Below are 62,041 nucleotides of genomic sequence, written 5' to 3' on the forward strand. Positions count from 1 at the left end.
CCACTTTCTCTTTCGGCTCATTCCATATACTGTACCTATCACCTCAATGTGAAACACTTAACCCTCAGGTCCCTTTTTAACCTTTTCCCACTCAGGTGAAAATTGTCCCCGGTACTGGACTTCCAAACCCTAAGAAAAGACGGCAGCTAAACACCTTATCTATGCCCTTAAGACAGCAGATACTGAAATTTAGGGGAGAAGTACAAACTACTGGAACTCTATGGGTAAGGCAACAGCCGCAGAGGCAAAGGGAACTCCATAAACTAACATATCAAAATAGGCACCATCTACGGACCCCTAAGAGCCAAAGCTATGCGAGCCAATAGAATTCAAAGGCCAACTGAAGGGGTAGCCAATCAGGGCCGAGGCAAGTGGACAAGGGGCTAAATAAACGTGAGTACTCCCAGAGAGAAACAGCAACAATTGCGCGCTGAGGATGTCACCTAGACAGGTGATGAAACGTCTGCAAGCTCATTGCCGAGCCAACATCAAAGGCAAAGGGAACATTTTGGGTTGAGGCCCCGCATAAAGTTTGAAAGAGTAGAGGGGTATAAAGATGTGAGGAGGGTGAGGGGCAGGCAGGCAGTAGATGATGGGTCTCGGTGCAAACATGTTCGAGGACTGGAAGAGTAGAAAGCATGGGTAGTGAAGACCTTTGGTGGTGAGTGGTTGGGGGGGGGTCACAGCTGTCGAAGAGCAAAGGGAAGCTTCTTCAATGTGGGAAGGTGGGCATTCCTTGCAGAGACTGGAGCAGGACTGTGGATACCAGAGAGATGTGGAAAACCAGAGGAACATGAGGCTTAGGGCAGGAGAAGAATCTGCTGAAGAAAGCTGAATCTCCGGTAGAGACCTCTCCAGTTGTATGCATGGGGAGGGCAGATGAGTGTGGTGTGGACAGCCTTCACTAAAGTAGCAGTGAATCAGGATCAGATTTATTAATGCTGACTTAGATAGAGTGAAATTTGTTATTTGTGCAGCCGCAGTGCATTGCAAAACCACAAAATTACTCTAAATTACCAAAAATAAATAGTGTAAAAGAAAGGAATAACAAGGATGTGTTCATGGACTGCTCAGAAATCTGATGGTGGAGGGGAAGCTGTCCCCAAAACACTGACTGCGGGTCTTCAGGCTCCTGTACTCCCTTCCTGATCGTAGTAATGAGCAGAGGGCATGTTCCGCGTGGTGAGGGTCTTAGTGTTACCAGGATGTCAGAGTCAGATTTAGATTCAGGTTTATTGATCACGTGTACCTCAAAACATGCAGTGAAATGTGTTGTTTACATTAACAACCAACACAACCCAAGGATGTGCTGGGGGCAGCCCACAAATGTCGCCGCAGATTCCAGCTCCAACATTGCATGCCCACAGTGTTCAGCGCAATGACTCAGTGCACAGTTCAGACAACAATGCCAACAGAACACAACAAGACAGCAGCAAAGTAAGCCTCTTTCAAAGTTCAAAGTAAATCTACTATCAAAGTACTTATATGTCACCTTATACAACTCTTGAGATTCAATTTCCTACAAGCATTTAGAGTAGATGCAAAGGAACACAATAGAATCAGTGAAAAGCTACACACAAAGATGGACAAAAGTAAACAATGTGCATCAGAAGATAAACTGCAAATAGAAACAAACAAATAAATAAATAACACTGAAAACTTGAGTTGTCAAGTCCTTGAAAGTGAGTCAGTTCAGAGTTGCGGTGAGTGAAGTTATCCACATTATCCTTATGGTTGATAATAACTGTTCCTGATATGGGACCCAATCCTCCTGTATCTCCTGCCCAATGGCAGCAGCGAGAAGAGAGTATGGCCTGATTGGTGGAGGTCCTTGATGTTGGACGCTGCTTTATTGTGGCAGCACTCCTCGTAGACGTGCTCAGTGGTGGGGAGGGCTTTGCCTGTGAAGGACTGGACCATATTTATTACTTTTTACAGTATTTTCCATCCATGGGCATTGGTGTTTCCATACCAGGCCACGATGTAAGCAGTCAGCATACTCCCCACTGTTTAAGTATGTCGAGTTTTTAGATTGTGCTATTGTGTCTTTCCACACACCCACATCCTCACACACATAGGCTCTCCAATCCCAGGACAGACAGCCTCTGGCTCTAAATCCTTTTCCCTGGACTCTCAAGCTCATAGACACTGGGCTTCCAACCTCCAGTCTCTGGCCTGGACTCACCCTCCTACCAACAGAGCTGCCATCTTCAGACTGCAACCTTTCACACTTTCTAACTCTGGACTTTGACCTTTGGCTTTGCCCTCTGGACCTTTCCGACCTCTGGGTATTGACCACAGGATTGGCCAATCACAGGCCTGACCTCGGGGCCTCAACCTCAATCATGGGTTTGACCTTCTGGCCTGAACCAACCTGACCTCCAGGATCATTGATCTTTGACCCTGGAGCAGCATATCATGTGGGAATTTGACCTTTCTTTCTTTTTCCATCTTTTTATTATTATTAATAACAAAATAAAATTGGTACATAGATAATGGGATTACAAACTTACATATTTCAACTAACTATAAAAGATTACAAAATCAATGATTACAGTATAAATGAGTATTCCCACATCGTAAAAGATACAATATACAAATAGACAAAGCAAGAATTTGACCTTTCAGTGTTGCAGGAGCACTAAGTCTCTTGGTACCATATTGTAGTTTACGAGATCAGACTGTGTGTACTCGGGATCGAAATGACAGTGGGTTGCCAAATCTTCTAAAGTAGCTCACTGATGGTAGAACACCAGACAGCTCAGGCTTCAGCTGAGTCAAGTCATCCTGTGTCTGTTAGTATTTCAAGGATTTCATGCCTATAAATCATGAATAAAATTTTATTTTTAAAATGCATTCATTGTCATTTTCAATACGAGGTTTTCTCAATTTTCTATAACTGTGAACTGTTAATTCTGTTCAGATTCAGATTTATTTATTAATCTATCTCACGTTCGGACAGTTGGGGCTCATCGGCCTTGGACGGCAGCCCGCCTGGGAGAAGCAAAACTCTGATTTTAAACCTCCAGAGCTGGGGTCCCTACTGCAGTTTGATGTTGTTTACAACTTCCCTCTGGGAACCTCTGATGACACTGGTGCCAAGCTGTATCGGTGCTTGCCCTTCCCTTGGACTACATCAGTGACGTGGAGAGGAGGGACCTGCTGTGTGGGCAACAGCCAGTTCTCCAAATCTTCCCACCCAGGTTTGCACCCTGGAGAGGACACAGTCCACCAGAGGCACAAACCCATGATCCCCTGAGATTGACAGTTACTACTATCAGATGTACATACAGTGAAATGTGTCATTTGCATTAGGTTTCTATAGGTACTTCTAATGTCAGAGAAATGTGTACAATATACAGCCTGAAATTCTTTTTCTTCACAAACATCCATTAAAACAGAGAAGTCCCCCAAAGAATGAATGACAGTTAACAGCCAACACAGCCTAAAGATGTGCTGGGGCAGGCTGCAAGAGCTGCCACACATTCCAGTGCCAACAGAGCAAGCCCACCATGTTCAGCAGAACACCAGGAGCAAAGCAAACCTCTTCCTACCCACCACTCACTCACACACACAGACAGGCCTCCAGCAAAATAGTATGCCCACTGTGCTCGGCAGTACAACACAACAAAGCTACAGCAGTCCCATTCCTCCCTCCCTCCCTCCCTCCCCCCACTCATCCACACAAATATACAGTCCTCTAACCCCAGGACAGGCCATCTTCTTCAGCCTCCAGTGGACTTGTGGATTCGCAGACACTGGGCCCAACTTCCCCAGCGGATTTGCAGCCAGGCTCCGGCCTTTGGACTTCGGCTTCTGGACTTTTGATCGACCTTTGGGCTTCAATAAATTCTCTGATTGGCCTTCCTGCTTCAAGCAGTTCTCTGACTGGCCTTCCGACTTTGATCCGGAGCTCTGATTAACATTTGTGCTTTGATCTGATCTCTGATTGACATTCGAGCTTTGCTCCGGGCCTCTGATCAGCTTTTGATATTTGGTATCGACCCAGGACTCGTAGATGATGATGAATAAGGACCCTGGGTGAAGGCCTGAACTCCAGGCCTCAAACGTCGGACTCACTGATGACAGGACCCCCCCCCCCCACCAAAATAAACAACAAACAAACTAGGCCTTGAACTGTGGTCTTGCCGATGACAGGACCCCGAACATTCTGGCTGGTTTGCCGGCTGGACATCAGACCACGCTCTCACTGCTGGCCTTTGCGTTCAGAGTGGAGGCTTAGACTCTGGCCTGTCCTCCAATTCCCCCACATCCCTGTCCCTAAACCCCAACTCTCCTCTGTCCCCAAAATCATCCCTACAAAGCTAAATGCAAGCCTGAAAAAGTAGCAAAGTCTGAGTCGCAACCTCAATGGAGACTGCAGCTCAGTGCCATTCAAAAAGTGTCTATTCAATATAATCCAAGCATTAACTGTTTTTGAGCACCTTGTCTGTGTCAATTGGTAAATTGCTTTGTTACTGTCACACGTACAGTGAAAAACTTGCCTTGCATACCTTTCATACCAGACACTTCATTACAGAGTGTGTTGTGATAGTACCTGTCCAAGATTAACCAATAACAGAAGTGCATCGGCTACAAAGTACAGTGCAGGTAGACAATAGGGTGAAAGGTCACATTGAGGTAGATTGTGAGGTCAAGGGTCCAGCTTAACATTTAGATTTCAGGCTACGTCCACACTAGACCAGATAATTTTGAAAACACCGGTTTTGCTTAAAAATGATAGGCGTCCACACTAGACGTTTTAAAAAAAATCTCTGTCCACATTAAAACGGATATTTTGGCGAATCTCCTCCTACTGCGCGTGCGCAGGACTCAGCTACCAAAAAGAAGCAACATGTTTGGTGTGGAATCTCACCGTGAAAGACGGTGCGCGTTTCTTCAGTTACAGACTAGAAAAACTTAAATGACAGACAGCTGTTGGTTCTCGCGCAGAGGACTTAAAACTAAAAAAACAAATACTGGAGTGTATGGAGGCAACCGACAGGGAGTTCATGGACAGTATGATCCGGCTGATGACGAACATCAAAAAACTAATGAAGTCTGTTGCATTAATAAAGCCCCTTGTTAAATGTATAAAACATGTCTGCATCAGTATTACCTTGTATTTCCATACAATGTTACATTAGGCTGTTACGCATCTATTGTCAGATAAGTATTTGCAATAATAGGTAAACCACCTTCATACGAGCAGGGATAGAAAACAGAGCAAAGTGAGTATACTTATTTATTCAGTAAGTTATGGGTCAAAGTATTTGGTGAGTACATCGCTAACTCTTCTGGATTCAGTCTCGTTGCCACCTGTTCTGAAATTGTTAGGTTGCGCTCAAGAAAACAATGAAATGGCACGCTGCTGTCTGACAGTGTTTTCAGATTTCTCCAGTTACCTCGTCCACACTGCTCTGGCCAATCTGGCATTTTCAAAATTACACACTCTGGAAAGTGTTTCTGAAAATCTCCATTTTCGGGGGATGACAATGCCGTTTTAGTGTGGACGGAGGGTAAAGACGAAGAGAAAAAGCTTCGGTTACCGATTTATCCGGTGTAGTGTGGACATAGCCTCAGTTGAGCGTGAATCACCTGGACTTATTTAAGGCAGCATTAATTGCCAATGCTCAACACAGAGTACTGGACATCTTGTCTTTTAGTGCTAATCTGAGCAGTGTTCATAGGCGTTTAGATATTGAACAGACAGCTATCACTCAAATCTTGGCAGCAATAAGCTGCAATCAGTATTCAAAACTATTAAAGATCAGTTGGGCCTAGACATGGTGATTAATACTCAGGGTCAGTGACAAATAATCGGTTTCGAGCTCTAGACAGAGTTATTCATTGCTCAGGTCAGAAATAAATGTGAGAAATATCCACTCAGTGGCCACTTTATTAGGTACAGGAGTGGAACCCGGTGTGGTCTTCTGCTGCTGTAGTCCATCCACTTCAAGGTTTGACATGGTGTGCACTGTTGAAATGCATAGTTATTTGAGTTACTGTCACCCTCCTGTCAGTTTAAAGCAATCTGGCCATTCACCTCTGACCTCTCTCATTATCGAGTTTTTTTTTGCCCACAGAACTGCCACTTGCTCGACATTCTTCATTCTCTGCAAATTCTAGAGACTGCTGTGTGTGAACATCCCAGGAGATTAGCAGTATCTGGGATACTTAAAGCACCCCATCTAGCACCAATCATCATTCCACGGTCAAAGTCACTTGCATCACGTTTTTTTCCCTATTCTGATGTTTGGTCTGAAGAGCAACTGAACCTCTTGACCATGTCGGCATGCTTTTATGCATTGAGATTCTGCCACATGATTGGCTGATTAGATATTTGCATTAACAAGCAGGTGCACCTAAACTGACCATATAGAATGATACTGCACACAGGTGACAAATAATTAGAAAGCATTGATCATGCACAAAAACAGATAATAGACCGAACAACATTAGTAATACCTGGAACAGTGAATATGATTTGTGTTTAGATCAGCAATATTCACATGTAAAATTTGGCTGACTAATTTTACAAGCTAGTGAGAAATACGCAGGCAGGAATTAAACACAGGTGAGAACTGCTAGACCAGCAGTTAGATAGAGCTGATTAATAATCCTAAGACAGGTGATTAATACTCAGTGTAGTATCAGAGAAAGGTAATTGTTACTCAGGTCGGTAATGGAAAAACTACAATACTCAGATCAGTTATAAACACAACCTAGTACTCAGATCCACATTTAACAGAAAGGATTGCTGTTAATCGGAGCATTACGTCCCTGAGCTGGGGAGGAGCTTAGGAGGATTAAAGGTGCCTAAGTGCTTGCATCTTTAGAAACAGCTCTATTTCCATCTTTAATATCTCTATTTTTCCCTTTCAGGGTTCCTTTGAAGACCGTGCCCTGGAGTTACACACTGACTATGGTTCTTTGTGGGAATGAGACCCGCTCTCGGGATTTCACGAATGGTCTTTGCTCAGCACGCCTTCACTCCCCTTTGGAGGACTGAGATTTCATGGTTCTGGAGACGGGAGGGGGATCAGAGGTCAGTGCCTTTGCAGGAGATCGGTGTGTCGTGGGAGATGGAAGATCTCTGGCTGTGTGCCCAGAGACCTGAGATCTTTGGGCACAGAGCTCGGAAAAGGCAATGCAACAGACTTTTAACATCATAAACTAGTGAGTTGTTTGTTATGTTATTCTCTCGCTTTGAAACGGAGACACCTTTCTCCTTTATTAGGGAGAGAGAGCCTGTGGTATGTTGAATACCGGGTGAACAAGTAGTCTTTGGGGTAACTGCAAGTCTGTGTCTTTGCTGTTGCTTTGCTCACGATTGAGTGCTCAGTGGTGGGTGCCGATACTTTTTTTTAAACCAGTGGGGGTGGGGGGATTGTTGCTTGCTGCTGTTTATGCGTGGGAGGGAGGGAAGCTGGGAGGGATTTTGGGGTTCTAACATTTAAATGTCATTCATTCTTTGGGGCACTCCTCTGTTTTCATGGATGTTTGCGAAGAAAAAGCATTTCAGGATGTATATTGTATGCATTTCTCTGACACTAAATGTACCTTTGAAACCTTTGAAGCCTTTATATGCAGTGTTGTTCAAATCACTACTCCCTATGTTTAATTATGATCTGGGGACACCACCAAACCGTTCTTTAATTAACTGTGTTCCAGCTGATCTGAGCATTAGTTGAGCTGGCTGTCACAGCTCAAATGCCATCTATAAATTTGCTGACAATACTTCTACTGTTGGTAGAATTTCAGATGGTGACGGGAAGGCATACAGGAGTGAGATCTATCAGCAAATTGAATGTTGTCACAGCAATAACCTTGCAGTGAACATCAGTAAGACCAAAGAACTGATTGTGGACTTCAGAAAGGGCAAGACAAGGAAACACACAACAGTCCTCATTGAGGGATCAGAAGTGGAAAGAGTGAGCAATTTCAAGGTCCTGGGTGTCAGTATCTCTGAGGATCTACCCTGGGTCCAGCATATCGATGCAGTTACAAAGAAGGCACAACAGCAGCTATATTTGATTAGGAGTTTGAGTAGATTTGCTATGTCACCAAAGATACTCACAAATTTCTACAGGCAAACTGTGGAGAGCATTCTAATGGGCTGCATCACCATTTGGTGTGGGGAGGGGGCTGCTTACTGCATAGGATAGAAATAAACTGCAGTTGTGTTGTAAACTTAGTCAGCTCCATCATGGCCACTGGCTTCCAGGTGCCTCAGAAAGGCAGTATCCATCTTTGAGGAGCCCCATCACCCAGGTCATGCCTTCTTACCATCAGAAAGGTACAGAAGCCTGAAGGCACACACTCAATGATTCAGGAACAGCTTCTTCCCCTCTGCCATCGAATTTCTGTATGGATATTGACCCCATGAACACCACCTCACTAATTTTTATTTCTGTCTTTGCACTACTTATTTAATTTAACTATTTTATGTATACAGTATACATATATACCTACCGTAATTGACTGGTGTTTTTCTATGATTATATATTGCATTGTATTGCTGCCTCAAAGTCAATAAACTCCTGACATACAGTATTAAACCTTGCTCTCATTCTAGTTTCTAGGTGATTCTCACTGCTGTTTTATGGCTCAATTGTTCTCTCTTGTCAACTCCTGCCAACTAAATTCTTAGAGAACTTTATTAAACACCATTTTCTTTTAGAAGCTCATGTCAGCTTTGCCCAGTCAGGTTCTTTGCTCTTTTGTGCTCTGTTATCACTCCTTTATTTATGGACACCAGTGTGTTCTCCCTTTCACTCACTGGGAGAACAAATTGGTTTTCCCTGTATCCCTCCACTCTCTTTCCTTGGTCATAAGAACATAAGAAATAGGAACATGAGTAGGCCATCCGGCCCATTCAATATCATAGCAGATCTGTCCGTAAACTCAGCTCCATCTACCTGCCTTTTCTCCATAACCCTTAATTCCCCTATTATGTAAAAACCTATCTAACCATCTTAAATATATTTAGTGAAGAAGCTTCAACTGCTTCCCTGGGCAGAGAATTCCACATATTCACCACTCTCTGGGAAAAACAGTTTCTCCTCATCTCCATCCTAAATCTTCTCCTCTGTATCTTGAGGCAATGTCCCCTAGTTCTCGTCTCATCTACCAATGGAAACAACTTTCCTACTTCTATCTCATCTATCCCTTTCAAAATTTTTTATGTTTCTATAAGTTCCCCTCTCATTCTTCTGATTTCCAGAGAGTATAGTCCTAGGCGACTCTCATGGCAAGAACAACTGGTAGAACATGTGAAGGAGGGGCCTGTATATTCCAAAGGACCTCAGTCTTCTCAGGACATAGAGGTAACTCTGGCCCTTCTTATACACAACCTCTGTGTCGGTGCTTCACTCAAGTCTGTCATCCAGGTGCACCCCTAAGGTCCTTATCATCAGTAGTAACAGGGCGTAATGTAGGTTTGGTCTTCCTGAAGTCCATCACCATCTCCTTTGCCTTACTGATGTTGAGCAGATGATTCAGCTTGCACCATTGGACAAAGTCCTCCACCAGTACCCTGTATTCATCCTCTGGTCCTTCCTTTAAACACCCAACTATTGCTGAGTCAGAGAATTTCTGCAGATGACATGATTCAGTGTTGTATCTAAAGTCAGAGGTATACAGGGTAAACAGGAAGGGATCCAATACAGACCCAGACTAGATTAGGCAGATTGCCTGTCACTGGAAGATATGCCTGTTGCCACTTGGAATAAATTTGTGACCTTGCAAAAGGGTTATTTGGGGAAGAGTAATCATAACATGACAGAATATTGTGTTCCCTTTGAGAGTGACAAACTTGAGTTAAAACCCCATAGCCCTAAAGTAAAATAAATCAGTTAGTTACCAAGGGCGAGGGATGAGATTGGGAAATCAGATTAAAAACATGAGCAGGACATAAGCAGCCTCAGACATTTGGAGAAATATTTCCCGGTTCCCAACTCTACCTTCCACTAAAACTCTGAAGCTTCACAGGAGAGGTGACCCACATGTGACCAAATCTGGACAGGGTAAGAGTGAGCAAAGAGCCTTGTTGTGCTCTGAAGAAAGTCTATGAAAAGAGATTGGGGGAGTATTCAAAGTGGTGAAAGGATGGCTAAACATTTGATGAAAATAAAATAGAAATAAATAAAAATAAATATAAAGAAAGAAAGAAATAAGAAAATGAATGATGAATAATTCTAACAAGTGTGATCCTGACCTCAGGAGCTGTCTGTGTGGAGTTTGTATGCTCCTCCTGTAACCACTTGGGTTGCAATGATCTTGCCTTGTTCCCTTCCTTATAATTTAGTACTGATCCGAGCCTTAATCTCTCATGCTTAAAGTTAATCTGCACATTGATTACCCGTGTTTCGTGCTGGTCTGACCATCAATTTCTTATGTTCAATGCTAATTGACCACTAACCGCACTGTGTTTGTGCAGCTTTGCACATTAATTGTTTATGTTTAGGCCAAGTCTAATTATTAATCTTGTTTTAAAAGCTGACCTGAAATTAATTCCCTGTGTTTAATGCTGGCTTGGATTTGATCTCTTCTGTTTAATACAGTCTTAAACATTGATCAATTTTGTTCATTACCTAGCTGAGTAATAATCCTCTGAATTAGTTTCTGATCAGAAAATTAATCACCTGTTCTTAATTATTGATTTGAATGTTAATCACCTCTAGTTAAAAATGCTGAATTTTAATAACAGTTCCTGGACCTGGTGTGTGGGGCCTAACCCTGCTGGACCTCTGGCCAGAGGATAGTAGCAAGACGAGAGTATGGACTGGATGGTGGGAGTCCTTGATGATGGATGCTGCTTTCCAGTGACAGCGCTCCATGTAGATGTGCTCAGTGGTGGGGAGGACTTTTCCTGTGATGGACCCACTACTGTTTGCAGGATTTTCCATTCAAGGGTATTGGAGTTCAAAGCATTGGAGAAGGAGCAGAGTGGCTGGATAGACCAAGCTATGGGATCATGAAGAATTAATTATTCTGGTCTAGGGCTGGACTGAACAGGAACAGAGACCCAGTTACTTTTTAGTCACTTCTGCTGCCAATAGACTCTTCCCGAGGTAAACAACAACTTCCAATTCTTTTTCCCTCACAAGAGATATTCAAGATGTCTATATTCCTAAGAATCCACACAGATTTTCACCTGGAGCATTTTTATATTCATTATATCCAGGCCACAGGGTCAGAGGCAACTCTTAGCATTTATTGTCTGTCCCCAGTGGTCTAAAGGTGGTGGTGAAGCCATTGTGGAGACCTTCTGGTGAGCAGTACTCCCCCAGTGCTGCTGGGGAGGAGTTTCCAGGATCTGAACGAAGAAGGAACAGTGATTATGCATCCAGGTGAGATGGTGTGTGTGGCATGAAAGAGAACGGAAAGTTCAGCAGTCCTCCAACAGGCTCCTGAACTGACATCTTGTACAATAAGATAGACCCCTGACCTCACAGTTTACTCCGTTTATAGTCTTGTACTCAACTGTTTACCTGCACTGCACTTTCTCTGTAGCTGTTACACTTTATTCTGCTTTGTTATTGTTTTACCTTGTTCTACCTCAAGGCACTGTGTAATGATCTGATCTGTATGAACAGTGTGCCAGACAATATTTTCACAAGAACATGTAGCAACAATAAGCCAATCATCCTACTAATGAGAAAAGCAGAGATCTTCCATGTTGTTATACTGACTACCTTCATTTGATTCCGTCCAGATTCAGTTCATGGTTAATAGGACTGGGGGGGGGGCGGGGGTGGTGTGTGGTGTGTGAGAAAGTGTATGTGTGTATACTACACCCAATATTTGTGAGATTACAACATTTCCAACATCTGCTGAAGCAATAGGGTAGTATAATCACCTTATCTATTAAGAACAAAAAAGAATGACCACTGTCACCAAAATAAACAGAGGCATTTTCCAGGGTGACTCTCCAAGCCTACTATGGTTTTGTCTAGTTTTAACCCTGCTCTTTAATTTACTGAATCAGATGAAAATAGGGTATCAAATCAGAGACAACCAAACGAATTATACCTTGACATATCTCCTATACGTGGATGACTTGAAATGATACACCCCTTCATCAACAGAGCTAAAGCAATTAATTCAAATGGTAGAGCTATTTTGAAAGACATACGGACATGTACTAGGTAAGTGCAGAACATAAAGGAGCAATCGAGCTAGTAGAATATAAAACAGAGCAGCAGGATATGATATGACCAATGGATGACTATGAAACATAAGAATTTGGGATGGCAACAAGCAAAGAAAATAGATCAGAGTGCGATAAAGGGAAACTTTCAACAGAATTTACTTGAAGATTGAGAAAATCTCCCAGAGCTCAACAGTAAAAATATAACAAAGGCAATAAACACTTTCGCTATACTCATATTAACTTATTCTTTTGGCATTGTATCTTGATCCAAAACCAATCTGGAAAATTTATAAAGAAAAATAAGAACTGAAATGACAAATTTTAGAAAACACTATGTGCACTTGAACACACTAAGGTTAACACGACCTTGGACAGAAGGAGGAAGAGGAATAACAGACATTTAAAAAACTGCACTACAGTCAGATAGAACTTATAAGGATATAGAATTCAGCACACTACATAATTGTATGCAATTCTGATTAAATACACCCCAGAAAAATTAAATAAAAACACAACCCAGAATGGAGAAGAAATTATCACTATAGAAGAAAACGTTAATGAATAGAAGAGCATGACACTTCATGGAAGATATCCCCATGATCTGAGCAGGCTAGATGTCAACAAGGAAGTGTCAAACACTTGGCTCAGAGTTGGAGACCTCTTCCCAGAAACAGAGGGGTTCCTTGTGGAAATACAGGACCAGGAAGTTAATGCAAAGGATGATCAAAAATACATAATAAAAGACCAAAAAAATTAAGTCAATAAATGCAGAAAATGCCAAGAGAAACCGGAAACAATCCACACAGAGCTTCACTCCACTTAGTAGGGTGGATGGGCATCTCTGGTCCTCATCCATCTCCTAAATCTCTCACATCTGCCTCCTAATGGCCCACCCTGGTACACTGCTTCAGCTGGTAGGCTAAACGACACAGCACTGCTGGGTGAAGTACTGTGTCATCTAAGTCACCGGCCAGGGCAGATGAATTCCCCAAAGAACTACAGCAGCCAGTGTTCAACACCAGAGCGGGCTGGAGGACATCAGCTGTGGTCTGGCCTAGAGAGAGATGGGCACCGCCAGGCCTCATTAGCCCAAGACATGCAAAAGCAGGAAACCCACAGGTGGGTTGCGGGATCCGAAACAAACCGAACTGCATCACCTCTTGCTTCTTCACATTCAGTTCCATTCGCCACTTTGCCCAGTACCCTAGACTATCTCGTATCTCCTGCATTGTCATCCTTCCTCCACAGGGACAACTCAAAGGTGGTGATGAATCAGCATATAGGAGAGAGATTGAAAATCTGGCTGAGTGATGGCATAACAACAGCAAGACCAAGCATCTGATTATTGACTTCAGGAGAAGTAAATCAGAGAAACCGTGACAAACTTCTAAAAATGTGTTATGGAGAGTAATATTGACCAACTGCATCACAGCCTGGTATGGAAAATCCTACAAGAAGTAGTGGATAAGGCCCAGCCCATCACAGGTAAAGCCCTCCCCACCATTGAGCACGTCTACACAAAGCATTGTCACAGGAAAGCAGCATCCGTTATCAAGGACCCCCCACCACCCAGGACATGCTCTCTTCTCGCTGCTGCCATCAGGAAGAAGGTACAGGAGCCCAGAACTCACCCCACCAGTTTCAGGAATAATTACTACCCCTCAACCATTAGGCTCCTGAACCAGAGCAGGTATCTCAGTTCAGTTTCAGTTTATTGTCATTTAGAAACCACAAATGCAATGCAGTTAAAAAATGAGACAACGTTCCTCCAGAATGATATCACAAAAGCACATGACAAAACAGACTACACCAGAAAATCCACATAACGTTTGGTAATCCCCAAATCCAGAGTCCGGAGAGGCTGCTGCGTATTAATATTGCGCTACCATCTTAGCGCGTTCCCCGGAAAGGAGCTCCAAACCACCAGACAAAACAAGACTACCCAGACACACCAAGTCAGGAGACCAACTCTACCACCCAACAAACCAAAAACTAAAGCTACAAGACCTACACAAAACCACATTGTTACATATAGTTATAGTTAACATATAGTTACAACAGTGCAGACAATACCATAATTGATTAAAAACAGACCATGGCTACAGTAAAAATAGTCTAAAGATGTTAAAAGACTATAAGTTCGAAAGAAACCACCACACAGTTTCCACAAGTCCTCAGGGTGCCGATAGACTCGTCATCGCACACAGGCAGCAGAAGGGAATACCCCCGCTATGGACTTTCAAGGCACCGCCAGACTCAGCCTCACTGACACAGCACACAATGAAACCTCCGCCAGACCCAGCCTCGCAGATGCAGCACACAGTGAAAGTGCCCTGACCGCAGCGGACTCTGAGTCCGTCGAACCTCCGAGACTCTGACCATCCCCTCCGGGACAGCCTCTCTGAGTACCATCCTCTGCTGAACGCACTACAACGCTTCCGCCAACGGCCACCAACATCTCGACCCCGAGGATTGGGGGGCCTGTTCTTCTCAGCAGAGACCCCAACCTCACAACAGCAGCAGTAACGAAAAAGGCCTTCCTGGAGATTTCCAGATGTTCCTCCGTGCTCCCAAGTCCGATTTTCATTAGATTAGGATCTTCACTCAATGTCACTTGCCTCATCTTTGAAGTGTTCCCACAACCAATGGACTCACTTCCAAGGACTCTTCATCTCATGCCTTCAATGTTTATTGCTTATTTATTTTCCATTATTATTTCTTTCTCATTATATTTGCACAGTTAGTTGCCCTTTGTACTCTGGCTGAATGCCCAGATTGGGCAGTCTCATTGATTGTGTTATGATTACTATTCCATCATGAATTTACTGAGTATGCCACCAGGAAATGAATCTCAGGGTTGTATATTGTGATATATATGTACTATAATCATAAAATCACTCTGAACTTTGAACTTCCCTATCATTTGCAAACTCTTTTCTCCTGCCACCTTTACTAAAGTCTATGCCTCTTAATAGATATAGCCATTCCAAACACAACCAAAATCTAAAAATCAATAAGTGAAAAACAGCAGAAATATGCTCAAATAAAAGAGGAAATAGAAAGACTATGGAACATGAACAGGGTATTGTAGTAGGCCTCCGTTAGTCTCAATAGACCAGGGATTTGCTCCTTGGAAAGTTTCCAGGGCGCAAGCCTGGGCAAGGTTTTTTTTAAATGGAAGACCGGCAGTTGCCCAAGCTGCAAGTCTCCCCTCTCCACACCCCAATGTTGTCCAAGGGAAGGGCATTAGGACCCATACAGCTTGGCACCAGTGTCGTCGCAGAGCAATGTGTGGTTAAGTGCCTTCTCAAGGGCACACACACAGCCTCAGCCAAGGTTCGAACTAGTGACCTTCAGATTACTAGATGAACGCCTTAACCACTTGGCCACACGCCAACAGGGTATACATTATTGTATTACAGAGAGTAAGGAACGGGGGACCCCACTGGTAACAGACAACAATTCCTTGCTCCATCTCATCATGGAGGATGTTCTGGGCACAATTTACTCTTCTTTCATGGATCTGATGTTTTATTTCTCTTTATTGAACAGCTTCTCATGAGACCCTGTCAAAAGCCAGCCAAAATTCACATAGATGACAGCAAAGCTACACCCTCAACTACTCTCCACCTCCCTAGAAAGTTCAGTCAGACTCCTGACTGTCCCAGATTAATCTGTGCCTTTCTAACTAACAATGGGACTCGGAGCAGGAGTAGGCAACTTGGCCCCTCAAGCTGCCCCACCACTCAATGTGATCATGGCTGATCTGTCCCAGGCCTCATTTCCTCCTCTATACCAGATGCCCACTGATCCTTCACAAGTGTATTCACCTTCACTTTAAGTACGCCTGTTGATCCAGCCTCCACAACACTCTGGAGCGGAGAACTCCTGAGATTCATGACTTCTCAAGAAGAAATTTCAATGCACCTTAGCTTTAAATGACTGGCCTCTTTCCTTGAAACTATAGAACATAGAACAGTTCAGCACAGAACAGTCTCTTTGGCCCACAGTGTTGTGCCAACCTGTTAACCTCCTCAAACCATTCTCTCCTACATAACACTCAATTTTTCTATCATCCATGTGTTTATCTAAAAGGCTCTTAAATACCCCCTAATGTGTTTGCCTCAACCATTCCACATACCCACCACTCTCACAATAAAGAACCTTCCTTTGACATCCCCCCCCCTATACTTCCTTCAATCCCTTTAAAATTAAGCCCCCTTGTATTAGCAATTACCACCCTGGGGAAAAGCAAAGTTCGAAGTCCATTGATTATTAAAGTATGTATACTGCATACAAGCTTGAGATTCATCTCCTTACAGACAGCCACAGAACAAAGAAACCCAATAGAACCCATCTTTTAAAAAATCATCAAACTCCTAATGTGCAGAGAAACAAAACTGTGCAAACAATAAAGTAAGCAAATAACACTCCGAACTGAAGTTCACAAAAGTGAGTCCACAGTCACAGCCGGTCTAAGAGCTCGTTCATCGCAGGCCACAGCCTCAGTTCAGTGCAGAGACGAGTAAACCACGTGGATCCACTAGCTGAATACTGGCCCATCCCTCCCCGACCTTTTCAATTTGGCCTGGCACTTAATCGGCCAAACCTTGGGTCGCTCCTCACTCTCGGACCCAGGCCCTGCCGTCTTGATTTGGCCCATAGCCAACCTTTGCAATCTGGTCCAGAACTTAAATTGGGTCATTCCTTGTCCTACCTCTATCAAGTCACATCTCATCCTCCTTCACTCCAAAGAGAAAAGCCTTAAAACAAACATCTCAGTATCAACCTTGTCTTGACCTATTAGGATTTTACAAATCCTTACAAGCAATATCAATTGGAGCCTCTGCAATCTCCTTCCTGCCTTCTTTTAACATTCCGGGATACATTTCAGGAAAAGCCCATCAGGTAACATCCACGTGAAGAGAGGAATGATGGTAAAAGCAAAGATCCTTCATCAGAAGTGGGAAAGAGGCTATGGTCTATTCTTGCTGCTGCCATCAAGTAGAAGGTACAAGAGCCTCAGGACTCACAGCACCAGGTTCAAGAACAGTTACTACCCCTCAACCATCAGGCTCTTGAACAAAGCAGGATAACTACACTCATCTATTGAGATGTTCCCAAAACCAAAGATCTCACTTTAAGGACTCTTTATCTTGTTATTCCGTGCTCTCGTTATTTATTGCTATTTATTTATATTTGAACTTGCACAGTTTGTGTCTTCCACACTCTAGCTGATCTTTCATCGATCCTGTTTACAGTTGCTATTCTATAGATTTGTGGAGTGTTCCTGCAGGAAACAGAATCTCAGCGTTGTTTTTAGTGACGAGTATAAATTCTAATAATAAAATTTACTTCGAACTTTTTGAATTTTTTTTTTGAGAAGAAAGAAGAGAGTTTTCAAGTTGCAGAGAGGGTGGGGAAGAGTCAGATAGGACAAAGGGTGAGGCTGATGCTGTCCTGTTCATGAGCTCTGGATGAAGACGTTTGGTTGATAGATTAATGAGGGCGAATAGAGAAGAGAAAGTAAGCAAAATGACACGAGACATGTTTGCATGTGGCTTGTCATCTGTCAGTACACTTCCGTGATTTTATGACCCAAGAGATCTTGCCAATGCTGGGAATCTTGAGCAACACGCACAAAATGCTGGTAGGGCTCGGAAAGTCAGGCGGTATCTATGGAGGGGAATAAATAGTTACGTTTCAGGCTGAGACCTTTCATCAGGACTGTTTACTCCCCTCAATGAATGCTGCTTGCAGCGTTCCTCCAGCATTTTGTGTGTGGAAACCTGATTGGCTGAGGACAAACCGATCAGGAGGGACTGTCATAATAGGGGCACTGAAGGCGGACCCAAATGCAAGACAGGCACTGAAGTACTGGGAACTGGACTGGACTAGAGTTAGGGATGGGACTAGACACAGACTTGGGCTAGGACTTTGGTTAGGAAAGCGGGACCAGGACAGGGAACTGGGGACTAGGAGCCTGGGCTTGGACTCCAAGCCAGAGACTGGACAAGGACCCAGTACCTGGGTCTTGACTCAGGCTCGGCCCCGGAACTAGGCAAAGACATGACATGGCTATAGGACTGGGTTCTTCAAGGCTAGGGTTCTTCGAGCTTTCCTGGGCAGGGTGAGATATTCCTCCTTAGAGCACAGGGCTGGGCCCCTTCATTGCTGCCAAGGTAAACCACAGAGGAAACTGTCGGGGGTTCCGATGGGGAGGGGAAGAGAACCGTCCTGCCTCAGGGTAACAGCAAAGACAGTCTGGCTTACCCAAGGACAGGAAGGGACAGATCCAACTGCAGGGTAACAGCAAGGACAGCCTGACTTACCCCACGGAGGCGAGGACAGGAAGGGAGCTCAATCCGGGGTGGCTCCAAGTCTTGGGGCGGTCAGCAACCATGGCTGGCTACATAAACAGCCAAATCCGCACCCCAATGACTGCTCCGACTAGAGACAACGAGGCTCCATGAAGCGGTGGTCCTTCAACCAGGCCTAGAGATCACAAATGGCTGCTCTAGAGTTGCACCAGCGGGTTGCTCCAAGGGGATACTGGCAAGACAAACAGACCCCACACTCAACCACAGGGCCACTTATATTCCCAGCCCCAAAATGAGAATCAGGTGCCTATGATTAAACCCAACTGAGACGAGGGACAGCCAGAAGACCCGGAGTCCGGAGTACACGGACCAGACCGTGAACCGGAATGCAGACTTCACAGACCAGACCATGACAGGGACAGAATACAGGGGTATAAATGCCACTGGACTAGACTTGGCCAGGCATCATTCCTAAAGTAGACAGTAGAGTTTGTCATTGGAATGTCGGTTATAATCAATACCTGTACCCACTCAAAGCCCAAGAAGAGTTTATTAATCACTTGGATTTGATGTTTCTCTCTGAACGATGTTTATGTTCTTTCTTTGTTTCATGGCTATCCAGAGAAGACAAATTTCAGAGTTGTCTATGGATACATGCTTTGATAATAAATGAACATACAGTCACACAAAAAGATAATAATGTAGATACCAGTCCCTGAGTATTATGTCTTGTTGACTGATGGTGCATGACGTGTCGTTGGCAAGAACAAGCTTGCTACAGTCCAATCATCACACACTAAACTAAATAGTGCAGCCGCAGATGGACACAAACGGCTTGTCTTCCACCAAGCAAACTCTAGAGGGCAGCACAAACAGGAGGGGGGCAACTCTCAGCCCAGATGGGTGCTGTCCCACACTGCCTCCAGCGCCTCCTCCCTGGGTGCCTGCAACAGGCAGCCCCGCGGCATGAGGTCCTACTCCGCGCTACAACCAAGGCCACGCAGCTTCCTTGCCTTTGGTCTTTCCAATGAACCAATGTACCGATCTTGCAGTAATCCACATTACCAATGTCCAACAGTGTCTAATGATCACAAGAAAAATGTCCAAGACAATCACTCGCTCTGTTTGCTGAATGGCGCATGGCCTCTGACACCTTCTTCCCTGGGTGGCTGAACCAGGGTACAACACAAAGTCCAACTCCACTGCCACTCAGCAACTTGCCAGTGGGGTAGATGTTCTTCCCACTCAGGGAAGCAGCTGTCATAATCAAAGACCCCTCCAAAACTGGCCATTCTCTCTTCTCCATCTTCCCATCAGGCAGAATGTACAAAATCCTGAAATCACAGGTGGCCAGAGTCAAGGATACTTTCTATCCCACTCTTATAAGACTCTTGAATTGATCTCTTACAGAATAAAAGGTCAACTTTTGACTACCTTACTTGATGTTCTCAATAACCAGCAGTGTCTTGCAATTGTGAAAAAAGAGCACAGGATGAACAATTACAACTTTGGTTGGAGTCAGAGAGCTGCTGTGTCCAAGCACAATGCCATTTTAGCAGGACAGTGGTCTGTCCATTTTCACAGCTGCCCCTCTCCCCACCAATTTAATTAGTGATTGGTTTATTATTGTCACATGTACCGGGAAGGGATACAGTGAAAAACTTTTGCTTGAGCACCATTCATGCCAATCAGTCCAAACATAAGAAGATTGGGTTAGGACAAAAGGAAAAGCAATGGAGGTCACAGAATGTCGTATTACTATTGCAGAGAAAGTGCAATGCACTTGTTGTAAGACTTGTTGTAAGGGCTATGACAAGGTAGAGCGAGCAGTGAAGAGTGATCTTTATTGTGTAAAAGAGTTCAAGTGTTTTGAGTCTTATAACAGTGTTATAATAGTCAAGAGTCTGAGGGTGGTGAGATAGAAATATCCTTGATCCTGTTCAAATGTGTTTTCAAGCTTGTGTGTCTTCTGCCTGACGGGAAGAAAGAGAAGAGAGATCGAACAGATTTGGATGGGTCATTGATTATGATGGCAGCTTCCCTGAGTGGGAAGTGTAGTCAGAGGAGAGGCTGGTTTTCACAATAGACTGGAAAGCATTCACCGCCCTCTGCAATTTCTTGTGGTCTTGGGCAGAGCAGCTGACATATCAAGCTGTGATGTATCTCGATACAGTGATCTCTGTGGGGATCTATAAAAATTGGTGAGACTACTAAGGACATGCCAAACTTCTTTTATCTTCTGAAGAAGCTTTCTTGGCCATAGGTCTACATGACTGGACAAGGACAAACTATTGGTGATATTTAACCCTGGAAACTATTTTGACTTCACCACCTTTGATATGTGCAACATGTGCTCTGCCCCCCCACCCCTGCCACTTACTGAAGGCAATGGCCAGCTCTTTTGAAATTGAGGGTAAGATTGATGTCCTCACATCATGTTACAAGGCTCTCTGTCTCCCTCCCGGCCTCCGTCTCATCGATCTTGAGATTCATCTCTCTGTGATAATGTCATCTGTGAACTTTTAGGTGGAGTTGGAGCAGAATCTAACCACACAATTGTGAGTGTAAGGGAGCAAAGTAGGGGGCTGAAGACACAGCCTTACGGGATACCAGTGCTGAGGATCAATTGTGGCAGAGGTGTTCCTGCCTATCTTTCAGATTGCAGTCTATTGATTAGGATGTCAATCCCTTCTGATCCCTTTGAGTGCATACATGAAGCTGATAGCTTCCTCCTTCTTCAAGTCATCTTTCAGTAAGATCTAAAGTGTTGTAATTCACAGAATTTACGGCATTGACAGTTTTAAGTTCAGATAGATACCATTAAGCATTACAAGAATCCTTCTTTGTTGACTTCCCACCCTTTTCCACCTTAATGTGGAAATTGGTGGTGAAGATGATGAGTGCTGGAAGTGGTCAGAGGAGATGCAGTCGTTAAAGTAGTATAGAAAGAGTTGGGGTGTGGACTTTCAGCATGGACTGTTCCATGTAGCCGACAAAAAGGTAGGCACAGCCGGGGCCCTTGCCAGTGCCCAAGGCCACATCTTTGCTTTGGAGGAACTGTGAGGAGCCAAAAGAGTCATTGTTGAGGGTGAGGGCCAGTTTTGTCAGACGGAGGGGGGGTGGTGGTGGAAGGGTCTGTCTGTCAAGTCTTTTGATCAAGAAAGGAGCAGAGAACCCCAAGGGTGGATGAAAAAGTAAACTTGAGGACTGAGGGTTAACAGAGTCATGGGGACAGCATGATAAGATGCAGAATGGGTCTATCTTACTTGTACTAACAAACAATAGATCACATCATTAATGAGGGACCGTTGACCCTTGTCTGGAAGGCAATGTGATTAACGGCCTGCTTTGCTCTCTGATCAATGAGGAACAATTGTGTAGATGCTAATTTTCTATAAATTGAGGAAACAATGTCTTGAGACCTGCTGATCTAGTGTGATTAGATTTACTATATAAATTTGAACTGTAACCTTGCATTGGCTAAGTCATCGTTCCTTGGACGGCTCCCTGTTTTGTCACGAAATAAAGGGTGCAACTAGTTTTGAGGTCTTTGCCTACCTTGTGTTTGATTGGTAGTAAATTCCCTAATATTAAGGCATTCCTTTCAGGATGTCATGCCCCAACAACTATTGCCCGGTAGCACTCACAATGAAATTGAGCATAGTTAGAATTAACTCCTGTCTGAGCAAGGACCTGGACATAGTGCACTTTTTATCCTCTACCATAACAGTGGACGCAATCTCTCCGGCTCTGCGTGTTACTTTGGACCAGCTGGACAGATGCAAGATATATGTCAGACTAACAAGCTGGAGAAACTCAGCAGGTCAGGCAGCATCCGTTGAAATGAGCATCCTTTTCAACGGATGCTGCCCGACCTGCTGAGTTCCTCCAGCTTGTTTGTACGTGTTGATTTGACCACAGCATCTGCAGTGTACTTTGTGTTTAATATATGTCAGACTGTTGTTTATTGATTACAGTCAGCATTCAACACCATCATTCCCTCAGTATTAATAACTAAGCTTCAAAAATAAGCCTCCGTACCTCCTCTCCAACAGGAGACCACAGTCATCATGAATCAGTGATAACATCTCCTCCTCACTGACAATCAACACAGGCCCACCTCGGGGATGTGTGCTCAGCCCACTGCTCTCCTCTCTCTACACTCACTGCTGTGTGACCAGGCACAGCTCAAGCACCATCTATAATTTCACTAATGACACCATTATTGTTGGTAGAATCTCAGATGGTGATGAGGAGGTGGATAAGGATGAGTTAGATTGGCTGAATGAATGGTGTCACGACAACAAACTTACCCTCACTATCAGGGAGGGAAAGTCAGGAGAAAGCACACCTGTTCCCATCAAGCAGTCAGCAGTAGAATGAGAGAGCTGCTTCAAGCTCCTGAGTATCCACTTCTGTTTTGAGATACAGCGAGGAATGGGCCCTTCCAGCCCTTTGAGCCACACTGCCCAGCGATCGCCAATTTAACCCTGGCCTAATCACAGGACAACGTACAATGACCAATTAACCTACAAATCCGTACATCTTTGGACTGTGGGAGGAAACCAGCGCACCAGGAGGAAATTCAAGTGGTCACGGGGAGAACCTACAAACTCCTTACAGGCAGTGACGGGAATTGAACCTGGGTTGCTGGTACTGTAAAGTGCTAACCCCTATGCTATCGTGCCAGACTCAGGATCTATCCTGGGCCCAACGCATCAATGCAGCCATGAGGAAAGCACACTGGTGGCTCTGCTTCACTAGGAGTTCAAGGAGATTTGGTGTAACACCTCAGACTCTGGCAGATTTCCACAGCTCTGTAATGGAGGGCATTCTGATGGGTTGTATCACAGTCTGGCACGGAGGCGCCAGTGTACGGGATCAGAAGAGAACGCAGAGGGTTGAGTCACAGCCGGCTCCATCACGGGGATAAACTTCACTGCCATTGAGGACATCTCCAAAAGATGGTTCCTCAGGAAGGCAGTGCCCATGGCTAAAGACCCTCCTCATCTGGGACAGCACCTCTTCTCATTACTACCACCGGAGAGCAGTGACAGGAGCTTGAAGACCCACATTCAATGAATTATAAGTAACTTCTGCCCTCTACCATCAGATTTCTGAACGGTCCACGAACCCACAAACTCTACTTTGTTATTCTGTGGTATTTTTTGCACTGTTTGTTTAATTTTATAAATTTTTATGTTCTTGCATGGCAAAATAACAACTTTTTATATTTTTTCTACCGCAAAGTAACAAGCTTTTTTAATTTATTTGCTTATTGAGATACAGAGGCCCTTTGAGCCACACTGCCCAGCGACCCCCGATTGACCCCTAGCCTAATCATGGGACAATTTACAATGACAATTAACCTACCAACCGGTACGTCTTTGGACTGTGGGAGGAAACCCACACGATCACAGGGAGAACGTACAAACTCCTTACAAACCTCCCATCATGAACCTATGACAATTAAAGAGGTGGAAGTACTGGCGCTTTTAAAAAATTTAAAAGTGGATAAATCTCTGGGTCCTGACAGGATTTTCCCCAGGACCTTGAGGGAAGTTTGTGTAGAGATAGCAGGAGCTCTGACGGAGATCTTTCAGATGTCATTAGAAACAGGGATTGTGCCAGAGGATTGGCATATTGCTCATGTGGTTCCATTGTTTAAAAAGGGTTCTAGAAGTAAGCCTAGAAATTATAGACCTGTCAGTTTGACATCAGTGGTGGGTAAATGAATGGAAAGTATTCTTAGAGATAGTATTTATAATTATCTGGATAGACAGGATCTGAGTAGGAGTAGCCAGCATGGATTTGTGAGTGGAAGGTCATGTTTGACAAACCTTATTGAATTTTTTGAAGAAGTTACGAGGAATGTTGACAAGGGTAAGGCAGTGGATGTAGTCTATATGGACTTCAGCAAAGCCTTTGACTAAGTTCCACATGGAAGGTTAGTTAAGAAGGTTCAGTCGTTAGGTATTAATGCTGGAGTAATAAAATGGATTCAACAGTGGCTAGATGGGAGATGCCAGAGAGTAGTGGTGGATAATTGCTTATCGGGATGGAGGCCGGTGACTAGCGGGGTGCCTCAGGGATCTGTTTTGGGCCCAATGTTGTTTGTAATATACATAAATGATCTGGATGATGGGGTGGTAAATTGGATTAGTAAGTATGCCGATGATACTAAGGTAAGAGGTGTTGTAGATAATGAAGTGGGTTTTCAAAGCTTGCAGGGAGATTTATGCCGATTAGAAGAATGGGCTGAACGTTGGCAGATGGAGTTTAATGCTGAGAAGTGTGAGGTTCTACATTTTGGCAGGAATAATCCAAATAGAACATACAGGGTAAATGGTAGGGCAATGAGGAATGCAGTGGAACAGAGAGATCTAGGAATAACAGTGCATAGTTCCCTGAAGGTGGAGTCTCATGTAGATAGGGTGGTGAAGAAGGCTTTTGGAATGTTGGCCTTTATAAATCGGAGCATTGAGTACAGAAGTTGGGATGTAATGTTAAAATTGTACAAGGCATTGGTAAGGCCAAATTTGGAATATTGTGTACAGTTCTGGTCACCGAATTATAGGAAAGATATCAATAAATTAGAGAGAGTGCAGAGACGATTTACTAGGATGTTACCTGGGTTTCAGCACTTAAGTTACAGAGAAAGATTGAACAAGTTAGGTCTCTATTCATTGGAGCGTAGAAGGTTGAGGGGGGATTTGATCGAGTTATTTAAAATTTTGAGAGGGATAGATAGAGTTGACGCGAATAGGCTGTTTCCATTGAGAGTAGGGGAGATTCAAATGAGAGGACATGATTTGAGAGTTAGGGGGCAAAAGTTTAAGGGAAACACGAGGGGGTATTTCTTTACTCAGAGAGTGATAGCTGTGTGGAATGAGCTTCCTGTAGAAGTAGTAGAGGCCAGTTCAGTTGTGCCATTTAAGGTAAAATTGGATAGGTATATGGACAGGAAAGGAGTGGAGGGTTATGGGCTGAGTGCGGGTAGGTAGGACTAGGTGAGATTAAGAGTTTGGCACAGACTAAGAGGGCCGAGATGGCCTGTTTCCGTGCTGTGATTGTTATATGGTTATATGTCAATGATAGTGGCCTGATTCTGGAAAGTTTGATTCGGATTTATTTGCTGATCACAACTACATCAAAACACACAGTGCTGTGTACTGTTTGCGTTAACAACCAGCAGAAATGGAGTACGTGCTGGCGGCAGCCCAAAAGGGTTATCACATATTTCAGCGCCAGCAAAGCGTGCGCAGGATGATAATCAGGACAATGCAAGCAGCAGCTCAGCAACAACAACAGCAAAACAAGCCCCTCGCCTCCCATCCACCCTCCTCCCACTCACACACACACAGCCAGACCTCCAAATCCAGGGCTGGCTTCCTCTGGGCTTCCAACCTCCAGTCCCTGGCCCAGGAAGCTGATAGAATCCTAGTGATTTCCACTGTAATCCCCAGGGCCGCACGACAAGGGCTGGAAAATGCACCAAGCAAACAACGTTCACATTAACTCTACTTTTCTTCTCTCTTCCCCTCATTTATACTTCATCCTCTATGTGGTCCCCCAAGATCAAGTTTGGACAGGCTGGGACTGGTTTCCCTGGAGCGAAGGAAGTTGACAGTTATATTTGATCATAAGAGGCTTAAGTAAGGTAAAACATCAAAGTTCCACAGTTAGGAACAGCTCCTTCCCCTCCGCCATCAGATTTCTAAAACGACAGTTAACCCATGATCACTACCTTACTATTTTTGCTGTTTTTTTATGCTACTTATTTTAGTTTACATATAATTCTTATTGTAGGTTATAGTGCTGCCACAGAGCAATTAATTTCACGATGCTTTTTATTTATTGAGAATGGGCCCTTCTGGCCCTTTGAGCCCCGCTGCCCAATTTAACCCTTAACCCAATCATGGGACAATCTACAATGACCAATTAACCTACCAACGGGTATATCGTTGGACTGTGGGTGGAAACTGGAGCTCCCAGAGGAAACCCATATGGTCACGGGGAGAACGTACAAACTCCTTACGGGCAGCGGCGGGAATTGAACCCGGGTCGCTGGAAACTGCAAAGCGTTGTGCTAACCACCACGCTACCGTGCTGCCCCAATGTCAGCGATAAAAGACCTGATTCTGAATCAAATGGTTTTTAGTGAGAGGAAACAGCTTTAAAGGGAGTGTGTGGGGAAAGCTGAGAGCAGCTGTGATCTGGAACTCACTGTCCAAGGAGGTGGTGAGATCAGATACAATTATTACATTTAAGAGATGCTTAGATATTTAAACGGGCAAGCCGGAGAAGGAAATGGACCGAGTGCAGGCAAAGGAAATTATAGTGAGCATAGACAAAAAAGACAGCATGGAAATGAACTGACATTCCCTCTAGTTGTTTTACAGACCAACCATTGCTCTGAGCAGGAAATTTTTACATGGCCTGAATCTGCACGGCACTTTAAATGTTTTTGTAAAATGCATATTATGAATATTCAGAATGAAAATTGAAAAATCACATATCTTTGATTTTATTTATTTGTTGGAGGGTATAATAAAACACAGCATAACAAAGAAAATCTTTTTATGTTTCGTAAACTTTTTCTAGCTGCGTCCAATTCCAGCTGCGCGCTACGTGTGCGGGAGCATTGCAGTGACTGTGTGGCCGCACGCGCTCGCAACTTAGGGGGAGCCGTGATGTGAACATAAAACAGTACGGCGCAGGAACAGGCCCTTCAGCCCACAATGACTGTGCTGACCATGATGCTGATTGGAACTACTCTTGTCCACCTGCACGTAGTTTATGTCCCTCTGCTCTTGTGCCTATTCCTGTATCGTATGACTCTCTCACTCCAGGGCTCTGATTTGGTGCGTGGGCACTTTGTGAACCATTGCCCTCTTTCTTCAATTTACACTGGGCTCTCGATTTCCAGACTCAGTGTTCCCAGGACCATTCCCCATGCTTCTTCTAAACTCTGAGCAGTTGTAGGCCAGAGATTCCCAGGAGCTAGGGGCACTGTTGCATCCCTTGAAGGAGGCTGTGAACAAATCCTGGAATCTTTCTTCCTGTCTGACTGGAAGTGTGTGTCCAAAGCAGAATTGGGAATGGAGTGTCTGTTTGCCAGGCTCCGGCATTGCGCGTGTGATGTCCCCTACCCTGTGTAACTGGCTGAAGGTAGGTAGGGCCACTGTTGGGAACGCTGTCCCTGGGAAGCAACTGATCCTCCTCGTTGATCTGAAGGACCTTGTGGTGTCACAAGGTCGGTGGTCTCTCTCTCTCTCTGGGTCCATGAACCACTGCCCCTGGGTGGTCCAGGTGTCCATGTGTACAGGAGGGCAGGGGATCACTAGGAGGTTTGTACCGGGTCTGTGGTCTATATCTCCAGACAGCCACAGGTTGTGCTGGTCGATGGAGGTCAGCAGTGAGCTTTATCATTCACGCATTGAGGTACCGGCGTGGGAGGGGGGGTTTCAGCAGCTTCGGTGTCTCACCTTATTGTCTGAGGGGAGTGTGGTTCAGCAGCGGGAGAAACACACACACACACACACACACACACACACATAAATGCTGGCGGAACACAGCAGGCCAGGCAGCATCTATAGGGAGAAGCACTGTCGACGTTTTGGGCCGAAACCCTTCGTCAGCTATATTTCACTAGGAGATTGAGGAGATTTGGTATGTCTCCAAAAACACTCTAAGATTTCTACAGATGTACTGTGGAAAGTATTCTAACTGGCTGCATTACCATCTGGTATTGGGAGTGGAGGGCACTGCACAGGATCGAAGGAAGCTGCAGAGAGTTGTAAAATTAGTCAGCTCCATCATGGCACCAGCCTCTGTAGTATCCAGGACATCTTCAAGGAGCGATGCCTCAAAAAGGCGGCAGCCATCGTTAAGGACCCCCACCACCCAGGGCATGCCTTCTTCTCATGATACCATGAGGAAAGAGATACAGAAGCCTGAAGCCTCAATGATTCAGGAACAGCTTCTTCCTTCTCTGCCATCCAATTTCCGAATGGACATTGAACCCATAAACACTACTTCCCTACTTTTTTATTTCCTATTTTTAACAAATTTCACCAAAGATGGAGATATTAAGCATGATTCTGATTCTTTAGGTACCTCCTCTGTGTTCAGAGATGCTCTTCTACACACCACCGTTGTAAAGCATGGTTATTTGAGTTACTGTCGCCTTCCTGTCAGTTTGAATCAGTCTGGCCATTCTCCCCTGACCTCTCTCATTAGCGAGGCATTTTCACCAACAGAACTTCCAGTCACTGGATGTTTCTTTTAAAATGTTTTTCGCACCATTCTTTGTAACTCTAGAGACAACTGCGTGAGAAAGTCCCACAAAATCAGCAGTTTCTGAAATACCCAAACCACTTTGTCTGCCACCAACAATCATCGCACGGTTAGGGTCAATTAGATCACATTTCTTCCTCATTCTTTGAGGCTTGGTCTGAACAACAACTGAACTTCTTGGCCATGTCTGCATGCCTTTTATGCATTGAGCTGCTGGCACGTGATTGGCTGATAAGATATTTGCATCGAGCAGATATACAGGTGTACCTAAAAAGTGGCCACTGGGGGCAGTGTTGCACTGACAGAGAACATGGAATCAGGCAGAGAAAGAAAGTGTGAGGACCAGGACCAGGTAGGTTGGGAGATCAAGTGTATAAAAGTTCATCTTTTGACATAGGAGAGGTCTGATAACAACAGGATAGAAGCTATCCTTGAGCCTGGTGGTACATTCTTCCAGGAAATTTTCTGCTCGATGGGAGAATGTCCGGGGTGAGAGTCCTTGATTTTGTTGGCTACTTTTCTGATACAGAGGGAAATGTAATGGAACATAAGGAACAGGAACAGAATTAGGCCATTTGGCCCATCAAGTCCTACAATCATTGCTGACTTGTATTCTCAAACCCTTTTCTCCTGCCTTCTCCCTTAGGAAACAAGAGTCTGCTTTAAGTATACCCAATGACTTGACCTTCAGTGCCCTCAATGGCCATGGTTTCTCATAGTTTCACTGCCTTCTCACTGAAGAAATTGTCCCTCACCTCAGTTCTAAAGGGGCGCCCATTTATTCTGAGGCAACGCCCTCAGATCCTGGTCTCCGTTACTCTCCAAGTCCACTCTTTCTAGGCCTTACAGTGGAATGGAGGCTGGGCTCCGTTCATAACTCTTTGGAAATTCTGGCAGCACTGGATGCACCAAGATGTAGTGCATCCAGACTGAATGCCTTCTATGGGCTTCTGTAAAACTTGCTGAAGGTCACTGGGGACGTGCTAAGTTTCCTTTGCCTTCTGAGGAAGCAGAGGAGCTGGTGTGCTTCCTAATCATCGCCCACTGATGTTTTTGCCAGTGATCTTCAATCTTAGGGTCAACCCTCCAACCAATGGAAATAACTCCTTTCTAGTAAAGCCCCTCAGAGTTGTGAGATCCTTTAGAAAGTTTCCTCCTACCCTTTCCACTCTGCAGAAAACTCTACATCTTCACTCCACTTCCCGGCATCCTCATTAGACCCACATCCTTCGTCTCCGGATCTGTGACAGTGGAATCTCCCCTTAACGGTATCATTAAATAGATCGCAAGATATTAAGGGAACCAAAAGTCAGAAGCAGAATCAGAATAAGGTTAACTATCACCAACGTATGTTGTGAGATTTGTGTCATTGACAGCAAGTATTATATCGGTGTTTTGCAACAACAGTGCAGTACATAACAATTATTATAAGTGGCAATAAATATAAAAAAATAAATAAGTAGTGCAAAAAGAGAGAAAAGTGAGGTAGTGTTCATGGACCATTCAGATATCTGATGACGGAGGGGCAGAAGCTGTTCCTAAAAGGTTGAGTGTGTGCCTTCAGGCTCCTGTACCTCCTCCCTGAAGGTAGGAATGAGAAGAGGGCATTCCTGGATGGTGAAGGTCCGTAACAATGGATGCTGCTTTCTTGAGGCATCACCTTTGGAAGATGTCTTCGATGCCGGGAGGCCAGTATCCTGAGTCTGTGACCCTCTGCAGATTTTTCCCATCCTTTGCAGTCATCCTTCCATGACGCAACCTGTTGGAATCATCTCCACGGTACATTTGTATAACACTGTTAAATTCTTTGATGTCATTCTAAATCTCAAACTCCTAATGAAATATAGCCGCTGGCTTGCCTTCTTTGTAATTGCATCAATATGTTGGGCCTAGGATAGATCTTAGGATAGACAGATAGGCTAAGGGTTTGGTGCGGGAAGGCAGCACTGAAGTCAAAAGTCAGTTGTGATCTTATTAAAATGGGCAGCAGGAACAAGGAGAAAATCAAAATCAGGTTTATTGTCATTAACACATGTTGTGAATATTGTTTTTCTGTGGCAGCAAGACCAAAAAATACTATAAGTCACAAAAAACAGATAGTGCAAATGAGGAATAGTGTTCATGGTTTCATGGTCCACTCAGAAATCTGATGGCAGAGGGGAAGAAGCTGTTCCTGAAACATTGAGTGTGTGTCTTCAGGCTCATGGTAGTAATGAGAAGAGGGCATGTACCAGATAGTCACTGCCTTTTGAAGATGTCCTCAGTGGTGGGGAGGCGAGTGCCCGTGATGGAGCTGAACTGAGTTTACAAACCCCTGCAGCTTCTTTTGATCCTGTGCATTGGAGCCTCCATACTAGGTGGCAACTAGTCAGAATGCTCTCTGTCTGTAGAAATTTGCTGGAGTCTTCGGTGACAGACCAAATCTCCTCAGAATCCTAATGAGGTATAATCACCGGTGTGTCTTCTTCATGTTGCTGGGCCTAGGATAGATCCTCTGAGAGGATCAAAGGTGAGGGTGTATAAATGAAGCAGTATGCTGACGAACTGTGCAAGTTTCAGAATTCACCTCCCTAGCCTCTGTATCCAGCACCTATCCTTCTTCATTTCTGGCAGATGCAATGAGATCCCACCATCAACCCCTCTCACTCTTGCCTGCCTTCCACAGGGACCACTCCTTCATCGAGTCTTTGGCCCACCCAAAGACTTTGTCTGACCCCTGGTACTTTCTCTTGCAGTCACAGGGACTGCAAGACTTGCCCTTACACCTCCTCCCTCACTACCATCCAGGGACCTAAGCAGCCAGGTGAGGTAAAGATTCATGTGCACCAGTTTTGTGAACTTCAATATCGTTTTCCCCTTAATAATAGATTCTAGAATTTTCCCTGCCTGTTAACTGAATTATATTTCTCCATTTTCTCGCTCCCTCCTTTCATAAGTAGTGAAACTACATTTGCAATGCTCTGATCAGTGGGAATAGTTTTAGAACGCATGGAATTTTGGAAGTTGGCAGTCCATGCTTTGACTATCTCCACAGCCTCACCCCCTCCCCCCCCACAAACTTAGCTTCTGCATTTGGATCACCTGATGTGGCCCCCTCTACATTGCCGAGACCATGCGCAGACCGGGAGACTGCACTCCAGCCACAAAGCTCCCTGTCTCAGACCAGTTTTTACTCTCGTCCTCATTCCAACACTGGCTGCCAAATCTTGGCCTTCTGCAACACAATCTGTAGGAGCAACATCTCATACTCCGCCTGGGTAGTCTACAACCCAATGGCATGAACAGTGAATTTTTCAAACCTCACCTCCTGTGTTTCCCCTGCACCCCTCTTCCCCTCCTCCCAATCCACCATTGTCCCCTGAGGCCATTTTTGTCCCCTTCCCCATACCCACCTCTCCAGTCACCCATCACATTTTCATTTTCCCTCCATCCACTCACTACCCAACCAGGCTGCCTCCTCCCCCCCCCCCCCCCACCATTATCTGGTTCCATCATCTACCTTTCACCTCTTCCCTGATGCTCCCCCATTGTTACTCCCCTCACTTATCAGATTCCATCACTGTTAGCCCTTGTGTTCCTGCTGCTCTTCCACCTCCCAAAGCCACCCATTCCCCCCTCCCCTACCTGCATCCATCTGCCCGTCAACTACCTCTCCCTCTCCTCTGCATACCAGGGATTTTCTCCTCCTCTCTCAGTGCTGGTGCGATGTCCCAGCCCACAGCATTGACAATTCTTTCTCCCCCACAGATGCTGCTCGACCCACTGAGTTCCTCCAGCAGACTGTTGTTCTTCCAGGAGACACTAAATTGGGGAATAGAGACATCAAACCTGGTGTTCCCAACTGGGGCCCACAAGACCCCTTGCTTAATGGTAGGGTTCCATGGCATAAAAAAGGGCTGGGAACCCCTGCATTAAACAAATAGTTTGTGATTATTTTCATGGTTAAAGACAAAAATCCTCCATAAGAATGATGGATCTGGGAGTTGAAGAAAATTGGCATGGTTGAAACGATATTTTTGGAGAAATATGATAAATCATCTGGATCAGGTTCCGAGGGATTTTGGGGGCGAGGCTGTGGAGGTAGTCGAAGCACGGACTGCCAACTTCCAAAATTCCATGCATTCTAAAACTATTCCCACTGATTGGAGCATTGCAAATTCAGTTCCACTAGTTATGAACGGAGGGAGAGAGAAAATGGAGAAATATAATACAGTTAACAGGCAGGGAAAATTCTAGAATCTATTATTAAGGGAAAACAATATTGAAATTTTAAAAAGAACAAACAAAACACTACTGGTCAGAGTTGAAGTGGACTTAACATTGACTGTGCTCTTTTCCATAGATGCTGCCTGTCCTGCTGAGTTCCTCCAGCATTTTGTGTGTGTTACTTATGAAAGAGGAATTATGTTTGACAATTCTGTCTGAAGTTTTTGGGATGGCAACTCCGAGTCATGGTTATACAGCCCAGAAACAGGCCGTTGACCCAGCTGACCAAGATGCCCATCTGAACTAGATCCACTGGTACGATTGAGACGTCCTTCTAAACCTTTACTGTCCATGTACCTCAGTCTCCTACCTTACAATGGAAACAGTTTCCAAACTACTGAACCTCTCTCCATAATCAGTCCTTTGAGTCCCAGCAGTATCCTTGTAAATCTCTGCACTTTTTCCTTAATGGCACCTTTCCTGTAGCACAGTGACCAAAAGTGAACACAACATCCAAATGCAGGCCCACCAACATCGTGTAGCAGCCTACATCAGGAAAGTTAAAATCCCCTACTTTGATATCTATCTCTATCTCTCTCTCTCTCTCTCTCTCTCTCTCTCTCTCTCTCTCTCTCTCTCTCTCTCTCTCTCTCTCTCTCTCTCTCTCTCTCAAGCTCTCTCTCTCTCTCTCTCTCTCTCTCTCAAGCTCTCTCTCTCAAGCTCTCTCTCTCTCTCTCTCTCTCTCTCTCTCTCAAGCTCTCTCTCTCTCTCTCTCTCTCTCTCAAGCTCTCTCTCTCTCTCTCTCTCTCTCTCTCAAGCTCTCTCTCAAGCTCTCTCTCAAGCTCTGCCCACACTCCTTGTACCTGGATGTTTCTATAGTCGTGTATAATCCAGGTTTGGAAATGTCTGATTGAGAAGGAATGTTAGGGGTGGAAAGTACCAATATTTCACTCTTCTGTGTAACTTGACATCTCCTGGTAATAACAACAGCAAGGCAAGGAACAAAATCCGTGATAAACACTCACTGTCTTAACAAAGGACCTGTGGTGTTTCCCAGTAACAGCATGGCTAACGCACAATTAAATCAGTGATTATCGAGGCCACTTGTTGCTCTGTCACTCTGTAATAATAGATTCGGAGTGATCACGTTACTGTGGGTGGAGTGTGCAGACAGAAAGAATGTACAGGGGTAGAATGATTTCTTGTAACCTGTGATAATGACCCTTTTATGCTTCAGCAGGGAAGGATTCTAAACACAGGAAATTCTGCAGATGCTGGGAATCCAAAGCAACACACACACTCACATACAATGCTGGAGGAACTCAACAGGCCAGGCAGCATCCATGGAAATAAACAAACGGTCAACGTTCTTCAGGACTGGAAAGGAAGGGGGAAGATGCCAGAATAAGAAGGTGGTGGGGTGGGTGAGGGAACGAAGGATAGCTAGACCAGAATAAGAAAGGTAGGAGAGGGAAGGTTTTTGATTGAAACTGCTCCAGTTTCTGACTGGTTGCCTCTGCACAGGATCGATAAAAATGGCAGAGGGTTGCAGACCCAGCCAACTCCATCATGGGCACCACAAAGGCCCTTCAAAAGATGGTGTCCCAGGAAGGTGGCATGCATAATTAAAGACCCTCACCATCCAGACATGCCCTCTCCTCATTTCTACCATCAGGAGGGAAGTACAGGAGACTGAAGGATCCCACTCCAACGTTTAGGAACAGATATCCACTCGACATTTAGAAACAGCTTCTTCCCCTCTGCCATCAGGTTTCTGAACATTCCAGGCAGTCCATGAGCCCATGAATACTACCTCACTATTTTGCTCTCTTCTTGCATTTTATTGGCACTATACTCCTCCCTGATGATAATATGAAGGAAACTATAGACCTGTTAGCCTGACATCAGTGGTTGGGACATTGTTGGAATAGATTGTTAGGGATGAGATTACGGAGTACCTGAAAGCACATGACAAGATAGGCCAAAGCCAAACCTACTGCAATTCTTTGAGGAAATTACAAGCAGGGTAGACAAAGGAGATGCAGTAGATGTGGTGTACTTGGATTTTCAGAAGGCCTTTGACAAGGTGCCACACATGAGGCTGCTTAGCAAGATAAGAGCCCATGGAATTACTAGAGTGGGTGGAGCATTGGCTGGTTGGCAGAAAACAGACAGTGGGAATAAAGCAATTCTATTCTGGCTGGCTGCCGGTTACCAGTGGAGTTCCACAGGGGTTGGTGTTGGGACCGTTAATTTTTACGATGTATATCAGTGATTTGGACTACTGTATTAAGGAATTGGTGGCTAAATTTGCTGATGATATAAAGATAGGTGGAGGAGTGGGTAGTGTTGAGGAAACAGAGAGTTTGCAGAGAGACTTAGATAGTTTAGCGGAATGGGCAAAGAAGTGGCAGATAAAATACAATGTTGGAAAGTGTATGGTCATGCACTTTGGTGGAAGAACTAAACAGGCAGACTATTATTTAGATGGGAAGAGCATTTAAAATGCAGAGATGCAAAGGCATTTGGGAGTCCTTGTGCAGGATACCCCAAAGATTAACCTCTAGGTTGAGTCGGTTGTGAAGAAGGCAAATGCAATGTTAATATTCATATCTAGAGGTATAGAATATAAGAGCAGGGATGTGATGTTGAGGCTCTATAAGGCACTCATGAGACCACACGGAGTATTGTGTGCAGTTTTGGGCTCCTTATTTTAGAAAGGATATACTGACTTTGGAGAGGGTTCAGAGAAGATTCATGAAAATGATTCCAGGAATGAAAGGGTTATCGTATGAGAAACGTCTGGCAGCTCTTGGGCTGTATTCCCTGGAGCTCACGAGAATGAGGGGATCTCATAGAAACATTCCAAATGTTAAAAGGCCTGAACATATTAGATATGGCAAAATTATTTCCCATGGTAGGGGAGTCTAGGACAAGAGGGCACAACTTCAGGATTGAAGGACATCCTTTTAGAACAGAGATGCGGAGAAAATACTTTAGTCAGAGGGTGGTGAATCTGTGTAATTTGTTGCCAGGAGTGGCCATGGAGGCCGAATCACTGGGTGCATTTAAGGCAGAGATCGATAGGTTCTTGATTAGCCAGGGCATCAAAGGGTATGGGGTGAAAGCAGGGGAGTGGGGATGACTGGATGAAGTGGATCAGCCCATGATTGAATGGCGGAACAGACTCGATGGGCCGAATGGCCTGCTTCTGCTCCTAAATCTTATGGTCTTATAGTGAGACGAGGGCATATCCCAGAGGTTGAAGATCCTTAATAATGGAAACCTCTGTCTTGATGCACTGCCTCTTGAAGACAGCCTCTTTGGTGGGGGAGCATCATGCTCATGATGGAGCGGGCTGCCACTCTGCAGCCTCTTTCGACACTACACTTTGGACCCTCTACACCAGGCAGTGATGCAATCACAAGAGTGCTCTCCACCATACATCTGTAAAAACTTGCAAGAGGCTTTGGCGACGTACCAAATCTCCTCCGAGACTCTGAATGAAGTATTGCCGCTGGCATGTCCTCTTTTTGGTTGCTTCAAAGTGTTGGACCTAAGATGGATCCTCTTTGACACCCAGGAATGACCTCTCAATGAGATCTGGTGCACGTTCTTCTGACTTCCCCTTCCTGAAGTCCACAGTTAGTTCCTTCATCTTGCTGTTGTTGCAACATCAGCGAGTTAATCTATCTCAGTCGTGTGCGCCTCCCTGTCATCATCTGAGATTCTGCCGGCAACAGTGGTAAATTTATAGACTGAGATTGAGCACACTCGTGGCAGGGGTGGAGATCAAATCAAGCATTTAATACTCAGGACAGTTCAGGGATTTAATGGAAGCTCACAAATCTCTTCCAGGGCAAGACAAACTAGATATATGACGGGGCGGGGGGGGGGGGAGGGGAATGTCTCAGTATAGGTTACAGGATTAGACATTTAGGATTGAGATGAGGAGATGGATGTTGTGGGATTCGCTACTGAACACTTAATAAGATGGTGGAGGGATTGATAAGCACAAAATAATGGGGAGGGGGTGGACATGGCATTGTTGAGCAGGAGGACTAGCATTGATTATATTGAACAGAACAGCACTGATGGGCCGCAAGTACAGCATGCTCCTATTTTCTATCTTCCCATGCACCTTCAAATCCAAGTTTCAAATAGTCATCTCGTTTCTCTCGTTTCCAGCCTCCAAGATTGTTTTCTCCTTTTATGTCTTTTGGCAGCTTCATGTTGCTCTCTTCTCCTGTCTCTCCTTCTCCAGTGGCCCCTCGCCCCCGGGGAAGACTTGATCCTTCTCTTGTGGGGATTCTGAGGCAGAGCGGCGGAATGGGTTAATAGTTAGTGTGGCAGTGTGCCCCTCCTGTCTGTGTGCAGACTAGACAGAATGTTCCTTCCTCACTTTGGCCAAGTCATGGGGCACAGATTCAAGGAGATGTATGCCCCAGTTATGCCCCAAGATGAGGAGACGGATGAGGGTTTACTAACCTTACCAAGACTCAATCCAGCCAGTCCCCAGCTCTCTCCACCCCTCCTCAGTTCCTCTACAACTTCACCCCTTTCCTCCAGAACTTTTTCCAGTTCTGTCAGCTCCTTATTGACCTGAAACAATAACTGTGTTCCCTTTCTGCTGCTGCAGCCTCAGCTATTGAGGCTTCCAATGCTTCTGTTCTGTTTCCTAGTTGAATGACCACACCCTGGATCTAAAACTGGCTGCCTTGTCCTTCTCCCTCCCACCAGGGCATACTCAATGTTTTCTCTGCAACCACCTTTCACTTGCTTCAACATTAGGAGTAGATAGCTCTTCGACCTTTCAAAGGAATAGAAATCTTGTCCATGCAGCAAACCTTTGACCCGGAAACACAAGAGGCGGCAGAGGCTAGAATCTGAATATTCCTGAATATCACCTCCCTGACCAAGAGGGCACAGCAGCGCCTCCACTTTCTAAGAAGATTGAGGCAAGCAAAGCTCCCCACCTCCACACCATCCTGACCGCATTTTACAAGGAGCACCATTGAGAGCATCTTTTGGTAAGTTGCATGTCCATCTGGTATGGGAGCAGTCGAGCATCGGGCCAGAAGTCCCTACAAAGGACTGTGAGAACAGCCGAGAGGATCATGGGGTCTCCCTACTATCCACTGGGGACTTTTAACAGGAGTGCTATGTATGCAGGGCCCTCAGTGTTATCAAGGATCCCATCCATCCATCCAGCATCCTCTTTGACTTTCTACCACCAGGCAGGAGACTCCGATACATAAAAACAAGAACAGTCAGAATGAGAAATAATGTCTTCCCCCAGGCCATTAGGCTTCTGAACTCCTGGCCGCATCATATTTGAAATATCACTGATTAATCTGTTCTGTACCTTTCAATATTTGTAGAACAGAGTGATCTAGGAATAATGGTGCATAGTTCCCTGAAGGTGGAATCTCATGTGGATAGAGTGGTGAAGAAAGCTTTTAGTATGCTGGCCTTTATAAATCAGAGCATTGAGTATAGGAGTTGGGATGTAATGTTAAAATTGTACAAGGCATTGGTGAGGCCAAATTTGGAGTATTGTGTACAGTTCTGGTCACCAAATTACAGGAAAGATGTCAACAAAATAGAGAGAGCACAGAGGAGATTTACTAGAATGTTACCTGGGTTTCAGCAGCTAAGTTACAGAAAAAGGTTGAACAAGTTAGGTCTTTATTCTTTGGAGCATAGAAGGTTGAGGGGGACTTGATAGAGGTATTTAAAATTATGAGGGGAATAGATAGAGTTGACGTGGATAGGCTTTTTCCATTAAGAGTAGGGGAGATTCAAACAAGAGGACATGAGTTAAGAGTTAGGGGGCAGAAGTTTAGTGGTAACACGAGGGGAAATTTCTTTACTCAAAGAGTGGTAGCTATGTGGAACAAGCTTCCAGTAGAAGTAGTAGAGGCAGGTTCGATATTGTCATTTAAAGTAAAATTGCATAAGTATATGGACAGGAAAGGAATGGAGGGTTATGGGCTGAGTGCAGGTTGGTGGGACTAGGTGAGAGTAAGTGTTCGGCATGGACTAGAAGGGCCGAGATGGCCTGTTTCCATGCTGTAATTGTTATATGGTTATAGGGTTAATATTTAATATTAATGCACTTTAGTTTGTTATTTATGTGTGATTCATTGGTAGATTTTATCGTATGTTATCATATGCTATGTGTCTGTTATGTGCTTTACTCCCTGGTTCAAAGAAAAGTTGTCTCAATTCTATAGACATTATATGGTTATATATGTTATAAACATGTATATAGTTAAATGACAATAAACTTCATTTGACTTGACTTGAAGCTGCAGGAGAAACTCAGTGGATTGAGAAGTATCTGAAAGGAGCTGTCGACCTGATATCCTGGTAACTGTGTGTTGCATTAATTTCCTGAGATGTTCTGTCCAAACTGTGAACTGGAAATGGGGATAAAATCATTTGCAGCACCTCTGAATGTGAAGTCCTTGCTCGTCTACAATTCTCTAGTCACTCCGAGATCCTAGCTTCTTACCAGATGGTGAGTACACGAATCCATCACTAGTTCACACACCTAATTCTATCAAAGTTTCAAAGTGATTTTATTATCAAAGTATCTATATGTCACCATGTACTACCATGAGAGTCATTTTCTTGCAGATATGTACAGGGGAAAACAAATTATAATAGAATATTATGCAGACAAAGACTGACAAACACCAAAATGAGGACAAATCATGCATAAAAAAAAATAGCATCAATGAAGAGGAGTGAAGAGTCAACGTTTCAGGCCAAGGGGGCCTCGACTCAAAACGTTGACTGCTTGCTCCGTTCCATAGATGTTGCCTGGCCTGCTGAGTTCCTCCAGCGTTTTGTATGTGTTGGCATTGGTATATTTTTAATGTTGTCCACGTCTCAATGTTGCCCATTCTGTCATTACTTTAAAGCTTCTGTGCATTTGATGGTGAATGATCATGACCAGTGATGGACACTTGACCTTCATGAACTCTTTTCTAAGGGGGTACCAAAGGAAATCGCAGTATCACCATGTATTCCGGTATAAAGTCTAAACCCAGCCCACTCACAGCCAGTTGGAATCCTGCCCAGAACTTCATTACTTCACATTTCTCCATGCCTGACCATCACCACAAGTACATTAATCTTAAACATGTTATGTAAACTGATGTCAATTCACCCTAACTAGGATATTAGAAGTGAAAGTGACTTAAATTTCTTATTGATATGGCCTTATTGCAAACATAGTGCCAGCTACTTTCTTACCAGTGATCTGAAATGACACAGCCACCACCAGGCAGGAGGTAGGAGGCAGAAGTCCACACCTCCATTCAAGAAAAAGTACTTCCCTTCATCCAACCTACACAACCTGAAGCACTACCGTGGTACGGCAAACAGGCTGCTTTGCACTATTTTTGTTTAATTTCTTAAATAATTTTACATGATTTATGTTTAATTTGTTAGCTTTTCTTATGAACGTGTATACCCGACGCTATGTGCCTGTGATGCTGCCTCAGCTAAGCTTTTCGGGTGGCATATAAGCACCTGAACTAAACAGACACAAGGGGACGATAGGTGCGGAAATCTGGAGCAAGGATCAAGTTGCTGGGGGGAATTCAGAGGATCAAGCTGCATCGGTTGTAGGGGAGGGGTGGTGGGGAAGGAATTACCCATATTTTGGGTGCATCAGCGTGATTTTCCTCCAGCAGACTGTTGATCCAGCACTAAATGGCCTGCAGTTGTATTGATGCTTATCCTGGAGATGGCATCATATAACCATCTAACAATTACAGCACGGAAACAGGCCATCTCGGCCCTTCTAGTCCGTGCCAAATGCTTACTCTCACCTAGTCCCACCGACCTGCACTCAGCCCATAACCCTCCATTCCTTTCCATATACCTATCCAATTTTTTTTTAAATGACAAAATCGAACCCAAATCCTCGTAAAATCGTTTCAAACCCTCAACCTTCACCAGAGGGACTTCTGGAGATTCCAGAAGGGTTGTAGGGAGCAAGTGATTGGGGCCACTGAAACCATCCCCCTCCCACGAACCAGGTCGTTTCGAAGACCCCCACCCCTCCCCACTCCCACCTAATGGTGTAAGCAAGCTCTGTTGATAAAAAGGCGACCACTTCCAAATCAAAATGTAGCTTTTATTCATTATAAACATACAAAGGAACAGGTGAACCTATAAATGTCTTGAGCCATCCAATTCCAGTGGTGATTTCTGAGTCTGTGGACCACACTCAAATCTTCATCTGAATTCAGATTTAAAAAAAAAACACCCTGGCGTAAAATAATTAGGAGAGAGAATTGCTTAATAAAAAACATCATGTACATTTAAAAACTTAAAAGTGGAGTTCACTGCGTAAGTAGGAATGTCCCATTATGGCTTTGAACATAGACAGCTCCAGAGATAGCTAATCAGAATAAACATACATTAATTACAGATACAAACTGCTTGTAGAGAGCATCCCAACAATTAGTAAAATACAGCGGTTTAGTAAAAAATAACAAAATCAGCATGTATCACTTTTTTTTTGGAGCTGTTTTATAAAAGGGTGCCTTTCGGTCAGGAACTTTTATTTTTTCTTTGGCCAAGTTAGAGAGCATTGTTTAATTTGTTTTTAAATTCTGGTCTTTTAGATCCTGCTAGTTTGTTAAAAGTGTGATTGCTGCCATCTGCAAATACCTCCATCTACACTGAATGCCTCTCGACTCAAACATCCTGTACGCCCCAGGAAATCAGCACTGTGTCTAAGTGAGGATGCTGGGATGCTTGGAGTTGTTACTGCTGCAAGCTACTAAACTCCAGACTGGGAAAGCACCTTCCAGTGCTGTTACTTTTGTCAGATTTAGTTATAATAGTTACAGCTGTTCACCTGGTAAGTGTCACTGGGCAAGCCTCTTACACTACGGAAAAGGAGATCAGTACCCCTGGCTCTCCATAAGGGCCAACAGTTAAAATTCAGCTCTTTTAAAAACTTAATGAACACTGCGACAGAACAAACAGCACAGCAGAATTCTCTAGAAAACAAAGAGTAGTTCCATTCAGTTTTAAAAGTCTAAAACAAAGTAATTTTGAAGTAAAGGTTGATCTTATTGAACTACACAATTAACAGTTGTAATCTGCAATTATAATGCATTGTTTATTAGTAGGGCCTGGCTTCTCTCAACAAACGTCTGGATTTATCCTCTGGGATTAGAAGCTACACACATGCACAGATCCTGCCTGCTCGTTGACAGGGCACTAGCCACAAGACCTGGTAGTCCGGAGCGAAGATAGTCACAGCAGCATACAGCATTTACAGTCCCCTGTCACAATCCCAAAGTCCAACACCAGCTCCAACACATGATTACTGCATACACATTGGTTTGTTTTAAAAATGCAAGACACAATAAGTTCCTGACAAAATAAAAAGTCTCCTTACTAAATTCAAAAAACATTTTTTTTAAAACTGTATGTACACAAAAGTTTCTGAGGATTTCAGACAGAAAACTAGGCCAGTCCTCCATCGCCAGGCAGGTCAGTGGTCACTTCTTGGATTTTTTTGCGGGCGCCTTGCGTTTTGGGGCTTTCTTCACCTTGGCCTTGACCGGCTTGATCTTCTTTGTCTTTTTGGGCGCGGTCGGCTTCTTCTTTGGCGTCTTGGGCTTCTTCTTCCCGGCCTTGGTCTTCTTCGCCTTCGGCGCAGCCTTCACCGCCTTCTTGGTCGCCGCCACCTTTCTGGGCGAGGCGCTCTTCTTGATGGTCTTGGCCACCTTCTTGGCAGCCTTCTTGGGCTCGTCCGCCTTGGCCAGCCGGAAGGAGCCAGAGGCCCCCATGCCCTTGATGTGCTTGATGACACTGCTCTCCAGCAGCCTCTTCAGCCCCAGTTTCACCTGAATGTCTGCGCTGTCACCAACATTGTACTCTTTCTTGATGTAGGCCTGGATGGCTTGCCTGGAGACACCACCACGGCTGTTCAAAGCTTTGATGGCAGCTGTGATCATCTCAGTGTACTTGGGGTGGTCCAATGACTTCTTGACAGTCTTGGACCTCTTGCCTTTGGGCGCCACTGGAGCTGAGTTCTCCGTCATTCTCAGTCTTCTTGCTGGTTCACTTTAAGATGAATGGGGCAGCTGCTTCCTCAAAAGCCAAGAGCGAAAGGGGAGCTTTGTCAGCACTTCTGGAGACTGGTACCACGGTACCTCAGCCCGGACGCCTCTGCTCTCAAGTGCTTTTCAGCACCTCTGCGCTGACGCTGGGAATTAGTAGGCTCAGCGCGGACCTGACTGAGAACAGCAACTGCTGGCAGCTCCGAGCAGGCAAAAATGGCGAGCTGTGCTTCCATCTGTGTTTCTTCGCCTGCAAAAACGGCCGATCCCGACCACTTCCCGGCGCCCCCCGGCCGCGCCGGCCGCCCCGCCGCCAACCTCACTCCTTCCTCTTGCCTTCGCCGCGGGCAGGGCCGGCCGGCGCCGCCCGGACCGGACGCAATCGGTGGAAAACGACGCGAGGACTCTGCGGGCGGACGCAGAAATTGGGATTTCTGCTAAAAAATCTGGAAATCGCAAAGGCCGATGCATCCGCTGCCGAATGCAAAATAAAATATAATGCTTGCCCAACGTGTACAGCAGAGATGAGCGGCGCTTTCGTGGTTCGGCTCTCAGTAATAAAGCGATACATTTAGTCAACTAACACAGGAACACACTGGGATCCGCCATTGACTCCGTGACGTCTTTCACTATTTTATTTACAATTAATTTTAAACGAGTTTCAAACTCGTGCAATGTGTGGAATGAGTGCTGCTTGGGACTGCTTTGAAGTTTAAAGAACATATCTGGATGCTTTGTTGGTGACTTTGCGACCCTGTTACTGTGTTTTGTAAACCTGCACTCCGGGCTGACCGAAGGTTCAAAGCTCTTCGTCTTATGCTGCTGAAGTCTTCAACGGGGTCTAAGTTTGGGGGTAGAAGCTGGAAGGGGTTGGAATTTGATTTCGGTGCTTGGTCCCTGTTTACAGTCCCGTTATCAGCAAGTCGGAGCCCCGGGGACACTTTAATTTCTTTTTAAAAAATAATGCGTAGGGAGGGATTAATCGGCTGAACTGTGAGATGCGTTTCGTTCTTTGCAAACCCGGAGTTGCTCAGCACCAGAGCTCCGGCGGCATTGCAAAGAACTTAATTTAAAAGTTCCAGAGAGGGTCAGCAAGTCGAGAGGAGACGAATTTGGAGCGGGTTAACTGTACACTGTCATCTTTCCCGACATAAATGCACGGGGTTAAACGAGCAGGGATTTGCAATGAAGTGAATGGCAAGTTGTTTACTCTGTCGGCTCTGCGTTGAAGCGCCCGGGCCGGGACCAACAATTGCTATTTGGTTAAGTTTATTTTAGCAGGGGCAACTTGTTAAATGCAGAGTTGTGTTGCACTTGAGCAGACACTAGTGTCTTGCATAAAGAGAGGAGAGTTGTAAAGTGGAAAGGCATCTCCTTGTAGATTAGCGCGATCGCCATCTTGGATTGTTATTTTAACAGTTTAAAATCAGGAAACCCAGGTTTATTGCTCTCTTTAAATTAAGCAACTCCTTCGGTACGAGTTACCAATGTTAAGTATTGTAATTGTTTTATTGTGACGGGAACTGATTGCAGATGTCACCGGGAGAGAGGAAGATTTGACTTGGAAATAATGCACTTCCCTCCTGACCGTTTGAAATGCGTGGTTTAAACGGGCGGCGCTACTGTGTTCTTTGCTTTAAACAAACACACGTTGTGTCAAATTATTTCAGCCTGGGGTTTTTTGCCCTAGAGCACCAGTACACTATCCAGCACTATTTAAATACTGGGAAGATCCTCCACACCAAAGCCTAATGGGCCACTTCCAAAGTCAAAACTTTCCTTGGGGTAAAACTGGTTAAACTCAAGGGGATTACCACACAAGGGGTTTATCCATCCCTCAACTAATTCAGCTCCATCCTTCCGTCCGCCTGCCTCCGGTTAAATCGATGGCTTTATCACTTCAGCCGCCTTTCATTCTCCTTGTTTCCGATCGCTGGACCTTTGTTAGAAAGCGACTTTCCGATCCTTTCTCTCATATCGTTACCCATCCTCTACCCCCCCCCCCGACCCCGCAAACTTTCCCCGTCTTCTGTGACGCACATCCCTGCCCCGGTTCCATCTCGTCTCTCATTCTCTCCCTGTACTCATAGTGGGGTCAGAGGCGAGACGTGAAGAAAGAAATGGACGTTATCCTCCCCAACACTCTTCACTCCATCTTCCCTCTTAACTATCTTTCTGTCTCTCCCTCCCTCCCTCTTTGCTTCATTATCTCACTCTGTGGCCCCTTCTTGCAGGGCTTTCCAACCTGGGGTCCATGGAGCCCTTGCTTAATAGTATTGGTCCGTGACGTTCAAAAAGGTTGGGGACCCTCGATCTACCATCTCTCTCTCTTCCTCTCTCCCTGTGCTTTTGTGCCCTTTCTCCACACTCTGCCCAGTTCCTCCTGTCTTTCTGCCCTCATCCTCCGACCTATCGCTCTGTCTTCTAGTACTTCACTCTCCTGGCCGTTCTCCCCGCTCTCTTTGCTCTCTTTTCCAGTCTGTCTCTCTATCCACCCTCTTACCCAATTCTTTCTGTGTTCTCTTCCTCCACACACTCTCTCTCTCTGCCTTCTTTCTCAACTCTCCAGATTTGCAATTTTTGCCCCCCCCACCGGGTGCTGTCTTCAATCTATGCCTTGTTCCTCTTCTCTGCCCCTCTCGCCCCGGTCTCCACCCCCCCCCCCCCCCCCGCATCTTGTCCATTCTGTCAATCCCTCTTACGGTAACTTTCTTACTGCTGGCCTCGTTAATTTTCCACCTTTAACTTTACTTTCCATTTCGTCTCTCCTCACATTTCAATCTGTTCTCGCTGCGTTTTTCTTTCTATTTATCCCTCTTTCTTTGACATTGCTCTCGCCGCCGTCTGTTCTATTTAAGCAGTCACACCCTCAGGTTGAATGGACCGTATCTGCTCGCACGTCCAATGGCAGCCGCTCTTAGACGACCCAACGCATTCCTATTGGCTCGTCTTCCCTTGAGGTTGCGGTGAGTCAAACATCCATTGAGGAAGGTTGCGTGGTGTCGATTAAAGTTGAGTAACACTGTACTATTGCGTTTCATTCCTTGATTTATATAGAAGTCAGGTCTCGTTAAATGTCCGCAAGGGAGTTTAACACTTGTCGAATGCAGGACAGTCCAGAAGCCACGATTGGAAAGTGAAAAATTATCTGCAGAGCGATGGGGAAAGGAGAGGAAATGTGGAACAGTTTAATCCCCCTAGGAAACCAGTACAGGATTGGTCTCCCGGGCTCTTAGGATGTAAAATTGGCTGGGACTGCATTGGATTTTGCAATTTGCAGACACTTGCAGCGTTCGGATGAATAGTTCTTGCAGTAATTCCTGGCTCTCCCTCCCTTCCTGAATGTTTGCCCCCTCCCCTTTTTTTTGCTGCGATTGAGAAGCGAGAGCAACCCAGCTCCCCGTTCCAGTGAAGCGACTTCAAAGCACCGGGGCGGGGGGGGGGGGGGGGGGGGGGGGGGGCGAGCCTCCCGCGCAAAGTGCCCTGGGAACTGTAGTAACTCTCACTCCCGGACTTTGTCCGCCCAGCGAGGACTACAAATCCCAGCATGCCACACGCCTTAGGCGGGGCGGGCACCCAAATCTGACCTGGGACCCCCCGAGTCTGCAGAGATAGATCACATTAGTGCGGTCCTGCCTCCAGTTGAATCACAATCCTTTAACACCGAAAACTCTTGATCTCTCAATCTACCTAATCTCAACCGATGCGCTTTATTTGTCAATCTGCACTGCACTTTGTAACTGTAACACTTAGGTTTATCTTTAACCCTTTGTACCACCTCGCTGTACCTTTGTGTAGAATATGTCTGGATGGCATGTAAACCTAAGTTTTTAAACTGTATCTCGGCACACATGATAATAAAAAACCAATTACGCAAGGAAGACCGTAGATGCTGGAAATCTGCAGCAATCTGTAAAACAGCGGCAGGTCCGGCAGTAAATCTGGAGGGAAATATTTTGGGTTGAGGCCCTTCATCGGAATTAATTACAGGTCAGTGCCCAACGAACAGACAATTTTCTCCCCTCAACCCTCCCCCCCCCCCCACACACACGTTATTTGAAAATCCCAAGTAATTGCGTGTTGGTTGGGAAACTGGACATCCCTGCTGCCCGTCAGTTGACATCTTGGTATGTGCCTCAGGAGTGATGTCATAGACATCGCAGCACAGAAACGGCCCTTCAGCCCAGCTTGATGCCTGCTAACCCCAGATGCTCACGTCTTCCCCCCCCCCCCCCCCCATGTTTGGCCCATATCCCTCTAAACCTTTCCAGTCCATGTACCTGGCCAAATACATTTTAGATTTTGGTACGGGACCCGTTTCTGGCAGATAGTCAAGAGGTCTGTCAGTGCAGACCCCCGGGAGGCACATCTGGGAGAGCTGCTGCAGCTGCCGCTGTCAATGTGGAGTTTGCATACTCTACCTGTGATCCTCTGGCTCCAGTTACTGCCCCCATCCCAAAGGCTTGCACGCAGGTGCATTAATTGGCCACTGTAAATTGACGGAAGCGTAGTAGAATCTGGGAGGTGTTGATCGGGATGAAATGGAACTTATGCCGGAATGCTGTAACCAGGTGGGCTGGATGGGACAAAGGGTCTGGTTCTACCCCACTGACCTCAGTCAGTGTGCTCACCGACACCTCTCCATTACTGTCGGCTGGGCAGAGGGATCCGGGATCTGGGGGTGGAGAGGCAAAGGCAAGTACCTCACGAGACTGCAGACGCTGGGATCTGGAGCGAGAAACGCGGCGCTGGAGACGCTCAGTGCGTCAGGGAAGTCCAGCTGAAGGGTCTTGGTCTGAAACATTGGCTGTCTTCTATTTCCCTCCATGGTGGCTGCCTGCCCCGCTGAGTTCCTCCGGCTCCTTGTGTGTTGCTCCAACGGTAAAGAGCCTCCCCGCTCACAGAGTCACCGTCCTCCCAGCGGGACCTCGCTGATGAGCAAAGTATTCACTGGCTTGGGTCTTCCACAGAGATACGCGATGTTTCGTGAAAGCCTTGGCTGTGCTCGCTTTCTCAGTGGAGGCCAAGACCACGGTGACCCCCCATTTCCTTGCCTCGAGTTCTTCCCCAGCAACTTCATGTGTTTCCCGGTCTGCCACTCACTGGGGTACTGGAGCGACCACCCAGGTCACTCATGACATGTGCCAGTGACAGGAATCCTGATCCTGACTTTGCGTTCACTGAGGAGCAGGCGGGATCTGAGGGTCTTCCTTCCCACCATCACTGGCAGCATTGACTCCACTCGTGTCACCTTTGGTGTTCCCGCGGCTGCAATGGTTCCCACTCCCTCAGAGTAGCAAGGGAGCTGTGGATTATCAGAAGAATTCCCGATAGACATCCTCGGGGAGACATTTTCATAAGACCAAAAGACTATAAGACAGGTGTAGAAGCAGCATAAAAGCCAGGATCAACAGGCTCCGGGACAACTTCTTCCACCAGGCCATCAGACTGATTAATCCATGCTGACACAATTGTATTTCTGTTACATTGACTGTCCTGTCGTATATGCTATTTATTATATTTTACCGTAATTGCACATTTATGGAGATGTAACAAAGATTTTTAATGATTTATATGAAGGATGTAAATAGTAAAGTCAATCCAATTCACAGAATCATACAGTGTAGAAACAGGACCTGTGGCACAACTGGCTCATGCTAACCAAGATCCTTAACTAAGCTAATCCCATTTGCCTGCATTTGGCCCATATCCCTCTAAGCCATGGGTTCCCAACCTTTTTTATGCCATGGACTCCTGCCATTAACCAAGGGATCCATGGACCACAGGATGAGAACCTCTACTGTAAACCTTTTCTAACAATGCATGTGTCCAGTTACCTTTCAAGTGTTGATAAAGTACCTGCATTTGCCTCTTCCTCTGGTAGTTCATTCCAAATGGAAACATCTCTCTGGGTGAAAATGAATTGCTCCTCAGGTTTCTGTTAAACCTTTCCCCTCGCCCCTTAAAGTTATGCCCTCTAGTTCTTGATTCCTCAACCCTTGGATAAAGACTGCACATTAACTATACCCCGAGGATTTTAAGTACCTTATTCTCCTACACTCTAAGTCCTAACCCGCTCAACCTCTCTCAATAACTCAGTCCTTTGAGTCCTGACAGCATCCTTGTAGATCTCTTCTGCCCTCTTTCCAGCAGACCAACCAAAACTGAACATAATACTCCAAGTATGGTTTCACCAGCATGCTGTACATCTGCAATATAACATCCCAACTTCTAAACTCAGTGCCCCTGACTGGAGGCCAGCATGCCAAAACTTGCCTTCACCACCAATGACACAAGTTGACCTGAAGGCAGAGGCAAACTTCACTGCATGGTACTGGAGTGTAGTAATGCCTTGCTAGCTGCTCTTAGCATATCAATTCATGACATCTGTTGTAGTGGTTCTTTTAAATCTCAGTTCTATGACTTTAAGAATTAATAACAACATTTGCTTAAGTCTGCTTCCAGATCTGGCAATCTTCTGATCCCAAGGACAGATTCTGCCCTCCAGAACAGACCTCTTGTATGATAAACAATACAGGTGAACTTTGGAGAGCATTATGACAAGTTACATCCTTGCATAGTATGGAAGTTCTAATGCTCTCTGTCATGGGCAAAACCTTCCCCATTGACAAGCACATCTTTGAAAGGCAGTGTCCATCATTAAGAACCCTCGCCATCTGGGGCACACACTCTTCTCATTACTATCATCAGGGAGGAGATACAGGAGCATGGAGAATCACACTCAGCTTTTTTAGGAACAGTTCTTCCCCTCCGCCATCAGATTTCTGACTGGTCCATGAAACCGCGAACCTCTCTATTTCGCTCTTTTTTTTCTATTACATATTTGTTATTGAATCTTACAGTAATCTTATGTCTTGCACTATAAACCATAAATTTCACAACAAATGCCAGTGATAATGAAAATGATTCGCACTCTGAACTCTTGATTTCCCAATCTACCTCATCATGACCCTTGATTCTTATTGTCTACCTCCTCAGCACTTTCTCTGCAACTCTAAGATTATATCCTGCATTCGCTTATTATTTTTTCTTTTGGTACCACCTTGATGTACTTCTGTTTGGAGTGATCCGTTTGGCTGGCATGCAAAACAAAGTTTTCCTCTGTATCTCAGTACATGTGACAATAATAGACCTTTGTCAAACAGTGACTGCCAAGGAACAAGAAGTTTAGGAGGATCTTGCCACAAACCGTAGTTTTGTAAGGGGTTCTGTGTGGGGCAGTAGGGTCAGATTGGTTGAGGACCTGGATCTTGAACACTTCAGTGAAAGTGTTGGTGGTGACTTGGATTACGGCCCCCAGGCACGGACCAAAATGAGAAGCGCGGCTCAGCCACCGCAGTTGGTAGCTCGGTGGTTAGCTTAACACTATTACAGCGCTAGCTGTAAGATCAGAGTTCGATTCCCACCGTGGTCTTGGAGGACTTTGTACTCGCTCTTCGTGACCGTGTGGGTTTTGTCAATTTCTCTGGTTTCCTCTCCCATCCCAAAAGCATGCAGGTTGGGATAGGAAAGGTCTGGACGTGCTAAGTTGACGTCGGAAGCAAGGCAACACTTGCAAGCTGGCCCCTAGTACAACCCTCGCTGATTTAATGTGACGCAAACAACACATTTCATTGTATGTTACAATATCAGAATTAGGTTCAATATCACCCGCAGGGTCGTGAAATTTGTTAACTTTGTGGCAGCAGTACAATGCAATACATAATAATAGAACAAAACCGAATTACAGTAATATATATGCATATCAATTAGTTAAAATAAGTGGTGCAAAAACAGAAATAAAAAAAGTAGTGAGGTAGTGTTCATGGGTTCAATGTCCATTTAGAAATCTGATGGCCGAGGGAAAGAAGCTATCATTTGTGACATATAAAACTAAAAAAATTCTATATCTTTAAAGCTTGAGTGATCTTTGTTCTGGTGTGTAGTGAACAGTTTTTCACTGGTTGTGCTGAAAGGAATGTGTGTTGGAGGTGAGGCCAAGATTGTAGCAAGAAGTTCTGTTTGCACCGGTCTTCACTGAGATTGGTTCATTGTACATCCATTGGTTAGGGTCATAGAGATGGAGATGAACTGCTGTGGACTGCTGAATTAGACCATAAGGCACAGAAGCAGAATTAGGCTATTCAGCCCATTGAGTCTGCACTGCCATTCCATCACAGCTGATTTATCATCCCTCTCAACCCCCATTCCCCTGCCTTCTCCCTGTAATCTTTGACGTCCTGATTAATCAAGAAAATACCGAACACTGCCTTAAATTTACACATTGTCTTAGCCTGCACAGTTGTCTGCAACAGATTCACCACCTTCTGTCAAAAGAAATATTTCCTCAACTCTGATCTAAATGGACGTAACTCAACTCAGAGGCTGTGCCCTCCAGTCCAAGATTCCCCCACTATAGGAAACATCCTTTCCACATCCCACTCTATCTATGTCTTTCAATATTCAATACTCTACAGTGAGGTTCTCCCCCCCCCCCCATTCTAAACTCTCGTGAGTACAGGCCCAGAACCATTAAATGCTCCTCATAGGTTAACGCTTTCATTCCTGGGATCATTCTCCTGAACCTCTTCTGGATCGTCTCCAATGTCAGCACATCCGTTCTTTGATAAGGGGCCCAAAACCGCTCACAGTACTCCGTCTGGTCTGGCCAATCCCTTGTAGAGCCTCTGCATTATATCCTTACTATTGTATTTTAGTTCTCCCAAAATGAATGCTAACATTGCATTTACTTTACGTAACATGGACTCAACTTACAAGTTAACCTTTAGGGAATCCTGAATGGGGATTCCCAAGTCCCTTTGTACCTCTGAGTTTTGAATTTTCTTCCCATTTAGAAAATAGTCTATATTTTTATTTTACCAAAGTGCATGACCATACGCTTCACAACACTATATTCCATTTACTTCTGACCATTCCCTCAATCTATCCAGCTCCTTCTGTTTCCTCAACATTTCCTGCCCCTCCACCTACCTTCACATCATCCACATAGCCATCAATTCCATCACCCAAATCATTGATAGATAATGCAAAAGGAAGTGGTCCCAACACCAACCCCTGTGGCACACCACTAGTCACCAGCAGTCAACCAGAAACGGCTCTCCTTATTCCCACTCATTGCCTCCTGCCAGTCAGCCAATCTGTTCATGCTAGTACCTTTCCTGTAATATCTTGTTAAGCAGCCTCATGTGCAGCAGCTTGTTAAAGGTCATCTGAAAATCCAATTAACTAACATCCACTGACTCTCCTTCGCCTGTTATTTCTTCGAAGACTTCTGACAAATTTGTCAGGCAAGGTATCCCCTTTAGAAAGCCATGCTGACTTTGACCCATTCTATCATGTGCCTCCAAGTAATCTGACACCTCATCTTTACTGGTAGACTCCAACATCTTTCCAACCACTGAAGTCAGGCTAACTGGCCTATAATTTCCTTTCTTCTGCCTCCCTCCTTCCTTGTAGTGTGGAATAATATTTGCTATTTTCAAGTCTTCAGGAACCATTCTAGAATTTAATGGTGCTTGAAGGATCATTTTAAAGACTCCATGATCTCTACAGCTACCACTTACAGAACCTGGGTTCTATCTGGCTCAGGTGACTTATCTATCTTCAGACCTTTCAGCTTCCCAAGCAGCTTCTCCTTAGCAATGACACTCACTACTGTCACTTGACCCTCTCACATTCTGGCATTCTGCTATTGTCTTCCAAAGTGAAGACTGACGCAAACGACTTATTCAGTTCATCTGCTATATCTTTGCCTCCATTACTACCTCTCTGGTGTCATTTTTCAGTGGTCCGATAACCACTCTCACCCCTCTTTTACTCTTAATATATCTGGAAAACCTTTTAATATCCTCTTTTATATTGTTGACTAGCATACCTTCATATTTCATCTTTTCGATCTCAATGGCTTTTTGAGTTGCCTTCTGTTGATTTTCATTAGCTTCCCAATCTCTACCTTCTCACTAATTTTTGTTCTAGTTCTGCCCTCTCTGTCATACAGGGGGCAATGGGAATGGACCCAAACGCAAGACACAGTCACTGAAGTACTGGGAATGGCACTGGACTAGAGTTAGGGACGGGACTGGACACAGACCAGGAGCTGGGACTGGACACAGACTTGGGCTAGGAAAGCGAGACCAGGACGGGGAACTGGGAACTAGGAGCCTGGGATTGGACTCCGAGCCAGAGACTGGACAAGGACCCAGAACCTAGGTCTTGACTCGGGCTCGGACCCTGGAACTAGGCGAGGACATGACAAGGCTTGGGTTCTTCGAGGAGCTTGGGTTCTTTGAGACTTTCCTGGGCAGGACGAACTACTCCTACTAGAGCACAGGGCCGGGCACCTTCCTTGGACACTGGGCCAGGATGACTGCTGAGGTAAACCATCGAGAAAACTGTCAGGAATTCAGATGGTGAAGGGAAGAGAACAGTCCTGCCTCAGGGTAATGGCAAAGACAGCCTGGCCTAGCCAATGGCGGCAAGGAGAGAAAGGGACAGATCCCACTGTACGGTAACAACAAGGACAGCCTGACTTACCCCACGGAGGCGAGGGCAGGAAGGGAGCTCAATCTGGGGTGGCTCCAAGTCTTGGGCGGTCAGCAACCATGGCTGGCTACATAAACAGCCAAATCCATACCCCGATGACTGCTCCGACTAGAGACAATGAGGCTCCATGAAGCGGTGGTCCTTCAACCAGGCCTAGAGATCACAAATGGCTGCTCTAGACTTCCACCAGCGGGTTGCTCCAAGGGGATACTGGCAAGACAAACAGACCCCACACTCAATCCCAGGGCCACTTATATTCCCAGCCCCAAAATGAGAATCAGGTGCCTATGATTAAGCCCAACTGAAACGAGGGACAGCCAGAAGACCCGGTACACGGACCAGACCTTGAACTGGAATGTGGATTTCACAGACCAGACCATAACACTCTCTTTAGCTTTTATGCTGTCTTTGACTTCACTTGTCAGCCATAGAAGCCTCATCCTCCCTTCAGACTACTTCCTCACCTTTGGGATGTATCTTTCCTGTGCCTTCTGAACTTCCCCTGTAAGCTCCAGCCATTGCTGTTCTGCCATTATCCCTGCTAGTGTCCCCTTCCAATCAACTTTAGCCAGCTCCTCTCTCTATGTAATTCCCCTTACAGATACATCAAATTTTAGCTTCTGCACCTCAGTGGCAGGGTGAATTCTATCATATTATGATCTTTGTCTCCTGAAGCTTCGTCAAGCTTAAGCTCACTAATCAAGTCATTATGTAATCAATTACATAATGACCAATCCAGAATTGCCGTTTCCCTGGTAGGCTCAATCACAAGCAGCTATAAAAAGTCATCTCATAGAAAAGGCATTCTACAAATTCCCTCTCTTGGAATCCAGCACCAACCTGATTTTCCAAATCTACCTGCATATTGAAACCCCCCCATGATTATTGCAGCATTGTCCTTTTTACATGCCTTTTCTGTCTCCTTTTGTAATTTGTAGCCAAGATCCTGGCTACTTTCAGAATTTCAGGAGGATGTTCCACAACTCATAGACCATTACAGCACAGCACAGGCCCTTTAGCCCACAATGTCTTGCCAGTCCTTTAACCTTCTCTAAGATCAGCCTAATCCCAACCCCCTGCAAAGCAATCCATTTTTCTATCATACATGTGTCTAAGAGTCTCTCAAATGTCTATAATGTATCTGCCTCTACCATCACTTCTGGCACTGTGTTCCATGCACCTTCCACTCTCTGTGTTAAAAATAAACCCTTATTTTTGACATCCCCTCTATACTTACCCCCAGTCACTTTAAATTATGCCTCCTCATATTCGCCAATCTCTAGTTTGGTTTCAGGGGCTTTCATGTGATTGAACAAGGCCATGTGTAATAGTTAGTCTTTGAATTGTTGCACAGCGATATCCACTCCATCTCTAAGTGGACAGTGTCCAGACTGTGATTAGAGGAGCTACCGAGGAATTTCACAGAAGGAGACATACAGGAGTGAGATAGATCAACTGCTCGAGTGGTGTCGCAACAACAACTTTGCACTCAACCAAGGAATCGATTGTGGACTTCAGGAAGGGGAATGCACACCAGTCCTCATCAAGGAATCAGCAGGGAAATGGTGAGCAGCTTCAATTTCTTGGGTGTCAACATCTCTGAAGATCTATCCTGGGCCCAACATATTGAAGCAATTACAAAGAAGACAGAGCAATGGCTAAATTTTATTAGGAGATTAGGTATATAACTAAAGACTCTAGCAAATTCTTATAGATGTACCATGGAGCACATTCTAACTGGTTGCATCACCATCTGATGGGGGAGGGGGAACTGCACAGGATCAGAAAAAGCTGCAGAGGTTTGCAAATTCATCCAGCTCCATCATGGGCACTATCCTCCCTATCACCGAGGACATTTTCAAAAGAATGCCTGAAAAGGTAGCATCCATTATTAAGGATACCCATCACCTAGGACATGCTCTCTTCTATTAGTACCATCAATGAAAAGGTACAGGAGTCTGAAGACACACAGTCAACCTTTAGCAACAGCTTCCTCCCCTATGCCATTGGACTTCTGAATGGACAATGAAGCAACCCATGAATAATACTTCTTGTATACTCTTATACTCCGCATTTCATGACATGTAGTTTTTTAGGTACACCTGAACACCTGAATGGAAGTATCTAATCAGACAATCAGCAACTCAGTGCATAAAAGCACAAAGACATGGTCAAGTAGCTCAGTTGATTTTCATACCAAACTTCAGAGTGGAGAAGAAATGTGATCTAAGTGACTTTGATCATGGAACGATTGTTGGCACCAGATGGGGTGGTTAGAGTATCTCAGAAAGTACTGATCTTCTGAGATTTTCACGAACAGTCTCTAGAGTTTACAGAAAATGGTGCGAGAAACAAAAAAACATCCAGGCAGTGGCAGTTCCGTGAGTGAAAACACCTTGTTAATGAGAGAGGTCAGCGGGGAATGGCCAGACTGGTTCAAGCTTCCAGGAAGGCAACAGTAACTCAAAAAAAGGTGATGTGCAGAAGAGCATATCTGAATGCACAACATGTCGAACATTGTAGTGGATGGGCTACAACAAAAGGGTTCATGGAAATAAACCCTCCAGCCCGACTTGTCTACGTCAACAAAGTTGCCTACATTGGCTAATGCCATATAGTATTGGTATGGATTCATGATGTCACGTGTACCGAGATATGGTGAAAATCTTCGTTTTGTAAACCAACTGTACAGATCATTTCAGAACATAAGTACTTTGAGTCTGTACAAGAGTTCGAACATTTGTCTGTGTTGGACTATTATCCCAATAGATTATTTTCTATCCATGAACCTGCCATAGTATCTTCTAAATGTTTGTACCCAACTTTACCATTTCCTCTGGCAGATTGCACCCACCACCCTCTGTGAAAAATTTGCCCCTAAGGCCCCCTCTAAAACTTTCTCCTTTCACCATAAACCTCCGCACTAGTTTTTTTGACTTCTCCTTCCAATGGGAAAAAGCTGGTGAGCTCTGTGACTGTGATTTTTATTGATGTATTATTGGAAGCATCCAATATGGCAACTGCTCTGCATGTGCCTGGAAGGAGCTGCAGAGGTGTGGGTACATCACAGAATACTTGGACTTGTCTATACGTCTCATACCTCAGTAGACAACATAATCAAACACTCCACCCACTCATGACACGATCTCTTCTCCCCTTTCCCATCGGACAGAAGAAACCTGAATGCATGTACCACCAGCCTGGATAGTTTGTATCCTGCTCACTATTCAATAGTTCCCTAGTATAAATTGGACTCTTGACTTCACAATCTCCCCCGTTATGATTCTGCACCTTATTGTTCACCTGCACTGCCTTGAGTAATGTTAAATTCCTTGGCATTATCATATCATAGGATCTGTCTTTTGGCAGGAGACTGGGGCTGAGAGGAAAATTGGATCAACCATGATGAAATGACGGAGTAGATACGATGGGCCAAATGGCCTAATTCTGCTCCGATATCTTATGGTCTTATGGTGCTGGGACCAGCATGTAAGTGCTATTACAAAGAAGGCAGAGCAGCATCTCTACTTTCTTGAAAGTTTGTGCAGATTCAGCACATCATCTAAAACTTTGACAAACTTCTATAGATGCACAGTGGAGAGCATCCTGACTGGTTGCATCATGGTCTGGTCATAACATCAGTGCTCAAGAACTTAAAAGCCTACAAAATGGGTGGCTACAGCCCAGTCAATCACAGGAAAGGTCCTCCTGATCATTGAGCACATCTACAGGAACTGCTGCCACGAGAAAGCAGAATCCATCATCGAGGACCCTCATCGCCCAGGCCAATGTTCTCTTCTCACTGCTGCCATCGGAAAGGCAGTACAGGAGCCTTAGGTCCATACCACCAGGCTCAGGAACCATTATTACCCTTCAACCATCAGGCTCCTGCCCCAGGGTGGATAACTTCACTCACCAGAACACACTAAATACAACCCAATGGACTCACTTTCAAGGACTCGACAACTCCTGTTCTCAGTAATATTTACAAATATTGTTATTTCCACATTTTGTCTTCTTTCGCTCACTTGCTGCTCGCCAGTCTTTGTGTGTATATTTTCATTGAATTTACTGCATTTCTTTGTTCTACTGTGAATGCAAGAAATTTGAAATGAAATATGGTGACAATTACATACTTTGATAATAAATTTACTTTGAATTAAAAAAAAAGTTAACCTGAACTTTATAACCCCTTAATCTCTTATGCTCCAGAACAAAAGTCCCAGCTACTCGGCCTATCAAGTTGTGAATCCTTATGAATCCTTTCTGCATAATTTCCAGCTTAATTCATCCTTTCAGGAGCTGGGTGACAAGAACTACATATAAGTGTGGTTTTGCTGCCTCTGGCTTTCTGCAGGGAAGGACATCGCCCGTCTTATTCCCCAGTGAAAAGGTTCTTTGACTGCATGGCTCCCCTTTTGGAGATGCTTCCTTGAGCCTGCAAAAGCAGAAGTTCTCAATGCTGACGCGGTGACTTTCTCCCCATTACAACCCTTAGCATCAACTGAGCTCCCTAGGGACCTTCCCCAGATGACCATCTCTACCAGGGACCTGCTGTGGGGGTCCAGATGACCATCTCCACCAGGGACCTGCTGTGGGGGTCCAGATGACCATCTCCACCATGACTTGCTGAAGGGGCCCAGATGACCATCTCCACCAGGGATCTGCTGTGGGGGTCCAGATGACCATCTCCACCAGGCTCCTGCTGAAGGGGCCCAGATGACCATCTCCACCAGGGACCTGCTGTGGGGGTCCAGATGACCATCTCCACCAGGGACCTGCTGTGGGGGTCCAGATGACCATCTCCACCAGGGACTTGATGAGGGGGCCCAGGTGACTAATAACCCCTCCCATTTTCAACACAACAGTCGGCCGGTGGTGTGGTGGCAACTGCATCGGACTTTGAGGCGAGTGGTCCTGAGTTCGAATCCAGCCGGCTCCTTGCACGCTTTCCATCCGTGCTGGGTTGAGTGTCAAGCTAGCAACTCGGCCTCAAAAAGAAAACAAAACAGACAAATGCTAAAGGAACAGCAAGGTTGCCACCTAGTGCGCCAGAAGGCACGGAGAGGGTCAGCAAACAACAGATCACACGAGCACCTGTGCTGATTGTAGCTCATGTATGAGTCTCCGATCCCCTTACTGAGACGTCTCACCCCAGCTTTTCTCAAACCCCAACAAATGTTAAGAGTGCAGAATTGATATCCGAGTGAGTGAAAATTCTCACGGCTGGGGGCATCATTTGGAGCTACTTTCCCAGGGTCTCTCTGAGACTGGAGGAGTGACTCCCCTGGCCCGGTCTCTGCATGTGAGTCAAGTCCAGATCACTCACGTGTGCACAAGCACGGTGAGGTACAGGTTTGTTGTAAGACTTATCCGCAGCACATTCATTCAAGGCGACAAGATTCAAGAATCAAGTTTCAAAAACTTTATTGTCATTCTAACCGTACATCAGCTCTGCAGGGCAGAATGGGACAGCATTTCCCAGGAGCAGTGCAATCATAACAGAACAAACGCAACACTAAATAATAAACATAACAATAAATAGTAAAACACAACAGCCACATGTCAGTTAAAAATTATACGTAAATTAGATTATTTAGTTATAATAAGTCAAGTGAGTTAGTGAAGATAAAAGACTGGTCAGTAGTCTCTGTTACTAAGGATGGGTTAGGACTGTGCAGGTCAGTTCAAGGACCAGATGGCTGCAGCAAAGCAGCTGCTCCTGAACCTGGTGGTGTGGGACTTCAAGCTTCTGTATCTCCTACCTGACAGTAGCAATGAGAAGAGGGCAAGGCCTGGATGATGGGGATGATAGATGAGTCCACTTCTCTGCAGCCTTGCCTAATCGCCTAATCCTGTTTATTGGAATTGATGTATGAGGCCATGATGCAACCTTTCAAGATACTTGCAACAGTCATCATTATCATTATGTGCCATGTTGTATGACATCATCATTATGTGCCATGTCATATGATGTGGGTGATCATGGTCTTTGACCATGGTTGTTCTTGGCAAATTTTTCTACAGAAGTGGTTTGCCATTGTCTTCTTCTGGGCAGTGCCTTTACAAGACGGGTGACCTCAGCCATTATCAATACTCGTCAGAGATTGTCTGGCATTAGTGGCCACATAACCAGGACTTGTGATGTCCACCCGCTGCTCATACGACCATTCACCACCTGCTCCTATGGCTTCAAGTGACCCTGTTAGGGGGAGGGAGGCGAAGCAGGTATCACACCTAGCCCAAGGGTGACCTGCAGGCTAGCGGAGGAAAGGAGCACCTGACACCTCCTTTGGGAGAGGTGGATTTCCTCCCTGCCACCCAACTTGCAACAGTACCTGACTCACTAGGACATCGATGAGTCACTATCCATGGATTCTTCTCCCCACCCGTTCTCCCCTGCAGCCCCTGACTCCAGTGCAGCCACTTTGTGTGTTATGGGTAAGTGGCCTCTGTGCTTTCAAGACTTTCTCAGGTCAGTGGACAGCAAGATACAGGAAGTTGTCTTCATTGGAACTGGTTATCAGCTCCTTTGGTTCCCACTGCAGCCATCTTTGTGACCAATTACGCAGAGTTTTGTGGGGATTCATTTAAGGAAAGCAGCACCAAGTTCATATGCTGAATGGATGCACTGGACAACAGACTTTCGGGAAAATTTCTGTGACAGGTGTTGGAGGGGGAGAGACATGTTCAAAGAGAAGAAACTCAAAGTGTCCACTTCAGTCCTGGGTGGTGTGATTAGCTCACTGTAGTTCAGCAGAGAAGCAACTGATGCCTGGGAACTGTCAGAATGCCACACTATCAGAGGAACTCTCCAAGTGATATCGAAGGTCATAGAGTCACAGAACACTGCAGAGAAGAAACAGGCTTTTCAGCCCATCTAGTCTGTGCTGAACAATTAATCTCCTTCATCTGTTCACTCTTGTGCTGCTGCATGCAGTCAGTTCTCAAAACCATCCTGAATAATCCTTCCCAGCTTTGAGAACGCATGGGGAAGAGATACTCTGTGGTCTGGGGGAATGATGTATTTTTTTCAGAGTCTGTGCATGCATCCTTGAATCTTTTCCCCTGTCCACCTGGTAAGTTTGTGCCATGCTGGGGCTTGGATTCGTGTTTCTGTTTTAGGGATCTAGTGCTCTGAGCTGGCCCATGTAGCCAACTACAGCTGAGGATGTTGTCCTGGGAGAGGATGTTGATGTTGGTTCACCTAACCTTCTGATGTATTTGGAAGATTTTGCAGAGAAAACGTTGCTGTTATCTTTATATTGCCCTGAGGTGTTAGCCATACATTTCTAAGGCAGAGGAGGGTAGTGATCAATGCTGCCCCATAAGGTATAAATTTGTGTCTAGTTATAGTCACAGAGTCTTAGAACATTATGGTGCAAATACAGGCCCTTTGACCAAAATATTTATCTGTCTAGTCCTATCGACCTGCACCTGGACCACTGCCCTCCACATCTCTCCCTTCCACATACCTATCCAAACTTCTCTTAAATGACGAAATCGAACCTGCATCCACCACTTCCACCAGCAGCTCATTCCATACTCTCACCACCCTCTGAATGAAGTTACCCCTCATGCTCCCCTTAAACATTCCACCTGTCACCCCTAACCCATGACCTCTATTTCTAGTATCTCCCAACCTCAGTGGAAAAAGCCTGCTTGCATTTACCCAATCTGAACCCATCATAATTTTGTATATCTCTATCAAATAGGGAATAAAGTCCCAACCTATTCAACCTTTTGATATAACTCAGGTCCTCAAGCCCTGGCAACATCCTTGAGAATTTTCTCTGCATCCATTCAATCTTAATTACATCTTCCCTGTAGGCTGGTGACCAAAACAGGACAGAATTCTCCAAATTAGGCCTCACCAACATCTTATACAATTTCAACATAACATCTCAACTTGTGTGCTCAGCACATTGATCTATGAAGGCCAATGTGCCGAAAGCTTTCTTTACGGCCTTAACTACCTGTGACACCACTTTCAAGGAATTGTGGATCTATATTCCCAGATCTCTTTGTTCTACCACATGCCTCAGTGCCCTACCATTCACTGTATAAGATGTATAGGACCTGGTTGGTCCTAACAAAGTGCAAAACCTTGCACTTGTTGGTATCAAATTCCAACTGCTTTTTCTTGGCCTATTTTTCCAGCTTGTCTAAATCCTGCTGCAAGCCTTGATAGATTTCCTCACTATCCTCTACACCCCCAATCTTGGTGTCATCTACAAATTCACCGATTCACCTTACTACATTATCATCCAGATTATTGATATAGATGACACCAACAACAGACCCAGCACCAATCCCTGTGGCACACCTCTAGTCACACGCCACCAGTCAGAGAGGCAACCATCTACGACCACTCTCTGGCTTCTCCTGCGAAGCCAATG

The 62,041-nt window shown here is 45.1% G+C and overlaps 1 protein-coding gene across 1 annotated transcript; it reads right to left on the minus strand.

Annotated features, from left to right (window-relative positions):
- Window positions 1-41,113: 41,113 nt before the first annotated feature.
- LOC132383041 (histone H1.0-like) lies at window positions 41,114-43,207 on the minus strand. The gene has a single exon (XM_059953751.1). It carries the CDS (start codon window positions 43,059-43,061, stop codon window positions 42,516-42,518), a length of 546 nt encoding a protein of 181 aa, XP_059809734.1. The 5' UTR covers window positions 43,062-43,207; the 3' UTR covers window positions 41,114-42,515.
- Window positions 43,208-62,041: the final 18,834 nt, after the last annotated feature.

This window comes from Hypanus sabinus, chromosome 29 (genome assembly GCF_030144855.1).
Source record: "Hypanus sabinus isolate sHypSab1 chromosome 29, sHypSab1.hap1, whole genome shotgun sequence".
Taxonomy (NCBI): domain Eukaryota; kingdom Metazoa; phylum Chordata; class Chondrichthyes; order Myliobatiformes; family Dasyatidae; genus Hypanus; species Hypanus sabinus.

What these genes read in the sequence shown, in the direction of transcription:
- LOC132383041 (XM_059953751.1), bottom strand. Translation starts at nt 43,061, where the DNA reads ATGACGGAGAACTCAGCTCCAGTGGCGCCCAAAGGCAAGAGGTCCAAG.